This window comes from Vulpes lagopus, chromosome 7 (assembly GCF_018345385.1).
Source record: "Vulpes lagopus strain Blue_001 chromosome 7, ASM1834538v1, whole genome shotgun sequence".
NCBI lineage: Eukaryota > Metazoa > Chordata > Mammalia > Carnivora > Canidae > Vulpes > Vulpes lagopus.
The window spans coordinates 59,776,699-59,848,787 of NC_054830.1; positions in this window are offsets into that span (position 1 = coordinate 59,776,699).

The following is a 72,089-nucleotide window of genomic DNA, read 5'->3' on the forward strand; positions in this document are numbered from 1 at the left end:
AATAAAAATAAATACGCAATACACAAAAAATAGCCAGTGGTCAAGGATATAAGTGGTAATACTTGGGAACCAGTGTGAGGGGAATCAGACCTTAGGTATCTCATGCCTGATGTCCTTGAAAAGTGGGCCTGGGATGACAGCCTGAGGCTCCCAGGTGCCATTGCACCTGCAATCAGCTGGTGCAGGAAGGATTAGCACTCATCTCTGTGACGGATACTGAGGAAGAGAGGTGGCTAAAGAGTTTGATGGACAAGTGACATTCAGTCGGGGAACCAACTAGCTTAGTTGGGTCGGGAAGAAACAAATCATGCTGCCACCTGCCTCTTCCACCATTCAGAATACTTTGACTAAAATCAGCTGTGTATGAATATCGAGGTATAGTTTCCTTTGAGGATCCTTCACCCTTAAAATCAGAGGGACCCCTAAATGCCACCATTGAGATCTCTGGCTTTAACAGACCAGCTTGGCTTCAAAGCTAGATGGAGGCTATTGTTTATCATCATCAGCAGCAGCAGCATCATCAAGATATAGAGATAATCTTTCTTACAGTAAAAATTTCACTGAAAGTATTCATCACACTTAAATGTGTGTTTACAGATGAATATCATGTTCCCACAGATTTGCATTTTTGTACTTTTATCAGTTTTAAAGCTTTTTTTAAAAAAAGATTTATTTATTTTTAGAGAGAGAGTGCAAATGGAGGAAGGAGTAGAGGGAGACAGATAAGCAGACTCTCTGCTGAGTGCAGAGCCCGTCGCAGAGCTGGATCCCAGGACCCCAAGATCATGACCTGAGTCAGATGCTTAATTGACTGAGGCACCCAGATGCCCCAAAGCTTACTCACTTTGACCAGTTTTTAAAGGGTGTGTCACTTGCTGGGTACCAGACACCAAGAATGGCACTGGCCAAGGCAGGAGACAAGACAGGCTTCCTTCTTCCTTTCATTGACGTTATGGTCCTGAAGGGAATTTAGAATTAAGCACACAGTTCCAGGTACTAGGAGTTCTATGAAAAGGTACGGAAACCTGGCAAGCCATGGGGGCATTTCAATGGGAACCTACTCTAGCTTGGGGGGATCAGGAAATCTGGGAGCACTGTTGTACAGAAGTGATGTCTTAGACACGTTGCAGAGGGTAAAGCAGGGGTTGATCAGATGAAAAAGAGCCGAAAGCACGTCCAGAAAGCAGGGATACCCTTGCTGGTAAGCAGGGCAAATGTCATCACTGCCATTTTACAAAAGAAGAAACAGGCTCAGAGGGTCCATGACCTACTCAAGATCACCTCGGCAAAGGGACACAGTTCAGTGAAACCTCCGAGAAGTTTGCTTTAGGAGAGCCTTCCAAGCAAACAGCTGATGAAAGAGGATTTAATTATATTTGCATTAGGTTCACAAGCACCTCCTGACTAACTCGGCTGGGGGTCTGGTTATGATACCAGCCGCAGGACACTTGGGGCTAAAGCCAATGGGTGAATCTATCATGATTTTGATTGAAACTCCCGTCACCTCCATTAGTTTCCACTCTCGCTCCATTAGTAAAACCCAGTTTAATCTCCAAAAAAATGAAGCACTTCCCCATTGGCCTCTAAGAGGCCACAGATTCCCGGGAAGTATCCTGCCCAAGATCTTGTAAGTGAGCACATTTACTTCCCTTTAATGGCCATCAATCCAAGGAAGACCTGCTTCCACGTTGGGAAGTTAGTTCCTGGGGGAGAAAAACTGACAGCAGAGGTGCCCACGAAGAATGAGAAAGGCCCATGGTTCAAATGTCATCGCCCAGAAGCCATGTTCAGATGTCTCAAAAAAAAAAAAAAATTGCAGCAGCATGGAAGAAAACGTGACCTCATTCAGGGGGTCGCGGAGGCAGAAGCAGATCTAGGGTTGGAGCTGCTGGGAAGTGGATTTTGGCTCGGGGTGCCCGGGGCCTCCCAGCGCTGTCCAGTGCTCTCCTTTGCTGCTCAGCGTGGGCTGCATGCACAGTGAGCTCTCTGTCCTGGCAAAGCGGCAGAGACAATGGGTTATCAGCTTTCAAATCCGTGTGAAGGCGACTTTTACACTGATAGAAACTGGAGAGAACGGTGGAACCTGGTCATTATCTTTTCTGTGGAGCAAGTGGCCAAAAGACAAAGATGCCAATACACCCTCCATTCATTTTTTTTCTCCTTTCAAATAAGCTCATCATACCTTTCACATAGAGTTCCCTGAGCCCTTCTTACCACATTTCATAAATGTCTGTATTTCTAGAAATTGCTGCTGACTCCAGACATTTCTCCACTATGTGTTAAAATGTGTGTATTATCCTATGTCACATCATCTTAAAATCTTTAAAGGTACCAGTATATGAAAAAGAATGATCTCACAGGTTAAATGACAAATGCTAACATTTGTCCTCTCAGGTGCTGTATGTGAACAAAAATCTTCGATGCCTTCATCCCCAAAGACAGAAGCACGGAATTTGTGAAATCAAACAGCTCAAAGCTCTCAGTGAAGATTTGGGGGGAAAATACTAAAGGAATAAATCACAGGGAGTAGATATTAGAAATCAGGATACCTGGACGTCAACTCCAGATCCACCTGCCCCTCGGAAACCATGTGCTCCTGTGGAAAGCTCAGGTCTGCCAGAGAAAGAGAAAAACAAGAGGAGCAGCAGGAGAGATGCACGTTAGGGATTAGAACTTCTCTCGGTGTAGACGGAGATATTGGAGTATCATGGAGACTGGCTGGAAATTAGTCTTGAGAGGTAGGTTGGGGTCAGACCGTGAAAAATACTGAATGCCTTATGAAGGAACTTGACCTTGGTCTGGTGTAAAATGTGTTTTCACTTACGGTTTTCTAGTGAAGGAGTAGCATGATCAAAGCAGCATTTGACAAAAAGAAATAAAGAAGACACTTAACAAAGCAGAGGACAGACTTTTTTGGACAAAGACTAGGACCTGAGACATTCAGAGGCCCAAGTCCAGGTGAGGACTCAACCGAGGACAGAGACAGTATGGGACACGGAGTCCACATACCTGCGGGTGGGAGTCCAGGGAACATGGAGTGATGGCCTGGGGGAGGCAAGAGCTGGCGGTGGTTAGATGCCATGCTGGATGATCAGTCTAGATTTTCAGGAGCTTTTTAGGGAGGAAGTAAAGAACCAAGACCACAGAGTTGGCATTGGACTCATCCTTATTGGACTTCTGGATCTGCCACTTAATAAATCTGTGAAATTAGCTGTGTCTCTACTCAAGAGTCTCAGTTTATTCATCTGTAAGATGGGAATGACAACACGAGTCACGTTCTGGATTACTGTAGGGATTCCATGAGAAAATTCATAAAGTAGTGGAGTGAACCAACGCGTGGGAAAATAGCCAGTAAACGTTACATGTAATTGTTAGTTTCATATTGTGTAATAGATGGAGGATATAAAGTAAAACGGGTTAAAAGATGACATTTTCCAGAAGTCAAATATGTTTAGGCAAAATCAGAGATTTTGTTTTTTCAACTAAGGCAGTGTTTTGGTTGCTCCTATGGGATGATAAGACCGAGGATCTGGACATTACCAGTATTCCCATCCCTGTTTCTGCTTTCTCTTTGTAGATGCTTTGTTCTCTTGGAAGACCTTGTCCCTGTCACAAGAAGCAGAATTAGAAGTGTTTATAACCAGGCATCTCAGCTTTGTCAAAAAAGACAGACTGGCTCCCTGGAGCACCATTTCAGATTTTCTAGTTAAAAAAAGAATGTGATAGGCCTCATTTGGCCAGGTCACTCGCAGGACAACCAGCTGTAGCCGGGGGGGCGGGGGGCGGGTAGTGGGATCAAACCCTCATTCATAGTACACGGTTGGAGTGGGGAAGAAGCATTACAACAATAGAGTCTAGCTGGAGACCTATTGATCTTGCTGACTTGGCTTTGTAAGTCTGTGCAACATCTTTCCTCGTGCCATGGTGGACACACTTTCTTTGTGCTTTCTTTGCTGGGCAGAGGAACTGGGCAAGGTGAGTGCTGCCTCCCCTACCTCTCCACCTTCCCTTTGCTCAGTGCTCCCCTTACAGGTTTGTTGAGCAGACAACTTCCCAGATACTTGGGCATTGAGGGGCTGTGTGGTTGGGTCCTACTGTCTTTGCCTGGGCCAGTTACCCTTCCATCACTTGAGATTCTGGGCAGAGCTGTGAATGAACACATTTCAAATGCTATCAATATTTTATGAATTTCCATCCACTTACTTTAATGGGGAACTGTAAAAGCATTTAACCATATTACACCCCATCTCTCAGGCACCGCATTATTCCAACAGAGCTGTTTTATTAGAGTCAACCACCGGGGCAGTGGGGATGGCTTTATCCACCTCCCCTTCACCCCCAATTTGTTCATCCTCATGTAAGTCTGTCTGTCTGCCAACCCATCTCCAATCTACGTATATTTATCAAATAAAATCAACCGTAGCCAAGGGAACATCACTTTGTTAATAGTCCATGTGCACATACACCCACACGTGTGCACACATTTATATGTACGCACTCTAGTGCACTGGGGAAGGTTTCATCTCCTGGCCTTGCTTGACTGGACTTGAGCTTTGAAAGGACGCTTGGTTTTATGGACTCCCCTGGGTTCTCTTCAGGAGCATTTACTCATTTGTCTTCTGGGGAAAAAAAAAATCTCAGGGAAGCATTTTACCTAAAGTTTAAATATCTGAAATTAACGGTTAAGCATCCAGGCATTGGAGTCCAATAGACATTGGTTTCACAGGTCAACTCCACCACTTACCTTTCTGATCTTGGGCAAATCACCTGACCTCAAAGTGCCCTCTCTGTAAAAGGGACATTTCAGTAGCCACCTTTCGAGGTACTGAGGACCAGGTGAGAAGCATGTGAAAGCACTTAGAGCAGTACCTCCATGGCCCGGGGATGAGAGCAAAAACAGGCTTTCTGAAGCTGAAAGGGCTCAGAGGCCTTTTTCTTTTCACTTCCCAGAACTTCTAGTCTATAACATGCATTTGTTACTGGAGATAGCTGCTGTCTGAACCATCTGCCTGAACACTGCTTCCCTCCCATCACTGCCTCCCTGCCCCCCAAAAAACCCTGCTTCATACCCCAGCTGGGTGAGGACTTCATTTCATCCATTCTGAGAAGACTTCTCAGTGCCCCTAGACTGGATTAGGACCCTTTCTGTGAGCTTCCCATCACCACCCACTCTCTTTCCATAATGCAGTATGTAGGTCACTCTGTTATAATCATCTCCCCACTCTGAATGACAAGCTTTCTGTGGTCAGAGTTCAAGTACTATTTCTTTGCACAACTAACAAAGCCCTTGGGATCTGAGCTACGCCAACCTCGTCTCTCGAAAAGCTTCTAACCAACCCCTCTTCTCTGTCCATTGAGTCTAGCCACCATTTTGTTCTAGTCACCATTGATTCTGTGCCAGACAGATTCTCACTACGGTATATGCAATAACTAATTTAATCCTCCATCAGCCTTATGAGATAGAGACTATTTTGATCCTCATTGTACAAATGAGGATGTTGAGGTTAGGAGATGATAGGAAATTTATACAAGGTCCCCAGCTAGTAAGGAGCAGAGCCAAGGTTTGCACTCTGGTGGTCTTACTCCAGAGACTGCACCACCACCATCCTGCACTCCTTATTTATACTCTATTCTATCCATCGCTCCAAAAAAGGGGACCTCCACACAGTTTCTATCGCCCATGCTACATTCAGTGTCAACTCATGGCCTTTGCACATGACCCTTCTCCCAGAGATGCCCATCTGCCTCCCGACTTACCCTCCCTCAGGTGCCAGAACACCTTCCTCAATGCCCTGTGTTTGCACCTAACGTGGCACTTATAGTGTGCCAGTCTGTTTACTTGCCCTTTTGCCTATTGGGCCGGAGGCTTCTTGGGGTACGGGCTCTGCCTTTTTCATGTCCCTGGTATCTAATGCGGTTCCTAGCCCCTAATAGAATATTAGTATCTATTGGTTGAAGAAATTCTTTTGACGTTCCTGGAAACTAAAAGGTTTTCTCAATATTGTCATCTCTTAATCCTGACTTCCACATGAATTGTATATGTAAATGTCTATCTTTGATAACATGGTTATCTGCACACACAACTAACTAAAATGCCAGATCAAATGAAATAACTGCTAGATAAAGGTACACGTAACACGTGTCTCTCTGAATTGCTTAACCAGCCAAATGAATCCGAGGGCTGTAGAGCCAGCTAGTATCTACTGAGTGTTTGGGAGTAAGGGTTTGGTGTCTAACTGCTAATCTCTCTGGGACTCTTTGAGGAGGAAACTGTGTTCACAAGGAAAAAGGACAAATGGGAAAACAATGGACAGATTTTATGCCTAAACATCTGGGCCCATGTAGCTTCATCCAAATACTAAGCATCTTTGCTGAGAGGTGCTGGTATAAAGGCTTTATGGTAAGAAGCATAAGTAGTTCCCATACCAATGAATCCAAATAGTAGGGTCTCCAGAATAGTCTTTGAGTCCATTTCCTTGAAAAGCCTTTTGGACAAGGAGGGCTGCATGCTAATTCATCCAGATGAATGGAAATCCATTGCAAAGAAGGAGCAGAAGCTCAGATTTACTCCATTTTCCAGCAACTTTTCTGAAGGCTGTGTGTGTGGCCTGGTCCATCCCTTCTGGCTAAAGTACTGGACACAAGGCAGAAAAATCATCCTACTTAAAATATCTGACTTACAATGTCTTAGAGTGGAGAGTGTTAGAGCAATGGGTATGAGACAAATTTCACACGAAGATGGACAAGTGTCAAGTACCAAGTGTTACTGCTAGAAAAATCAAACTAAGGCTCTAAGTAGCAGAGTTAGAAGACAAAAAGACTTGAAATAAAATGATGATAGAGGAGTAATGAAAAGAGGAAGATTCTAGATGTTTGCTACAAGCAGAGGTATACCTTGCTTTGTCAACTTTCTGGCCAATGGGTCAGGGTCAGTGACAAGGGTAGAGATCACAAGTGTTCACCAGGAGAATCAGGATCTTCTGAGTTATTGGTCAAGGAGGACTTTGACTGGAGCTACTCTGCTTCTCATTGGCTCCTGTTCTCATCTACCTCAGTGAGTCTGGGGGTTGTGTCTGATGGGATCACCATGCTTCCTTGTCTTCCATAGCTCCCTAAGCTCCTCTATCCTTAACACAAGAGTGAGATCCTTTCTGACAAAGAAATGAAATCAGCTGCCAAGCTTCATCAGGTGCCCATGTTTCTCCCCTCCCCACTTCCAGTAAAACCTTTCTCCTGAACAGACAGAAAACATTTCAGCCTCGTGACAGGCCCCTGTCACTCTGATGCTGAGTGTCTCACTTCTGACATGATAACTGTGTGTGTGAGACAGACAGTGTTTGTGTGATGCTGGCGGCTTTGTAGTGGAATCACAAGACTGGGATGAGGGAGGCAAGTCATGGCTGGGACATCTGGGAACCCAGGTCTTTTCTCCTCCTGTACATCTCCTGCTCGACTGGTTGGTGTAGCAGCAACTTCTCAGTCATGCAGGATCCCAGCCCATTGTTCAAGGAACCTCAAACTATAAAACTCTACCTCGATCTGATGGTTACAGAAAAACTAGCTCAACTCAATTGAAGACATATTTACTGAGATCCTGTTTCGTGCCATGCAAAGATGTTTGATGCCAGGGACTACAAAGATGAAGAAGAAGAAGGAGGAGGAGGAGGGGGAGGAGAAGGAGAGAATTATAATCAAGGCTCCTCTTGAGGACATGCTATATGTATGATGTTTTGTGGTTATTGTTATAGATGAATCTACATTTGATCAGCTCAGTAACACTGTGAATACGGTATTATAGCCCCGTATCACAGATGAGGAAACTCAAGCTCAGAGAAGGGAAGTAACTTGTTAAGCTCACACCAGTCATGAGTAATGGATCTAGAGCTCTGATTTAAGTGTCTTTGGTTCCAAAGCTTTTAGCATTCACCTTTATGTTCTATTTTCTACAATGAGTCCTGTGTAGTAAGCTATAAAGTCATAAGCCACAAAGTTATCTATATATTTATATACACACTAAAGCAAAGTCTTATTGTAACCCAAAGGGGAAAGCAAGCCATACGGCATTTGTAGGTTTTAGAGTAAGACAGACCTGCATTTGAACTCTTTCTTCAATTTCCTAATAGCTGTGTGATGCTATTAACTTCTTGGGCCTCGGTGTCCTCATCTACAACATGTAATAATGGCATCTATATTATGGAATTACAGTGGCAGTTGAATAAGAAAATGTATGTAAAGTTGACATAGGTAAATATGGCATGTTACTTTGTACAAAGCCTTTGGATGCAATCCCATTTGATCCCAATAACAACCTTGAGCAAAATACTATTATGTTACTATTATTATTCTTTTTTTTTAATAACTGTCAAAAATTGAGGCTTACGTAACATGTCTAATCAATACGTAGCAATGTGGGACTAGAGTTCAGTAAGTCTGACCTCAAAAACTACTTGTTAGGTGAACAAGTTGGGCTCCATTGATAGGGTGGCTTAAGATCCATCAGAACATCCTCAAGAACTGCAAAATATTTACTTTTACCACAGCAGGCTGCATTCTTTGACAAGAGGGCCTATTGGGGGACCTATGTCATCCTGTTGATCTTGCAAGAACCTTCTGTTATACACAGGACATTGCTTGGAAATTGCCACCATGGTCTCTTTTGGATGATTAATGCATGTCAATTGTATGCATATGCTGTGTATTGAAAGAAAACAGCTTTTTTTTTTTTTTTTTTTTTTTAGTATCCATGGGAGTTTCCATAGCTCATGCCTTGGAATAGATCAGGTTCAATTACCAAAGATGTTTTTCTAGAAAAGGTAGATTAATACCAATTAACAGGTCGAGATAGAAGTTGAGACCTTAGCCTGTTCACAGACTGAGTTGTGATTTCATGTCATCTGACACATGCATAATTACACACACCAGGAAGCATCCACCAATGTGTGCATCACAATAAATGTGTGCTTAATTACAAGTCACCATGCATATATGCTTAATTACACATCCTGCTACCTGCAGGATTAATTACATGTCGTGTTACATGCACACAATCAGGAGAGGTGACATTTGATGACATTAAAAGAGCTAGGAGAACATAAAGGAACAATTTTTAAACAGTTGCATAATGTGTGTGCTTTTTTATCTCCACAGAAGGCATCAGACGTTAATTTCTACTCAATCAATCAAGAAGCACTTATTGAACAAGTCTTGTCAATTTTACTTTCATAGTGTCTCCCGCATGTAGATTTCCCTTCCCATTGCTGTGATTCCTAATGTCATCACCTCTCGCCTGACAGTTCAAGGTGATGGGAAGGACACTGCACCCAAATCTCTCTCCCTAACTCTCAGCCAAGTCATCAGCATCTCCTACTGGCATTGCTCCAGAGATCCCTAACGGGGCCCCTGCTTTCTCCTGGGTCTTAAACTCTCCACCACCAGCCAGTGCTCAAAACCCCATTCTGGTCATCTCAGTTTCTATCTTAAAATTCCTCAATGACTTTGCATTGATCCAGAGCAAAGCTGGACATCCTGAGCTTGAACCGCAAAGCCCTTTCTGTCCTGATCTCTGCCCACCCCTTCAACGTCTTATTGCCTTGACCTCTGTCCCTAACATCCAGCCACACTGCTTTCTCTCCAGCCTCCGAGCAGACCATTATTCCTCCTTCCTCAAGATCATTCACACATACTGATTTTTCTGCCCCCAAAAGTTCTCCTCCTTTTGCACATATCTAATTAAATCCTACCTAACCCTCAGATTCCAGCCCAAATATACCTTTCCCAGGAACATATTCACTAGTACCCCAGACCAGGTTAGGTCCTGCTATTAAACTCTAAACTTTTCCTTCATAAGAAATGATGACAATAATCATCATGGGTCATCTGTGCAGTATTCCCATTAATACCTGCCTGCCTCAGTCACTGGAAAGTCCACAAGGACTGTGACTGGGTGTATTTTATTTTCCATTATGTTCTCCTAGTATAGGGCCTGGCACACAGTAACTTTCTAGTAAAGTTATCAGACTTAATAAATAAAAATACGGGATGCTTTTCAGCTAAATCTGAATTTCAGGTAAATACTGATTTTAAAACATTTTATGCATGCAGTATTTGGGACATACTTCTAATAAAACTTATTTGTGCCTACCTGAAATCCAAATCTAAGTGAATGTAGTATATTTTATCCGGCAACCTTATTCCTTAATATGTGATGGTTGAATGAATAAATAAATTGGTAATTACATGAAGATTCAAAAGACTTTGGTTCTAATTCAGCTATGGCTCTGGCTTATCCTCAAAGGCCAATTCACTGTTCCTCACACACACAATGAGGGTTCATGATATATAACTCTGACTCTTACAATATTGGCACAAAATGGTGAGAAACTAGGGTAAAAGCCAAATAATGATCCCTCCCTGCCACAGCTCTCTCTAGGACCATTCTTTGTTTCTAAAATAATCTGTCTGGTTGAGCCTTTCCATTTTCCTCCTCCAAATTCTAGCTCTCTCTCATGCCCCCAGCCCCAGATTTAAAATACCCCATTTTTGCATAGGACTTTTGTCATCTGAAACTGTCACTTTTTTTTTTTTTGAGAGAGAGAGAGAGAGAGTGTGTGCAAGCTGGGAGGAAGAGCAGAGGGAGAGGGAGAGAGAGAATTGTAAGCAGATTCCAGGCAGAGTGCAGAGCCCAATGTGGGACTCAATCTCGTGATCCCGAGATCATGAGCTGAGCCGAAGCCAAGAATCAGACACTTAACCAACTGAGCCACCCAGGCGCCCCTGAAGCTGTCACATTTTAATTCTAACAGAGAGGACTGGGACTGATATTTAACATTAGTGCTTAAAGAAATACAGATAAATGCAAAAAAATCCATGATGAACAAAATATCGGAAGTTTAAATAAAAACAGAATCAGTGGGACTGCTTTTTTTTTTTCTATTGCCTTGGGTTCTAATATGGCTTGGCACACACTTTTATTGAAATTTTTGATATTTTGCTCATCGTGGATTTATTTGTATCAATTCTGATTTTTTAAATAGATTTTTAATTAATTTATTTATTTGACAGAGAGAGATTGAGAGAGAGAGCACAGCAGGCAGAGCAGCAGGCAGAGGGAGGGGAGAAGCAGTCCCCCTGCTGAGCAGTGAGCCCCATGCAGGGCTGCAGGTCTTGATCTTTGAACCTCGGGATCATGAGGTGAGCTGAAGGCAGATGCTTAACCAACTGAGCCACTCAGGCATACCTAATTTGATTTTTTTTAAAGAAAATATTTTGAATTAAATATTAAAAAAAATACATTGTGAAAGTCCACTGAATGTAGGACTTACCTTGATTGCTAAGTGTTTTGCACCCCTTTCCATTTAGCACCCAGGCTGAGTGCCTCACACGCTTCACTCTTGTCCCCACTCTTGTAAGCAGATCCAACCTTTGAAAGAAAATTTATGGTGGGCAGGGCCTCCGGGGCAGGGGTAGGAGTGTCAGAAGTGCTATGCTGAATTTATCCTGCGGGCCAAGAAGAATAGAAAGGCTTTGAGCAAGAGAGAGCCCGATTCTGCTCTGAGCTTTAGACAGGTATTGTGGCTCTGATCCGCTCCAGATAATGGGTTGGAGGGACTGTTATGAAGCTTGGAGGCCACGGAGGAAGGCAGTGTGTGAGTGATGCACAAGCTCAGGAGCAGGGGGGAGGTGGTGGGGGTAGATGACAATGGACTAACCAGATTTGCTTGGAAGGAGCACCTTCTCCCTTACTTCTCGGCTATTCTCTGTCTCTTCTCTGTTCAGCTTAGCACGTCTTGTTGGAGAAGAGCAGGCAGGGAAGGAGCACAGAGGGCGGGCTTGTTAGCTTCAGTGAGTGGGATTCTGACTACACGGATGCTCCCTGATTTATTTGCAGACCTTCTGGGCATCTTCCCAGCCCCTACATAAATTAGTTCCCCAGAGATCCATACATTGAATAGCATACTCATTGTTCCCTGCGTATATGTTCCCAGAGGTGGGCCAACAAATTCACTTTCTGAAATGGTCTGGAAAGGGACTGTGTTATTGACACTCTCCCCCATGGTATTTGTATTTCAAAAAGCAACATGCTCAGGAATCCATCATTTCAATTAAAGCTCATCTAGGTCTCCTATGAAAAAGAAATATCAATATGGCAGAGTCCCCAACCCAGGAGGATCCAAATTTAGCCTGAAGCCTGAAGCCACCATAAATGTGCTATGTGGCCTTGAATCCACTGCGTGGCTTTTCTGTGTTTCAGCCTTACCTTTGGGAGGAAGCTTCCAGTAGACAGAAGAGTCTGAACTGTGGTCTTGAAATCTTGATGTTGCTACTCACTGGTTGAGTGCCCTTGGTGGAGTTGGTTTGCCTTTCTGAAATACACCTGCCTTCTCTTCCTGTTAAAGAGAGAGAGAGCCATGCCTTTCCTTGTGGGGTTGTGATGAGGATGGAAGGTTTTTTGTTTTTGTTTTTGTTTTTTTTAGATTTTATTTATTTATTTATGAGTCACGAGAGACACACAGAGAGAGGCAGAGGGAGAAGCACGCTCCTCGCAGGGAACCCGATGTGGGACTGGATCCCCAGATCCCGGGATCATGACCTGAGCTGACTGCAGATGCACACCCCCTGAGCCACCCAGGCATCCCAAGGATGGAAGGTGTTAATGTCTGGTAAGTGTTTAGGACTTCCCAGTATTCAATAAATAGCCAACTCCCCCCTGCAATGGTTAATGGAGACCGGTAATAGAAAAGAATGTGCCAAAAAAGAGCAGAATGCCATTTTTTCAGCTGGCAAAAACTCAATATGATTGCATGCCAAGATTTGCTGATACAATGAATAATTTTGGAGTAATTTTACAATTGTGTATACAGAATGCCAAAATTCAATAAGAGGGTGGGTTTTGATGAGACGGAGGCATTCCAGCTAATTGTAGTGCCGTATAGAGAAATGCTGCTTGTGTTCTGTGTCTTAGTAATATTTTTCAACTGTGTACTTAAAAAATAATAATTTCCCATCAATAATCTCTTGACAGTTTCCAGGATGCAAAAAAGGAGACACAAGTACACTGGCTCCAGACCATTGTGTGTTATGGTCTTAAATTTCGATAACAAAAACTGTCATAGATTTTAAGTCTTTGTGATTTTTTTTTTTGATATTTGACTTAGTTATTCCTTTAATATGTTTTCAAGTTGGGTCTCAAGTCAAGAGGAGCGTTGTCTCACCCCATAGTGCCAAACAACCTGTGAAGTTTGAGGATTCCCCTCTCCTCACCCCCGTGAAATGGAAGCCATACCTGTTTCTTAGATGTGGTGTTCGATGAAATGGGAGAATGTATGACATGAGCTCAGCTCAGGGTCTGATACAGAGCAAGGATTCAATGACTGGTGTTGTGACAATCATCATTAGAATGGTGATGATTAGATAAGATGCTTTCTTTATTTCTCCAAATATTTTCTGATTTTCTATTGAAACTCTCGATATTTTGTTCATCATGGATTTTTTTTTTTGCATTGATCTTTATTTCCTTAAGCATTAATGTTAAATATCAGTCCCAGTCCTCCCTGTTAGAATTAAAATGTGACAGCTTCAGGGGCACCTGGGTGGCTCGGTTGGTTTAGTGTCTGATTCTTGATTTCGGCTCAGCTCATGATCTCAGATCATGATCTACTGTAGCCCTGTAGTGTGACTTCTGCTTCATTAGTATTTTGTACTATGCCATAGAATAGTCACTTTCATTTTTATTTATAGATAAATGAATAAAATAATTTTTATACTATGAGAAATACAGTTTTCCATAGCAAAATGAGGTTTGTGAGGTGCCCACAACCTGGATTCTTGTAAAAAGTTTATCAAATTATCCAAAGTCACCAAGCAAGATCTTTGATTCTGAATGCTTTTCACTCTTCTTCCAATTTTTTGAACTTAATGTTATCTCTGTGGATTTTCTTTCAGAATATTTAAATTTGGATTTGATTTTATATCCTTCGGAATATGGTTGAGATACTCCCTTTCTTTACCCTCCCCTTTGTTCTGCCATTAGTTGGCGTGTTCTCAGTGAATGCAAATTCATTTTTACATCAGCAAAAGAAAAATTGAATAAGGAAGGCCATCTGATATGTAGTAAATCAAACAAAACCACAATGAATTTCAAAGCCAAGTATAAATTTAAGACACAGCATGATGTGTAGGAAAGAACAATGAGCTCAAGTCAGGTGATTTGGAGTCTACTTTAGACCCTGCCACTGACTCACTGCATGACCTTGGGAAAGTCATTCTGCTTCTGCAGGTTTCTGGTTTTATTTTGGTAAAATTAAGTGTAATGCTAGATAACTGTGAGTTAACCATTGATTTCAATTAAACATGTTATAACTCCCATTAATGAATCTAAACAAATTAAGCCTGAACCCCAATCAAGAGTTAGAAAGTAATTTGAATTTTGCCAAGAGTAAGTTATATATTTAACCTAATTTTCTCCTATCATGGGTGTATTATATTGAAGAGTTCTAAGTATCATGTCTTTGATTTGACACATTGACATCAGGGAACTTGGTCAAGTTTCTCCTTATGTGTTTTTGAAAAAGTTAGAAAAATGTGAACCAGATCAGTGGCAAATAAACCTAAGAGATGACTGGAATCTCCAGAGGAGTTACATCAGCATACATATTTCTGAATCTCTTTCTCAGAAGTTCTGATTGAGATGGTCTTGGGTCAGATCTGGTGGTCACGATGATCTCTAGTTGGTTCTGAAGATCATCTCATCTTGGAAACCACTGGACTAGATTATAACCAGGTGGATTAATTTGTTGAATTACCAGGGTAAGTTACATGGTTCTACTTGATGCTTGTCAACTTGTGTATGCGTAAATTGGAGAAGATATAGAAGGGACATTGATCAGGTGTATAAATATTGCGGATACGTTGGATGACAAAATGAAGGCTCAAAATTACGTTGATGGGTGGACTAGTGAGTAAAAGGAAGCAAAATAAAATTTAAGGGATGCACAAACTCCTGTACTTCATTTACAAGGTGTAAAATTAAATGTATAGTGTCAGATGGGATGCACCTGGTCTGTGAACAGCTCATGTAGAACAGACTCTGAGGAATGAAAGGACTAGAGTTAAGGCATGTTTCTGAAAATAAAATTATTTTCATGTGCAAGCACTTTATATATGGTAATTCTGTTTTTAATTATTTGAGGCACCTGTACACTGTTTTCCTTGGTGGCTGCACCAGTTTTACATTTCCACCAACAGTGTGTGAGTTCCCTTTCCTCTACATCCTTGCAAACACTTGTTATCTGTTACTTTTTTTGACAGTAGCATCCTGACAGGTGTGAAGTGATATCTCATTGTAATTTTGATTTGCATCTCCTTGATCATCACCTACCATATGATCCAACAGTCCCACGTCTGGATATTTATCCAACATAATTGAAATCGGGATCTTGAAGCAGTATCAGCACTCTTATGTTCATTGCAGCCCTATTCACAGTAGCCAAGGTATGGAAACAATCTAAATGTCCATCAGCAGATGAGTGGATAAAGAAAGCATACGTACAATGGAATAATATTCTGCAATATTAAAAAGAAGGAAATTGTACAACATGCAACAATATGAATGAAACTTGAGGACATTATGTTAAGTGAAATAAGCCAGTCACGGGCAAATACCACATCATTCCGTTTATTTGAGGTATCTAAAATAGTGAAAATCATTGAACCAAAGAGTGAAATGGTGATCATTAGGGACCACTGAGAGGGGAAAATGAGTTGCTGTTTAATAGGCGTCAAGTTTTAGTTAAGCAAGATGAATAAATTCTAGAGACCTACTTTATGACATTGTACCTGTATCAAAAATACTATATTTTACACTTAAAAATTTAATAGGGTGTTCTTACACCAATAAAATAAGGGAAAAAAAACACTTGTGCAAAGTGTAAAACATTACAAATATTATCAAATGACAACAACTGATCTCAGAGGCAGAATCAAATGGTTATTAAAAGTCAGAGAGTCCGGGATCCCTGGGTGGCTCAACGGTTTGGCACCTGCCTTTGGCCCAGGGCGCGATCCCAGAGACCCGGGACCAAATCCCACATAGGGCTCCCGGTGCATGGAGCCTGCTTCTCCCTCTGCCTGTGTCTCTGCCTCTCTCTGTCTCTCTGTCTCTCTCTCTCTGTGACTATCATAAATAAATAAAAAATTAAAAAAAAAAAGTCAGAGAGTCCTCCCCCTGACTTTAACTATAGATAGTCATGTGGTCTTGGGAAAGTTATTTAACTATTATATGGATTGGCTCTTTTATTTATGATACGGGAATAAGACCTTCCTAACTGGGATTGTATTAAGGATCAACACACTTAGCATATTGCCTGGCACATAATGACACTCAGTAAACCGTATCAATTATTTCAGGCACCTAGGTGAAGTGCCCAGAATGAAGAAGGAACAAGGAGAGCTGTACTCTGTTAGTTGCCAGGTGACGCCTAAAAAATTGTATCCAGTTTGAGGTACCATACTTTGGGAGATTTATAGGCCAACAAGAATGTGTTCAAAGGCAGGAGGTGGCACATGGTTACGACCAAGGTGAGTTAAGTACAATCAAATGCATTTGAAAGTGTTGAGAGACTTTTCTCTTGAGAAGTGAAGCCAGAAGACAACATCAATCTAACCAAAGGGCAAGTATGAGAAAGCTGCTTTGTTTTTTGGCTCCACAAGGCAAGGTTCACTTGAGTGGAACATGAGGATTGGACACTTTCTATGGTTAGAAGATCATGGGCTTCCTGGAGCAGGAGGCAGTCCCTTACCCTTCACAGAGTTCAAGCCTGATGGTCAGGATCTTTGCGGAGGGGACTCCTTGCTAAGGTTAGAGTTTGCCTCCTTGGTCTAAGACCCCTAAATCCTCTCAAAAGTTAGCATTACAAAGTGGGGGTGATGGAGGCATTCCCAGCACCTTCCTGAGGGCCTAACATGCCAGGTGAATGTACCTAGAAGTGGGCGGGGTTGCCAATGACTTGCAGCTCCAATGATGGAAAGCGACTTTGCTCCCATTTAGCTTAATGCATCTGTCTTTTCTCCCAGGGCATCAGCCAAGTGCCTGCATATTGGGCTCATCAGTCTTTCTGAATTACAGAATTGGGGGGTTGCCTTTCCCTAATGAACCTCTTCAGAAAAACATACTTCTTCATATTAGGTTCCAATTGCATTGGGAAGCAGCAATTGCCTGTAACCTGTTAATATTTCAGGAAGTTGCACCCACCTGAGTGATATGAGAGCCAACAGCCTTGGAGAGAGCTGGACTAATGGCCTTCTGGATTGACCCCCACCTCACCTTTTTTTTTTTTTTTCAGGATTTTGACTTTTATTCTTAGGTAAGAACAGATAAAGAACAGGGGCAAGTAGCAGCAAAAAGGGCCTGTCATCTAATCCAGCTGCGTCCGGGCCTCAGGAAGGGCACCCGTGCAGGACACACACCACTCAGTCCTCGGGGACCCTCAGAACCTCACTTGGGGCCTGAAGTGCATCTGCTTGGTGGCATTGTTCTTCATTCCCGTCTTCAGCATCCACTTCGATTTCATCCTCTGGACGTACTGCATGTCCCGCTCATGCAGAAGAGCCGCTCCTGTGCTGCCCGGGGCTCTGTACTGCTGCAGTATCCGGCCCACGGCCTTCTGATTCTTAGAACTGCCTTCCTCTGCCTTCTGCCTTCAACCTCCCTGAAAGGATCTGAGTCTGCGCTTTAGGACGCTCTGTGTGGCTGACCAAAATGGGATGCTGATGGAATCCTAATATTAGGAGATTTTGGCAATCAAGTGAGATTAAGTTTAGGAAGCCATGGTACTTGGATTCTCAAGACTGTTGTAGATCCAGGAAGTGTGTATAGTCCCACCTTCATGTGTGTATGTATTTGTGTTTCAGGGAAAGAGAAAGAGGGAGACAGAGGGACAGACAGCAGCACCACAAGGATTGCAACATGGGAGGAAGAATCAGGAGAGGTCAAGAAGATCCTTAGGAAGCTCCGCTGCCTGAAGACTTGGAAGCCCCTCTTTAACCAATTAATCCACCCGGCAATATCTTTGTGAAGTGGCCTTAAACTCTCCCCTAAACATCCCCCAAATTGGGCAACTCGGGCCTGTTTCAGATAGCCCGTTCTCTTTTTGTACAGCTCTGGGAGCCGGAAAGGTCTTATTGAGGCCAAATCAGTATGAAACGCTTAGTTCCTTTGGGGAATAATACTAACGAGGATGATCATAACAGTCTACATTTGCTGAACGCTTCCTACCAATTAGCACTCTCGGAAGTACATTTTCTGGTTTAATCCTGATTATCACGCTATCGGATCCATGTCATGCATCCTATTTTATGGATTAAGAAACTGAGTCCAGGGAGGTTCATGTGATTTGCTCAAGAATTGGAGGTGAGTTTGACATGATTGAAAAAGCTCATCCTCTGAACCTCTTCCTTATGTTCTAATGCAGGTCTGTGGGTCCTCCCCTGAGTGAGCCTCCTTACCGCCCCCCACCCCCGAAAGAGACGAGATCCTAGATCTGCAGTTCATCTCAAACTTTTCACCAGATTTGGCTCCAGTCAATATGACTATCACCGCCCCAGAGCTGAGGTTTCCAAACTCGCAGGACTCTACAATCCTATGTTTGCACCTATTTTTTTTTTTTTTAATGTCCTGGACTTCTGTTTAAGATCGCAATTGCAGAAAAGTTCCACAGCTCATAAAAGTTTAAAAAACTATTTCAGTAGACCAGAATATAGCCATACAATCTAAATATTAATGGACTATTTTAGGCCAATCGCACATATTGTAATGCCGGCCCATCCCCAAATCCTGAAAGCATTCACGAACAATGCTCATTAATAAACAGAGGGGCTTCCACGTCCATCAGGCAGGGGAGCTTCCCAAGGACCTTCTTGACCTCTCCTGACTCTTCCTCCCACGTTGCAATCCTTGTGGCACTGCTGTTTCTCCCTCTGTCTCCCTCTTTCTCTCTCTCTTTCCTTGAAACGCTCGCTGAGGTGTCACACTTCTCCCCGTGCCTGCATTTACACCTGTGCTTCTCCTCCAACCCCCACTCCACCTTGACTCTCACCCTCGGGAGCCTGACATTTGTATTAATCACGCCTTTTAATTGTCTCTATTCTTGAAGCGTTGACATTTGGGGGGCCTGCTGACTCTGGGAGGTTGCCTTCGATTCTTGCAGACAGTGAAGGATCTGGTGCATCTGTCACAAGTGAGCCACCCAATCCAGAGCCCACCCCCCAATCGCCCTCTTTGTGGGCTTGTACATCCTGGGCCACTACTCTCCTGCCCTTATCACCCCAGGGCCAGGACCCACTTACCTGGAGTCAGCCCCTGCATCTCAGAGCCCACGGAAATGATTTACATCAGACAATGCTAAGCTTGGTCGCCTCACTCGTTCCTTCCCGTAGAAACCTCAGGAGAGGCTCTTGCCCATGTTTTCCCACCCCCACTTGCCCCCAAACCAACCCTGATGTTTCCTCAGGGAGCCCCTCGAAGCATGGGATTTGTGTGTACAGCAGACTTTTCACTGGCAATCACCTCCGGAGCCGTGAGCCCCACCGTCCGTGAATAATAATAACCCTTGTGTGTTTTTTTTTTATTTTTTTTATTGGAGTTCAATTTGCCAACATATAACATAACACCCAGTGCTCATCCCATCCAGTGCCCCCCTCAGTGCCCGTCACCCAGTCACCCACACCCCCCACCCACCTCCCCTTCCTCCACCCCCTGTTCATTTCCCAGAGTTAGGAGTCTCTCACGTTCTGTCTCCCTTTCTGATGTTTTGGGAATATAAAAAATAGTGAAAGTGAATAAAGAAGAAAGGAGAAAAAATGAGTGGGAAATAACCCTGTGTTTTAAAGTGACTCTCCTTTCTCAGAGCTGATCCTCTTGTTCTCTGCTTCTGTTTTTTTTTTTTTTTCTTTCAGAAGTTATTACCCAAATGAAACCAAATCTGCTTCCCAGGATTCTTTCTTCTAGAAGAAAGGTAAATACACGTGGATTCTGAATAAAGACTTTTTCCCCCAACTAAAGACACAAACACATATGGATACACACAAGGGCACATCCTAGCCCTGTGCTGACTGCCCTGACCTTTAGCTCTTGTCCCTGCCCTGAGCCCTTCACGTCCCTCCCATAGCTCCTGGCCACCAAGGCTTCTTGGACTTCATTCTCTTTCTTTCTCCTTAAATACAGCCTGATGCTTGTCCCTCTTGGACCAAGCTGTCTCAACCATTCTGAGAAAAGATCCCAAGGCCACTTCTGCTGCTGCATGTCCTTCACCTTCATTCCTCATATGATCGTTACCACAGGCCTGATCTCACTGGCTCACAATTCCCTTGTAGCTTCCTCTTCTGTACCAGGGTGGGTGCTCCGTGGGGCTGGGGCCCGTACAGCATCCGGCTTACCTTAAGCTCACATCAAATACTTCCCAGTTGAATCCATGAAAGAATGAGCGAAGGAATGAATTTGACTTGTGCTCTCCATCCTTTGCCCTTCCCTTTTTTCCCAGGAGCCATCAGTCATCAGACACACACACACACACACACACACACACACACACACACTCCTTTACCTTGAAATGATGCCTCTGTTTACCTTTGGGTGGATACACATTGGACAGCCCCAGGGAACCATTCAATTTCTTACATATGATTTATAGGCAGTGAGTCTTCAACTCAGTGGTCAAGGGGGGGACTTAATTTTGTTTCTTAATACATTAGAAAGATCTGAAAATATGGATTCGGATTCAGGGAAAGGGAAGTGGAAGAGGCAGAAAAAAAGAAAAGAGGGAATGAGTGAGTGAAAAATGGAAGGAAGGAAGGGAGAGTGGAGAGAGAGAGTGAGAAGGGAAGAAGAAGAAAGAGAAAAACCTGTTGATAGGTTGTTCCTGCTGGGACGGGTGTCTCATCTGATATACTTCGGGCAAGTGGGGTGTGGGACCCCATTGCCCCAAACCTTATTCCCCTATAAGCACTACCTCTACATTGTCAAGTTATTCTTGGACCACTGTCAACATGTAGGGAATGTACTTGGACGCCAGTTGCTAGAAACACCCGGAGAGTAGGAAGGTCCGACCTAGCACCATTGGGAGCCGTCCGGATGGGAGCTGTTCTGTGGGCTGTGGCCCCACCCCAGGCCTTGTTCCCCAGACTTGAGGACAGGTGCAGGTCTGGTCCCCCGTGGCCTTCCATTTCTTTCTCTCCGTCTAAAGAAACATGACAGATCGGTACAGGCGCTGAACTAAAATGATTAGTGTGACTGATCTAAGCTCCAGGAAGCAGATGGCCTTGGAGCAATAGGTCAGCTTTGGGTATGCAGCCTGGGGGGGGGGGGTGTATTCCATTCAGGAGAATTAAGGACACATTCCAGGCCCTTCTCCCTACCCTGCAGCTCATGCCCCCAGAGACTCGACCGGGACATCCCCGGTAACTGCTACCTCCATAGAGACATCACTGGCTCCAGTTCAGAGGGGATAAGGACACCCGGTCTCTCAGCCTGTCTGCCCACTTGAACGGAGATGTCGCTCCCTCTCTCTTTCCGACCTTTGTTTATCTCTTCTCCCTTGGTCCCTGCTCCATTCTGTTGTGATTCCAACCACAGGGGAGGAAAAAAAAAGAAGTCAGATATGGAGATATCAGCAGAGCAAATGGCATTTCCCGTTAATGTGGCGGCAAATGGCCTCCCCCCGACTTGTCATGTTTTAACTCTCTTAAGGAAGGAAGTGACAGCGCGCTCGTCTTCTCCAGGCCCAAAGGCCGGGGAAGAGGTTTCATCCGGATCATTAACTCTAAGGCATGATTTCACCAAGCGCACCTCTCCGGGGAGCGTGTGCGCCGACAAGAAATGGTGTCAGGGCAGCATCCGCCAGCAGGGCCAGTGCGGAGCGTCAGGACCTCGGTTCCCATGCACGTCCCAGAGTTCACAATCCTGAGCTGTTCCCGTCTGCGAAGGGAGGGTGGCCACCCGTGCTGGCCTGCTTTGAACAGTGACAGCGAGGCTACCGGGACATGGTGCCGAGTCAGTGGAGGCTGGCGCCCCACGGAGGCAGGAGGCACTCGTCATGATGAGGGCTACTTTTTGTTGGGTCGCCGGCCGCCTGCGCACTCTGCGGGTTTCTTGGTTCTTCCTTTCCAGTACCAACCTCCCCACAGCCCTTTGTCTCCGGGTCTCCCTGGATCAAACCCTCCTCTCAGAGAAGTCTCCGATCCCAGTCATTCCATGTTAATTCCATGTTAATATTAGTCCATGTCCTTGCCCCTGGGCTCTCCGGGTCAGACCACTCTTGACCATGTGGGCACAAGAAACACACGTCAGATCCTGCTCAGGCCGCACAGCAGTTAGTTCCCACTGGCCTGCATTTACTTACCCAGCACGGTCTGATGAAAGTTAGTCGTCATGTCGTCTGCGTCCCAGGCAGGGTCGTAGGTGGTGAAGCCAGAGCAGAAATGAGACAAGGGAGGTCTCTCCTTCAAGAGGGCGAGATGGATGGGGTCCCTGGGTGGCTCAGTGGTTGAGCACCTGCCTTGGGCTCAGGTCATGATCTCGGGGCCCTGGGACTGAGTCTCACATAGGGCTCCCTGCAGGGAACCTGCTTCTCCCTCTGCCTGTGTCTCTGCCTGCTTTCTTTGTGTCTTTCATGAATAAATAAATAAAATCTTTTTAAAAAAAGAAGGCGAGATGGAAAATAAACAGGAAGATGAACAGAGAAGACCATTTTAGTTAGTGATAAGTTACAGGAGGGTAGTTACACCAGGGATAAGGCAGGAGGGATGGCAGTGTGGGCAACCCTGGAGATCTGAGCTCCACCCAAGGAAGGAAGCAGCCGCATGCAGCTTGGGGATGGGAAGGGAACAGGACAAGGAACAAGCACTTTACTGAGGCCTGGGAGCATGATGGGCTCATCAGGGCTGCAGAAAGGGGGCTGGGGTGGTGAGCATGGGTTGGGCGGCAGGGGGTGCCCGAGTGAGGCAGGCAGGACCTTGCAGACTTTAATAAGGTTCTCAGCCGTATCCTGAGTGCAAACGGAAGCCTTCGCAGGATGTGAAGCAGGGGAATGACATGATCAGATTCACCTTTTACAAAGATCAGTCTGGCTGCTCAGTGGAGAATGGAATTGTTGTGGTTGAAATTCCAATAGCGACATTCAGAGCCCTCCACTAGGCGAGTCCAGCCGCAACGTGCAGCCACAGCTTCCAGCTCTGCCGCTCATCCTGGGGCCCTGGCACGCTCCACTCTCTATTATTCCTAAATATCACCTCCTTTCACACTTTTAATTCAACTGTTGTTGCCCTTTCTTCTGATAAAACTGTTCCAGAGGGCCTCGTACCCCTGGCCAGCCATGCTGTGTGCTCGGACGAGGAACCAGAACCGGAGTGTTCTCACGGGCTCGGAACAGGATCGGGGAGTTAGTGGAGCAGTAGATGTTTAGTGCTCGGCCACCATGTGCCTGGCACTGTGCTGGGTTCCTAGGATTCAGGGAGAATGACATGGGCCGAATCTGTGCCCGCGTGGAACTCGTGCTCTGAAGAGGGAGAGAGAGTATACAGGAAATATGGAACAGGTGAGAAAGCCGAGTCTGTGAAACATAACCCAGTGCTGGCAGCACTCATCTTGGAAGCAAAGAACCATAGATTCGTGGTCTCCTGGAATCTTCAGCTTATAGAATCAAATCATACTAGGAAAAAAAAAATCAGGATTTAGAAATGAATATTTATCAACTCTCTGGAGGATGGGTGGCTGTATAGGCTTAAAAGTGATAGAAGATACCACAAAGGAAAAGACATAAAGCAAACTGGGAAAATACCCACAGCAAATATGACAAAGGATTACTATCTTTATTATGTAAAGAGCGCATGCAAATCAATTAAATTCGATGAAGACCCCAGCAGATAAGTGAGCAGAGGGCACAAAAAGACAATTCTCAGAAGAGGGAAATACATACAACTGGTGAACAAACACAAGAAAAACATGTTCATTCTCTGTAATAATCAAAGAAACGCTTATTAAAACCATGAGATAACATTTTTCGCCTATTGAATTAGCAAAGTTTAAATGAAACCGAGGAGAGGATGGCCCAGCCGATGCTTTCGAGAATGGGATGATCGAGATTCTCAGGCATTGCCGGGAGACGTGTAAACCAGGGCAACTGTTTTTGGAAAACAATTTGGCAATGTGCACGAAGAGTCTTAAAATATGATTTTATTTTAGTAATTTAATTTCTGAGATTTTTTTTTTTCCTAAAGAAAGATTCCAAAAATAGAGAAAGGATCTATGCATGAAGATTTTTTTCCCCCCCCGGAGCATTATTTATAGTAGCCAAAGGGTGGGGGGAGGAGAATGAAATAGAAAATTAGAGAGGTACAGATAGCCATATAAGGAAACATTCTGTGGCCATTTTAAAAGATGTTTATGAAATGCTAAAGTTAAGTGGAAAAGGAGGACAGAAAAAGAAGCTCTGCGTTCAGTGTGATTGTGCCTGTACGGAGACTATCACAGGCACACTGACTTAAAGATTTGCACATTTTTAGAGCAGAGCATCCCTGGGGATGTTGGTCTGGGTCCAGGGACTTGGACTTGGCCACCCAGCTGAGCCTCCTGTAGGGTGGGAGGAACCAGGAGGGCCTCACCCTTCCCGGGGGGATCTTCACTTGGTTCCCCAACTCCTGAGTGAGCACCTGCACGATCTTAAGAAACCAGGCTCACGTCTGTTTCACCAATGAGAAACCTGAGGTCCAGAAGGGAGTCGTATCTTGCTGCAGGTTGCACAGATGCGTGGAAGAGCTGGTGATAGAATTCAGGCCTCGTGGGTCCACACCGACACAGCCTTGCAGCCTTGTAGGGTGCATCTGGGTTAATGGGTCGGATTTGCATTGGATTCAAGGCGTGTGCGTGGGCACATGGGCTCGTGTTCATCTCCATGCGCGTGCTGGCAGGTGGGCACGCCTCTGTGCGCTCAGAGGATGGAGCCAGCAGCCCTCGTGTTGCGTGGAGGGGGGGCGTCCCTGGGGTGTCCCGTGTTCGCACCCCCAGTCAGGCAGCGACGCTGGGTCGCCCTAAAGGGCTGCGGGTTCGGAAGCGCAGGTGGGCGGCATGTCTGTCTGCAGCTCCCATTGGGTCGCGCCTCGTTTTCCGTTTTCTGGCTGCAAACTGGCGGCCCAGGGGCGCGGCCACAGCCTCAGGGCATCCCAGCCCGGGTCACACCCCAGACCCCAGACCCCCGAGCTTCCCTGAGCCGTGGCCTGGTGGAGGGAGGGAGCTCCTGGGGGCCGTGGGGCTGGTTCAGGCCGCAAACTGGCTGCCCAGGGGCGCGGCCACAGCCTCAGGGCGTCAGAGCCCAGGCCAGACCCTAGACCCCAGACCCCAGGCCCCGAGCATGCTCCTGCAGCAGCCTGGCGGAGGGAGGGGGCTCCTGGGGGCCGCGCGGCTGGTTCAGGCCGCAAACTGGCGGCCCAGGGGCGTGGCCACAGCCTCAGGGCGTCCCAGCCCGGGTCATACTCCAGACCCCAGACCCGGAGCATGCCCGATGGCGGAGGGAGGGGCTCCTGGAGGCTGCGGGGCTGGTTCAGGCCGCAAACTGGCGGCCCAGGGGCATGGTCACAGCCTCAGGGCGTCAGAGCCCAGGCCAGACCCCAGACCCCAGACCCCAGGCCGCCAGCGTGCTCCTGCAGCAGCCTGGCGGAGGGAGGGGGCTCCCGGGGGCCGCGGGGCTGGTTCAGGCCGCAAGCTGGCGGCCCAGGGGCGCGGCCACAGCCTCAGGGCATCCCAGCCCGGGTCAGACTCCAGACCCCAGACCCGGAGCATGCCCGATGGCGGAGGGAGGGGGCTCCTGTCGCCCTCCCGCCCGCGGCCGACGCCGCCCCCAGGTCCCTGGGGTGACGGGTGATGCCCCGACTTGGCTGAGCCCGGGCCGCCGCCTCCCTCCCTCCCTCCCTCCCGCGGACGGATGCGCGCACCACCGGGAAGGCTTCCCGAGCGCGGGCGGCCGGGCCGGAGGTGCCCGCAGTGCCCTCTGCTGGCCCGTGGCCGCAGCGGCCGCCCCGACACCCCAGCACCGCGTCTGGGGGCGACCCTCCCATGGGGATGGGGTCAGACCAACCACCTGCCGGGGGGATCCACCCCCCCCCCCGCAGCGAGCTCCCTCCCGCGTCCAGTGGGCAGGGGGGGGGGTGGTGGCTGCTGGAGTCACAGCTCTGACCCTGTGACCTTGGGCGGGCCCGCTGGGGTTGGCTCGGCCTCGACTTTCTCCTCTGGGAAAGGGCCACACCAGGGGGCCTGACATGCCTGCCCCCCAGGGCGTGTGGTGAATGGTGACCCCTGGGGGATGAATGCTTTCTGAGCTGGGTCCCCATGCCTAGGATCTCACACTTTTTTCTTTTCTTCGTCTTCTTCTTTTTTTTTTTTTTTTTCCACTCTTGCTAGGAATATGGCTGTGATCACGATGTGCCAGGTGTTGTCCAAGAGATGAGGAGGGTAGAGGAATGAATTCTTCGCTGGGCCCAAGTCAGAGGGACAGCGCTACGTTTGAAATCAAACGGAGAATTCTTATACTGGATTGCAGCCTGTTTTAAAGATAATAATGGCCATAATAACACAATTGCACGTTCGTCTAGCATTTTTTCACGTTGCAGAGTCCTTTTCCGGGCCCCTCAGAGAGATAATGGATGTGAGCACTTCAGAAAATAGACAGCTTTCTGTGAAATTAAGGTGATTTGTATTGAGGGGTGAGGGTTGTCTCTATCCATCATTGACTAAACAAATCGTTTGTTTGCTCCTGTTCGATTGATAAAGAACAATCCGTGGACCCCAGGAGCAGGGCGAGGCTTTATCTGCCCCTCTCTCCATCCACTCCGTCCACGGAACGCCGGCGAGGCCGGAATCCAAGCTGTTTGATTGCTTCTGGGGATGGAGCGCTCACTTCCACTCTATGCGGAGGTGCATCCGTCACCGGATAAGCAGATGCATGGGGTGTTCGGTCCCTCCTTGCCGCTCACCGCCTCAATCCAGATGGCCTGTTGTGCTCATTTTGCCCCTAGGGATCTCCCAGCACCTTCATCCTTACTGTCGCCAACACCGACCACCTCGGTACCATGCTCGTAATCCTGTGTTTGTACTGTCAGCCTAGACTCGCCCCCTTTGCCCCCAGTCGGTGCCGCACGTTGCTCTGTCACAAGCAAACTCAAAGTGGTGTGTCCCCGCCTGGAGTTGTGCAGCCTGCTGGGCGAGGCCCGTGGCATCCCCCACAGCCCAGCCTCTGACCTGCTCTTGGCAGGCCACGGCCTGAGGGCCAAATGCCACCCACGTCCTTCACGTGTGCCATGAACGAAGGATGTTTTTTAAATTTTTCAGTGTAGGGATCCCTGGGTGGCGCAGCGGTTTGGCGCCTGCCTTTGGCCCAGGGCGCGATCCTGGAGACCCGGGATCGAATCCCACGTCAGGCTCCCGGTGCATGGAGCCTGCTTCTCCCTCTGCCTGTGTCTCTGCCTCTCTTTCTCTGTGACTATCATAAATAAATAAAAATTAAAAAAAAAAAAAAAAAAGATTAAAAAAAATAAATAAATAAATAAATAAATTTTTCAGTGTAAAATGTGAAATACACTGTTAGCCTTCGGTTTGCTTAAAGAGTCGAGCACACCGTCTCTTGGCCATCCAAGCCTAACATATTTACCATCCGACCCTCCACTGGCACTTTTGTGTATGACGTCACTTAAGCCGTACAAGTCCGTGAGGGAATCGCTATCTTTGCCATCTGACAGAGGAGGAACCTGACACACCAGGGACACCTCGCTTGCCCGAAGCTACAGAGCCCTGAGGTGGCCGGTGGATCAAAGACGCGGCTCCGGTGACCTCAGCCAAGCCCTCCCTGGAGTCCTGCTGGCAATCTGCCCTTCCCTCTGCTCGGATAACTCAGTGCCCACCTGGATGATGACGCATCCCCTAGCAGATCCCCACTATTTGTGCCTGTGGCCTCCTGCCGACCCGAATGGGGACCTGCGAGGGGTCAGCGGTCACCTATGTTCCACTTTTATTTCCTCCCCAGTACATATCCCTACACCCAGCTCACTGCTGGTGCTGAAAGTAGTGCTCGGTGAACCGGATTGAGGGTTTCCTGCATTAGGAGCACCCCACGCAGGTACTGGGAGATCCCTAGAGTGGGGAGGAGGGTAGTCCCTGGTGAGTTCTTGCTTCAGGGGGAGGGTGAGGAGGGGGTGAGGACCCTGGAATTTGCAACTCTTGCTGAGGCTTGATTGACAACAGATTGCGGATGGGACAGGCTCTTCCAGAGGTGGACTCCGTGAAGAAGGCTGCAGGTGTAAGCCAGGAAGGGCAAGGATACCGGGTTCTAGAAAGACGGCAAAAAGGAAAACACCTCCAGGTAGGGGTCTTCTAAGTTTCCTATACAACAAGCAGCACTAAAATGTTTGAGATGCTGTTTAACTGCAGGGGAAAGGTGTTCCTTGTGCTCTTCGGTTCGGGAGGGGGGGCTGCCCAAGGGGAGGTGGATGCGAGGGCTCTCTCAGACGTTCTTTATCTCGGGCGTATTACCGTGGGGTCTACAAAGTCTCCCTTTCTTCCAGTCCTGGATTTGGGGACGAGAGAGTAGCAGTAGGTCTCTCAGTCCTCGTCGGAGAACTGCAGCTGCTCAAGGGGAAGGGAAGGCTTAGCCATCGCCCAATTCAACCCAATGGGAAGAAATCCTAGGTGAGAAGCTTCCTTAGGCAAGAGGGAAGTAACTTCCTGGAAGGACCCAGGGACATCTTGCCAGCCGTGGGTGACGGCCAGAGCTGGATCACAGACTGGCGGCTCTCCTGCCCCTCGCATCCCTGAATATGCCCTCCGTTCTCTTCTGCTGCCTTCCTCCCCGAGGCACAGGGTGTGGCTCCCTGTGGTTCTCATCAGTCATGTCCCATGACTGCCACCAGGGAGACACTCCGTCTCTTCCTTTCGTTCTGGTGTGCAAATCCAGGGGCTTAGACGCAGGGGCTCCCTCTGGGCCAACTTGCTAGGGCCAGGGGTCGGGGCATGGCCTCCAGGGTCCCACTGCTATCCAGTGAGGAGACCCCTAAAGTGGGAATGATGGCATTGTGAGCTGGGCGGCTGCTTCACCTGGTGTATCCACCTCAAAAGATAAGAAACAGGGACCCACAAGGTTGTTACATAGTCTCCTCCAGAAATCCCAATTTTGGGGGGCACCTGGGTGGCTCAGCGGCTGAGTGTCTGCCTTCAGCTCAGGGGTTGACCCCGGGGTCCTGGGATCGAGTCCGGGGGTCCTGGGATCGAGTTCCCACAGGGAGCCTGCTTCTCCCTCTGCCTGTGTCTCTGCCTCTCTCTCTGTGTGTCTTTCATGAATAAATAAATACAACCTTAAAAAAATTAAAAATAATAAAAAAAGAAATCTCAATTTTCCAAAGAAGCTGGGATTAAAGAACACTATTTTGAGTCTTGGGTCTTCCTTTTAGGAAGAAAAGCATGGAAGTCCTCCTACATGCTAGCTGTTGTATGTTTAATCCTTAAGGCAAGCATATGGCAAGGTAATGTTTACTCCTAACTTCTACTCAAGAAGTCGAGAGGAAACCAAGGTAATCTACGTGAGGACGCTCGACTGGTAGACATCTAGCCTGGCAGGGCCGTGTGCGTCCTCTGATATCCCAAGCTCTTGTCCCTTTCTTTATACAGCTTTATCCCTTCCATTAACCAGAAAGTTGCTCTACCCTTTGGGGCATCGGTTCCTTCTTGTAGGAGGAGTGATTGTTTCTAATAAAAGAATTCTTTTCTATTTAATTATCACACCTTTTCCTGTTTTCCCAGCCTCCATGGGCACACGCGTCTCTAACTCTGTGATAACTGACACATCCAGTTATTACAGAGGAAAGACACTCCTGACCTGTGAATTTCTGGGCAGTAAAGTAGTGAGTTAGTCTCTTGCTCAGGAAGACAAAACCCAGGCTCTGCTGACCAGGCTGTAAGCTGAGCTCTCAGGCCAACTTCCTGCATGAGCTCCAGTGAGATGCAGATCTCCAGTGAGATCCAGTGAGATCCATGAGATCCAGTGAGTCTTCTCAGCCTCGGTTTGCTCATCCGTACAAGAGAGACGCCACCAGGGTGTATGTGGTTAGGCTACTTAAGGAATCTCTCTAAAGCCAGTTCATGCAAGTGGATTGTTGGTTTTAGGAGCTGCCCTTGTCCACATCCACCCAAGGTCCTTGGACGTCCAAGGTTTTCTTATCTGTAAAATGTTGGGAGTTGAACAGAATATGTCGCCTCCTTCCACTGTCATATTCTGAGCCTCTAGCATCTCCGTGCAGAAAAAAAAAAGGGGGGGGGAATATCAGAAGGGGAGACAGAACATGAGAGACTCCTAACTCTGGGAAACGAACTAGGGGTGGTGGAAGGGGAGGTGGGTGGGGGTGGGGGTGACTGGGTGACGGGCACTGAGGGGGGCACTTGATGGGATGAGCACTGGGTGTTATTCTGTATGTTGATAAATTGAACACCAATAAAAAATAAATTTATTTAAAAAAACAAAAAAAATAGAAACAAAATAAATAAATAAATGAATAAATAAATAAATAAATAAAAATAAATAAATAAAAAATAGAAAGAGCAAAAAAAAAAAAAAAAAAGAAAATGCATGCCCATCCCTCTCCTCACCCTCCCCTGCCACCTCCCCTGCCTCTCTCTCCCCAGCATCCCAGGGACTCAGTCAACACCCCTGCCCTGTGCTCCCAGAGATAACTCCAGCAGCAGGTTCTTTCCTCCTGGCTCTTAAGGTGGCCACACACTGGGCTAAATAAGCTGCTTACCAGCACGGGAAAGGATGACATTTAGAGTATCACTTTTTTTTTTTTTTTTTTAGCTTTGCTTTAAGGGGAGCTGGTTTGGGAATATGTTGGGAAGATGTCCCTCTAATTTGGTTCTCGGGGCTCTCGACAGTGGGCGTGCAGAAAAAGAAGTTCTTCTGTGTCTCCTTAGGTGCTTTCTAGGGGCCGAAAGATCAGTGCTGTTTCCCTCCCTTCCCAAGCCCCTCGAAAATGACTCAGCTCCGCCGGGAACTCACCATGTCCCTGGCGCTGAGGCTCCGAAGCGCTAGCAATGAGGTTTAGAGGCCCCGTCAGTCGTGTCACCTTGGGGGAGTCATTTCACTTCTCGGAGTTTGGATTCCTCCTCTGCAAGGTGTTAGCATAACTGCACTCGCTGAGACGTTCCACGACAATGGCCAGAGCCAGTGTCTCTGGACGCCTGCTGTGTCCTAGGCACTGTCCGTGAAGATCCCCCCACATCCTCTCGCTTAACCGTGCAATAGCTCTTGGACCGCAACACCATCGTTATTACTACTGGGGGGATGAGATGGGTAAAGTTCAAAGGCGTGAAATAACTTGCCTGGTCTGGAAGATGGCCTCATCTAGAACTCAACCCCGGTGCTATGTGACTCCTGTGCCCTTAGCCATTGCTCCTCAGCTGGCCCCGGCTATGTAGACGGCGTTCCGGTTGCCCGTTGCTGGGCACCACCCCACCTCACAGCTTAGTAACCGAAGACAACCACCCTTGCACCGTGCTTCTGGGTTCTGTGGGCAAGGAAGTTGGGCAGGGTACACGCGGATGCTTGTCTCTGCTTCACAGGGTCTGGAGCCTCCGCTGGGAAGACTCAAGAAGTCTAGAGGCTGGTCTAGCCCCTGAGCTGGGGTGACTCACAGGCTGGTCTCGTTCTGATACTGCTCACCAGAACACCCATATTTAACTCTCCCCGTGGACCAGGCGCCCTCACAGCAGGGTGGCTCCCGGGTATGTGGACTGCTTCCATGTCGGCACAGGGGCTCCAAGAGTGAATGTTCCAGTGAAACGGTAGAAGCTAGGTGGCCTTTTATGACCTAGCCTTAGAAATCACGCGGCAACACTACTTCCTGCAATCTGGTCAAAGCAGCCGTAGACCTCCTCAGATTAGAGGGGCAAGGCACGTGGCTCCACCTCTCATGGATGGAGTTTTAAAGATGTTGGCAGCCATGCTCTGAAACCACCATCAACGGGATGAGCTGTGATCTATGCTGAGACATCGGCTAGATTGATAAAGACTGAAGAATCTGATGGGATCAGGGCCAAAGGCAGCTCATCGGCTCTATGGTCGGCCTAAAAATGAGCTTCCCAAGGGTCCAATGAATAGTGGCTGAAGTGGTGGGGAAAGTGCATCTTGATCTGAGTCAACACTATTCGAGACGACCTCACCTAGCATGTCCTGTAATGCCGCGGGGGCTTCTAGACATGGGTGATGGGCGAGGCTGATGAGGGAGCCGATTATGACCAGTGAGTCTTGTTTCCTGATGATGGATGGTGGTGGAGGGCGTGGGTTTTAGAATCAGACAGACATGGGTTCAAACGCAAGCTTGATTGTTTCCCAACTCTGTGAACCTGAGCCAAAACTTGGCCTTTCTAAGTTTCGGTTCACTTTTACGTGAACCGGCACTCCTGTGAGAAGTCAAGGAGAAAGTTCCCACATGGCGCCTGGAGCATAGTACGCACGTACTAGAGTTAGCTACAGCTCTTTGTCATTCATTAAACACATGTTTAGTGAGCCCTTGCTATGTGGCCACCGCTGTCCTAAGTGTTCACAGTATGTTTATCATTGCTGCTATCCTTATCCTCAGCAGATGCGGTCTACCCGCTTGGAGAAGCTCCTCAGATGGAAACAGAGAGTGCAGGGGAAGGTCTGAGCCACCCGGGAAGTAGATGAGGCAGGCTGGGGCTCAGAGAACCCAGACAACAGCCAGTTGTATCTACTGGGTAACCCAACAGGGATAGGGAAAGCCTCACACCCAATCTGGGCACACGGGTCCCGAGAATCACCTTGAGAGGGCCAGCGAGACCATTCCCTGTTTCCGGGGTGGATGTACCTAATCAGGCCAGTCATGGGTGAGGGGTTAGCGGGTCCCTGCAGGGCTGGGGGGTCAGTGCCCCCAGTGAGGTGGAGGAGTCATGGAGGGGGAGAGCAGGGGCCGCACCCTCCTCCCCAGGGTTGTGAGCCTCCGAGGAGACAAAGGGCCAGAAGGGGCTTTGCAAACGGAAGGAGTGACATTAGGGACGATGCAGGGATGCAGCTCTGAAGCCCGCCGTCCTGCCCGCAGCTCTCCCCATTCCTTAATGTGATGTGAAAGGAAACGAGCACACTCTGAAGCCAGACTCTGCTTCTTGGTAACTGGGATACTTCTGACAGATTTTTCTCTTTGAACCTCAGTCTTCCCATCTGTTAAGTGTGAGTAGTGACAACCATAACCATCCTAACTGGTGTGAGTATTAAATGAAACCTCCATGTGGAGATTTGGACATGGAGTAGGCCTGTGTTTTTCATGGTGTCCGAGGACTCTGGCGTTAGAGGGCCCTGCTGCACCTGTTTAAAATACAGACCCTCCATCGACCCCTACGAGGGTTCCTTCAACCCTTATTTTGCTCCATGGTTCCCTATGGCTTTTATCACCTGATAGGCATACAGTACGCTTCTTCATTTTTTATTGCCTGTTTTCCCCATTTTCTTTCCTGGAAACACTGCGAGAGTAGAGATGTGGTGCTGCTCTGCCTCCAGCCCCTAGAACCGTGCTTGATAAACAGAAATAAAAGAACACAGGGACGAATGAATGAGAATCCCTGGAAGGGAGCTCTCAAATCAGCCGTTTCTTGACTCACCCCAGGGGATTCTTGCACACACTCTAGGTTGGAGGACCACCATAGGACGTACTTAATCAACACTGGTTGTTTTTCCCCTTCTTTTCTCCTTAAGGATCTTAAATTTGTTTAGCTTGCTCAAAGAACCAAATTACCAAGGTGAGATAAGGGAGTAAGTAACTCTAGGATGGATAGGATAATCTGATAGTCCCCTTTCTCTGTTGTCGAGCCACCCCGGCTTTGAAGAGAGAGGACTTTGGTTTCATGTATTCTGATTAGTGTCCCTTAGGCATTGACCCCTCACAACTGGGTGCATGGGGTGCAGGATGCTGGGAGGCCCGAGAAAGCAACTCGCCCACTGACCCCACCTTCTGCTTGCTTTCACCCAGGGCCTTGGTTGCTTGATGCTGTCGCATTAGACTTGGGTTGTGGCCTATTTAGGACCACATAGGGCATGGCCTGTGCCCTAGCAGGATGGACCACCGTTCAGAACTGCACCCTGCTTCCTGGACTGATCCGGCTCTGGTCTGGGAGTGAACCCAAGGTGGCTGGCTGACCAGCACCCAAAGGCCATGGAAATAGAGGGTCAAGGGTGTACCAGAGACTGAGGGAGAAGGGAAGGGAACTGGCATGCACGGCGTACCTGCTACCCTATTGTTCATATATCAGCTCTCTGGCTTTGAAGATTTTGAAGATGTTGGCAGTTATTGCCTGTGTGACTTTGGGTCATTGACCTCCTTCTCTGAGTCATCCATAAACTGGGAGTAGTAACAACCACTCACAGGGGGTCCTTGTGTGGATTTAATGCCCTAGGTGTTTCCCTTCTTTCTTTTTTAACTCCTTAAACCCCAATTCATGGAAGGGAAAACAAAGGAGACTGTTAGATGGAGGAGGTTGCCTGCTGCTGGGGACACAACATGTGGCCCTAGGGACAGGGCCAAGGGCAGGGGTGTGCACACTGGGGGAACTTTGGAGCCACTTGACTTAAGAAGCTAATCAATCCCTCTCAGCTCATCACGGGCCCTGCAATCAGGGCTCCCCTGCTCACCTGCTGCTCTGCCCCTGGGGACGCACCAGAGCCAATCATGGGGCATTGTTCTCTCAGCTCAGTTCCTCGGAGGAGCACTCGGAGCTTGGCCAGGAGACAGCAGGACGACTCATGGAATCCCAGGCATGGGGTTTCGATCTGGACGGCCCTGGTGCAATACTGGCCCTTCTCTCACAAGAATAAGGAGGTGATGTGACTCAGCCAAGGTCGCAGAGAAAGCTGGATCTGGAGAAAGGAGGAGATGTTTATATTCACTGGAATTCCCATTCATTCATTCAAGAGTGTTTTACCCACTGCCTGTTATGAGTGCAGGGCATCTCAGGTCTCACAAGGCCACGCTGCAATCCTAATTCTACCCTCTTTCCGATGCTCCATTCTTTCTTCTCTAAATCCCAGGGCATTCCAGTGGTCACCTCACTCAGACCTGGGCCAGGGCTACAGAGGCTTTCCTGCCTGCCCCTTCGTGCCCTTCCCCCGGCCCGGTCCTAGATTCTCAAGCTCTAGAAATTACTCAGGACACCAGGAAATGGTGGATCCAATTGGAGTCAGTGGAATTTACTTTATTTGAATTGACTTGAACTGAATGAAATGGAATTGCAAGATTAAATGGAAATAATTGAATTGAAATATAGCAAACTGGATTGAATCAGGATTAATTGAAATAAAATCAATCGAGAATGTATTGAATCATAGTACTAGAAAAGGTCCGGACATCACCGCCCCCCGCCCCCCGACCCTGCTCCTTGTATAGCGAGAGAGTGAAAGCCCCAGCAAAGGCGAGTGTGGTGCAGGAGGTGCTAGAAACTCAGTGACTTTGAGAAGGTCAAGCAAGTGGCAGAGCTGGGCTTCCAAGCCAGGTCGTCCGACTCCCTGGTCAGCATTTATCTCACTATTCCGTATTTCCAGAATTAGTAGAGTCTGAGGTTGCAAGCCAGGAGCCACTAGAAGTCAGCAAGTGAAGAGGACTGTGGGAAAAATGATGTGCCCGAGTTTAATCACCTCTCCACCTTCTCATGAATGACCCAGCTTGTCGTCCTCTGACGCCGGCTTTCCAAAATAGTTCCCGTCTGGGCTGTGGTAGGTACACGGAGAAAGCGAAGCGTCAAGTCTCTGAGCCTAGTGGCAGAAGGAGTGGCAGCCAAGTTCTCTGGCCGTGATTCCCCATGAAACTGAATTTACTTTGAGGAACAAAGATGTGACACTTGCAGGGGACCACCTTCCTTGCATTCCCAATCACTGTGCCTGAAAGTCCACCATTCGTCCCGTTCCTTGGATGATGTTTTTTTTTTTTTAAATTCTATTAAGATACACATGTGGCAGCTGGAGGAGGTACAGCATATTTAATACCCACATATTAGTGTAATGACCTTATTGCACCAACTATCTGACACTAGAACGAAGGCTTGTGTGGACGGTGGGAGGAAGTAGAGTTCGCAGGAGGGAAGTTGGTTTGGATCAGTGGCCAATGCAATTTTTTTTAAAAAAAATTGATATAAATTGCTCTACGCAGGAATTTAAATCTGAAAGTCTCTGGAATGAGGAGGTATTATTCTTATGATGAAAGTGTTAGATAATAATAGTCTGTACTCGGGAGGAAAAGGCAAATGGTAGCCCATTGACCCCTTGCGCCCTCTCTCCCCTCACATGGTCATAACGGCTGATCAGTGCTCAACGTAAGAATTAAGGTTCACAAGGAATCTTTATAACAATGGGGGGAGAGGTAGATCGGGCGCTCTCGGCCTCATTTTACGGGGGAGAAACTGAGCTCTGGGATCGTCAGTGATGCTCCTTCCGTCTCGAGGCAAATCAGAGGCAGAAGGAGGCCCAGAGCCTTCATGCCGGGGCTCCCCAAATCCAGAAGTCTCTCAGGCGTATTGTATATGCTGTACAATTGCCATCGATTTCCCGTCATTGTTCCTTGGTTGTGTGGGTCAGGGGAGGCAGGAGTCAGGGGGTGGCACCTCCACAAGCCAAGGGTGGCCACAGTGCATTTCACAGACTTGAGCCACCGACGGGGCGGCCTCTGGAGAGCGTAATCATCCTAATGAGCTGCGGTGCTTGTCAAGGTATGTGGTCGGGGTGCTCGTTGCTGTGACCTGGACACAACCAGCCTTGCATGGGAACAGCAAGCTGGCCGGCAGGCCCTCAGCCCACCACGGGCTGGCAGGGTGACGCACCAGGGGAGGAGGCCAGCAGCTTCCCTGGCTCCACGTTCTTTAATGTTTATGATCACAGCTGTCTCTTGCCAAGGAGCCCTACACCCAGAAGTAAGGGTCCTGTAGGAATAGATGGGTGGTGGCGGGGCGGTGTTGCTGATAGATTTTGGCAGCAGGATGGGTCCTCACTGTACCCCCAGAGGTTTCAGGTACCCCAGAGGTACCCCCAGAGGTTTCTACCTCCAGCGGGATGGGTCCTCACTCTACCTCCAGAGGTGAATTGGACTCAGGAAGACGTACAGAGGAGAATCACAGTCATGCAGCTTAGACACGCAGGCGCCCAATCTCCATCCATAGGAGGGATCCTCTCAGGACACGGCTGTGCCCAGCGCCAGGGACAACCCATGGGAGGAGCCTCCGGCCAGCCACCGAGGGGCTTCCCTCACTGGGCTCCGTTCCAGGGCTCATTTTGCCCCAGTTCCAGGAACTGCGTTGTTTTGATGTTCCCTTTGGATCAAGTCTCCGTACATGTTTCTGCCATTAGCGTCATTGAGCCCACGGATACTTAACGGGCGCTGTTCATGTGACAGGCACAGTTCTAAGTCCTGGGAATATAGAGGTAGAAACGGCAGACAGTGTCTGCATGGCGACTGTATCCATGGCGAGACAAACAAACAAACACAGGTACTGTCGGGAGTGGCAAGCCTCATGAAGACCAAGAAATGACGCAAAAGCATCAAAGATATTAATCTAGTTAGTGGACGTGGAGGGGGTGAGGCGGTCAGAGAGGGCTTCTCTGAAGATGTAGAGTTGGAGCAGACTCCAGTTTGGTGTAAGAATGGGTCCTCTGACTGTCTGGGGGAAAGTGTTCCAGTTGCAAGGGGTCAAGGGCAAAGACATGGAGATGGGGACAGAGGGGAATGCCAAGAAGCCACCAGAAGGCCAGCCAGGCTTCAGTGACGGGAGAGCAGAGGGCAGCAGTGGAGATGAGGCCAGGTAGGGAGCTGGAGTGGGCCGGACAGAGCCTCGAAGGCCAAGGTAAGCTTGCTGGGGTTCTCAGTCCAGTCCATGTTCTGCAAGATTCCTCTGTTGTTAGTGGCACCTGCCTGGGACCAAAGATGCCTCCCTCCGTGCTCTTGTTGGGTGGCCCCAAAGTCGGCTGATTCCAGCTGTCAGTCTGTGTCTCGACTTTGCCGTAGCAACCAAGAGCAGCAGTTGCTAAAGCTGAAAGACGCAGAGGGGGCTTCAAGTCCCCGCGTTTTACTTGTGGATTATTTTTCTCTTTGCCCCTGGGATTGAACCAAATTCCATTCCAGGTTAAGGCTGGCCCTTGCTGCTTGCCGGTCTCGGCCCCAGCAGGTCTGCGTCGCTGCCCCGCTCTGATGATCTCCAGACGTGCTTGGGGAGCTGCCTCCGCTCGACTAAGACAGGAGTACTTTGTGATGGAGATTGCAATTGGAAAGAAGTGTGAATAATTGATGTGTTTTCTTCTTTCTTGTTGGTGAGCGAAACTGGCCCCAGCCAACCTTTTGGCTCCTGCCTTGCCACACCCCGCAGCCCTATTTCAAGCCCTTGAGTGTTTGCACACACTGCACACTGTCCTCTCTGCCAGGAACGTGTATCCCTCACCCCGTCTTCACTTTAAGCATCTACTCACAAGACAGATTTTTTTCCTGAGAAGTCTCTTGACAATCCCGGGTTGCTATGCAGGCTTCTGGTGGGTTCTTTTGGCATCGTGTCTTCCCCTGCCCCCTTTGATGTGATGCTCTAATTAGCTAGTCCTAAACTTGTCCTCCCCTGGAGAAAGTCTACGTCAGGCCTGAGGATGAGGGTAGAACTCGATGGTTAAAGCTTCACAAGAGGCATATGGCCTGAGTTCAAATTCTGGTGCTGCCATTTGCTAGCTCTGTAGATTTGGGGTAAGTTATTTATGTTCTCTGTGCCTCTGTGTATATCTCATCTCTAAAACTGGGAGGGTAATCATGCTTTCTTATTAGGGCTACTTGGAGGGGATAATCAATGCCAATTGACCTCCTTGTGTCTCCTTTTGCCCCCAACATATCAACCACAATGAGTTTTTTTTTTAATGTATTCTTTCCACAGATTTCTCACATGCTTATAACCTGTTTCTCATTAGTCAAGTCTCAGGTCCCATAACTACTCAGAGAGGCTTTCCGTGTCCACTGCATTTGAAGCAGACCCTCCCCTAACCAAGCCACGCTGTCCCATTACCCTTCCGAGTCGTGAGCAGTGCTATTTACCCAACATTTTCAGTTCTACCTTTTCCTATGGACTGGACAGGAAGATACTCAGTGTTTCTTGCTGTTGGGTGGAGATGTGCACCTAGTTCTAGACAATGAGTTGTCAGCAAAAGTAATAGAAATTATTCTCTAAGCTTTTAAAGATTTTTATTTATTCAGTTTTAGAGAGAGAGAGAGAGAGAGAGAGCATGCAAGCACATGAGCGGTGGGGATGGGCAGAGGGAGAGGGAGAGAGAGAACCCCAAGCAGGCTCCATGCTCAGGGTGGAGTCCAATGCAGGGCTTGATCCCATGACCCCTGAGATCATGACCTGACCCCAAATCAAGAGTTGGGAGCTCAACCAACTAAGCCACTTGGGCGCCCCTTCTGAGCTTTCGATTGCCAAGGCAAGACCTTCCAGACATATCTTTTCCCTCTGACATGGTACCTGGCAGTACCCAAGAGGAGCCCCTATATGATGATGATGAGGGATATTGTCCTCCTCCATCCTCTACCCAGGATGTAGCATAAACAACAAAATGTCTTACGACACTTAAGACTTGGGGGTCAGTTATGACTGCAGCATAACCCAGGCTAATCTGGATGATTTACCCTTTGAATTATTTATCTTTATCTATGAATATGAGTCTTAGTTACTTCTCAGTGTCTACTCTCCCTCACTTCTGTAGTCATAGAACTCTTCATTTTTAGCTAAGGAGTGGCTTTGCAGAATAAAGACTACATTTCCCAGGTCCCCTGACGGGTGGTCTCGCCGTGTGACAAGCTCTGGCCAATGTGATGTGAGTGGACGTGAAGTTTGCCCCTTCTGAGCCTCACTCTTAAAAGCCACGTCCTCTCCTTCCTCCCGGCTAAGAGATGGAAACGCCGACTTCACCTCTAACAAGCAGACAGGGGAGATACTGTTGAGATGAGAGAACAAAAAGAAAGAGAGAACCAGGTTTTCCGACAGCGTGGAATCATCACACCAGCCCTGGATTCCTTATGTCTGGGCTGTTGTATGATTAAAAATAAACTTTAAATCTTGTACAACCTCATGTTATTGGGGTTGCTATTCTAGCGATCCAGGCTGTATTGCTCACCAATATCTTAGTTCTTCAAGTCATCTTGCTCGTTCATTCCATTGATCAGTGTCTATTCCCACCGCCCCAGCACACACACACACGTGCAGGTTCCATGAGGACAGGAATGATTTCTTTCCCCTTCATGGCTGCACCCACAGAGCTTAGCACAGAGCCTGTCGCAGACTAAGTGTTGAGGAATATCTGTTGAATAATCAATCAAGTGTACATGACGGACAGTAATCCCTGAGTAGATCATTATTGATTGTTATTAGATATTACTCTTCTTTCTATTACTTTTCTACTAACCATCAGAAAGCTTTGGTCACGTGACAGTTCCTAAGGCCCCACCGCCCGATGTTCCTCTGGCCTGCAAGAGCCTTCCTCTTCTTTCTTATTTACCAAATCCTTTCAAGAGCAAGCTCTGCACTGGGTGTTATTCTGTATGTTGACAAATTGAACACCAATAAAAAATAAATGTATTATGCTGAGTGAAATAAGTCAATCGGAGAAGGACAAACATTATATGGTCTCATTCATTTGGGGAATATAAATAATAGTGAAAGGGAATAGAAGGGAAGGGAGAAGAAATGGGTAGGAAATATCAGAAAGGGAGAGAGAACATAAAGACTCCTAACTCTGGGAAATGAACTAGGGGTGGTGGAAGGGGAGGAGGGCGGGGGGGGGGGGGGAAATGGGTGACAGGCACTGAGGGGGGCACTTGATGGGATGAGCACTGTGTGTTATTCTATATGTTGGTAAATTGAACACCAATAAAAAATAAATTTATTATTAAAATAAATAAATAAATTTATTAAAAAAAAAACAAAAAGAACAAGCTCTGGACTCACATCAGAGATTAACAGAATGCAATAGCTCAATGGCTACAGGGGACCTTAGCAGTCACACGGCATGACTCTCATTTTACGAGTGTGTGGACAAGCTCAGAGAGGGCGGGATTATCTTGTATTTTAGTTGGTTTGGGCAGTTGTGACACAATACCATAGGCTGGGTGGCTTAACGACAACAAAAATTTATTTCTCACTGTCCTGAGGCCGAAGTCCAAGATCAAGGTGCCAGCAGATTTGGTGCCTGGCAAGAGTCCACCTCCGGTGGCCGACTGCTGACTTCTTGTTTCCTCCATGACCAGAGAGGCCAAGAGAGCCCTCCAGCATCTCTTTTCGAAGAGCACAGGTTCCATTGATGAAGGCTCCACCCTCAGGACCTAATTATCCCCTAAAGGCCCCACCTCCCAGTACCACCACACTGGGGCTGAGGATTGCTGCATAGGAATCTGGTTTTGGGCGGGGGAGGGCCCAGTCCGTAGCAATTTGTTACAAGTCATACAGTTAACTGATGAGAGAAGGGTCCAGAATCTAGGACTCTTGCCCTTCTTTTAGTGTGCTTATTGTCGCAAGAATTTCCAGCTCCTCTTGGGTGAGTTATTCTTTGATCAGACTTAAAAGATACAGGTGGACTGTACATCCCAACATGTCCTACATTGGGACTCTGTAGTTGCCGGGTGATCGTGTCCTCACCTTTGCCCGTCAGGACTTGCCCACACTTGGAACTCAAAAGGGCTAAAGGCAGAAGGGTCCCTGAAAGGTGAGTGAGATAACGGCCTCACGCTCCGTGTGGGCACCAGAGACGCGAAAAGAAAGATGAAGAGACTCCTCTGACCACACTTGGTCCATTTAGAGACTCTGGGAGGAGCCTCCAGCATTCCCTACGGAAATGTTGCCCAAAGTGGGAGTGTGACACTTCGATGGCCCGGGAGGTGTCACAGCCCAGGCTTGACAGCATTTAACAGGGATGTGGGCGGGAGCTCAGTGATCACGTGTCAAGAAGACTGAACCGCAGGAGCGTTGCTAAAACCCGCCGCCGGCACTGGGGAAACGTGCAGTTCAGCCCAGTAAATACCGCACAGCCCCCGAGGCAGCCCAGGGGTCAGCGAGGGGCCTGCCCGCCTTCCTCCCCAGCGTTAACCTTCTTCAAGTCCAGGGGAAGTGAAAGAAAAACTAGAACAATAATGCCTGCCATAGTGCAGGGGCCTGGGAAATGTCCTGGAAATCAGCTCGTCTGGCCCTTTCAGCTTTTCGCAGCTTCCCCTCCTCCTCTGATCCCCAGCAGGCGCCTTACAGTTGCAGGCCCTGGAAAGTGCGGAGGGATCCCCAGTATCATCTGGCCCAGCAGCTCCCAGAAGATTTGATCAATAAGACCCTCCATTAAAAAAAAAATGCTTGTTTGATCAAATATTCATGATGCAAATTAGCGTAGTCACAGTTCTGGGTTATCTCGTGATTACAAAAAAGAAGAAAACAACACAAACATTAAAAAAAAAAAAACAAAAAGAAAAAAAAAACACATGGAACTTCTCAACTCCGTATTTCTCTGCAATCTTTGATCACAGAATCTTTTTAAAACTGATTTAGCAAACCACGACTATGTCAGAGAACGCTCTGGAAAAGCCAGTGTAGCCCAAACCCCTCATTTGGGGTTTGAGACTCAGAGGAGGGAAACCGGCAGGGTGGGGACACGAACCCGGGTTCCCTGATCCAGAGTCCACTGTGTGCGGTGTCTCCCCGTGAGTGACACGACACGTTCTCAAAGCCGTTCTCAACGGTCCCTGTGTCATTTAACAGCCCATCTGCCAAGGGATCATGTCACAGAAACATGTGACCGAGACGATGTGTCGTGAGACAAATGGCTTTACAAGCCGGGGGACCAGCCCCGTGTCCCGGCGTGCGACGTGGGTGTGACAGGCCCAGCGAGGGGATGGCTCAGCTCGTGTACAGTCCTGCAGGCAAAGGGCTGACGGCTCCGCCACCAAGTCACCGCGCTCCCCCCTGCGGTCCCAGCAGCTGCCGGCTGGCCAGGGGCTTCCATCCACACTCTGGGTCACCCACGGCCTGGAGGAAAATCTCAGGTGTCAGTCATCGGCTTTCTGTTGTCACGGGGCTCCCTTCTCCGATTTCCATCCTTATTAGACTTAGGATCACAGGTGGTTCTAGGGGCCCCTGGGTGCTCAGTGGTTGAGCATCTGCCTTCAGCTCAGGCCGTGACCCCGCGGTCCTGGGATCGAGTCCCGCATCGGGCTCCCTGCCTCTGCCTGGGTCTCTGCCTCTCTCTGTGTGTCTCTCATGAATAAATAAAGCATATCTTTTAAAAAAAGTGGTTTTCACGGACTCACGTGGGAGGCCTACCTATAACGCTCCCACGCTTACCTTGACTCCTTCCGTCCAGTGCAGCAGGAGCAGAGCCTCTTCCTGCCAATGACCACAGTGACCACCCCCCGCCCGCGCTCCAACCCCTCTGCCCCCCCAACTCCAGGGGTCTTCCAACCTCTGTTCTCGGTCACCATCTCCCTCTCTACGGGCCTTCTCAGCAGTTTACGAACACTCTATTGTTTTCCTTTTGCACGGATGCGTCCACGGGAGGGGTTAATCAAGTCGCCTACGGTCACGCAGCAAATGTAACAATGAACACACGTCCCTTCAGCTACTGAAATTCTCTCTACGCTTCTCCATAAAGTTCTCAGAAACACCGTCGAGCATGCGGTCTCTGTTCCCCGCCGCGTCATTCCATCTTCAGCTCCCTCCAGCTTTCTGGCTTCTCACTGCAGCCCAAATGCAGCCACTTCGTGTTGCCAAGTCTAAGGTGTGCTCCGCGGTCTTCACTCCACTTGACCTCCCAACCGTCTGGAAGACACTGCCACTGTCCTTGGAATCCTCTCCTGTTCTCCTCCCACTTGGCTGTACCCAATCTCTGCTTCTCCTGCCAGCCCCTCCTTTTCTTCCTTAGATGCTCAGCTCCCCAGACCTTGATCTTGGGTCCCTTCCCCTCTTGGGTTCCCTGCTTTGCTTTATCGTGATCTTTGTCTCTCACTGTTCGCTTCCTCTGTGGGCAACACACACCCTTCCCAGGATTACGTTTCATCTCCATGCAGCGGCTGCCACATTTATCCCCCTGGTCCAGACTCTCTTCTGGGATGTAAGCTCATGACCACTCATTGCCCTGACGCTTCCAGACACTTGTCCCCAGCTGCAATCTAAACCTCTTGCCAGGTTCCTGCTTCTTCTTAAGTTTCTCATCTCCCTTAATCACCTAATTTCCTTTTTTTTTTTTAAGATTTATTAATTTATTTTAGAGAGAGAGAGAGAGAGCATATATGGGAGGGGCAGTGGAAGAGGGAGGGAGAATCCCAAGCAGACTCTGAACTGAGCTCAGAGCCCAATGTGGGGTTCGACCTCATGACCCTAAGATCACAACCTGAGCCAAATCCAAGAGTCCGACGCTCAACCACCTGCACTACGCAGGAGCCCCAATCACCTAATTTCTTATGTCAGAAGCTTGGGAGTCATTTTGGACACCTTGCATTCCCTCCTCCCTCTGCCAGCACAGGCACCAATCACAATACCTTACTGAATCTGTGTCCACAGCGCAGTGCAGATCTATCGACTCCTCACCACGCTCACTGCCTCCCCTGCGTCGAAGACAGCCAATAGTCGCTTGATGCCCTTCTGATGGGTTCTCCACCTAGAGGCCAGCATGCTTGGTTTCATTTTTAAAATCATAGATCTGATTATTTTGCTCCACCACTTAAAACCTCCAGCAGCTTCTCCTTAGTCTTTGAATGCAGGTCGCAATCCTTCTCCTTGTCTACAAAGACCGGCAATGATCTTACCTGCTCCCCAACCAACCTGTCCCCACTCTCCATATCTGCAGGATCCACTCACTCTGGCATTTTATCTACTACTCCAATGCCACTTGCTCCCTCTTGCCTCAGGGCATCTACACCTGCTGCTCTCTTCCCTTGAAAAAACTCTCATTTCTTACCAACACCTCTGAGAGAAATATCTCCTGACCCACTGGATCAAGTCAGTCCTCCTCTCCACGACCATCATTAAAACACTTATGATCCTCTCTTATGAAGATTGTTTCTTTCATTGCATTTATCGATAATTTAATTATACAATCATCTGTAGAGATCACAGACTTCACATCTGCTTCCTTGGTTAGAACATATTGGGAATCTTGGGTGGCCCAATGGTTGAGCGTCTGCCTTTCAGCTCAGGGCGTGATCCAGGGAATCTGGGATCAAGTCCTGCATTGGGCTCCCTGCAGTTTATAAATAAAGAAATCTATAAAAAAGAAAGAAAGAAAGAAAGAAAGAAAGAAAGAAGAAAGAAAGAAAGAAAGAAAGAGCGAGCACAATAGCCATGAGGGCAGGTACCAAACATTATGTGCTTTATGATTCTAGCTTGAGCACTGTAATTGTCACATGATCCGTGTGCAATAAATATATGCAGAATAAATACAAAATAAATAGTATGAAAGTGTTTTGAAAATGAAGGGCATCAGATGTAGAGTATTTCAATCCGAGGTCCTTTATCTCTCTGGATGTCTATGGCCTTGTCTGGGAAATGGAGGGAAAAAAGGCCCACCTTGCCTGTCATGAGTGTCAGAACGAGGGAGTGAGCTCGGAGGGCTCGGTGGGTCTCTGCAAACACACAACAAACTGTTGTTATTGCTCTTTGCTTCCGACTGGCTCTGGAAGGAGGAGCATGGGCTGCTTTTGTGATAGAAAAATACAACCTTAGATTTCTAGTGTGACCTTGAGAAGGTCTGTCTCTCTGGATCTCAGTACCTCCAGGCAGAAAAGGAAGCAAGTGGGCAGACGTGCCTGCAAGGTCCATTCTTTCCTTGTCACCCCAAGATCCGCTCCCACATGCCAAGGTACAGAGATGGCTCACTCAAATGCTCTGGCAGGTGATTTGTGCTGTCACAGATGATCACCAGGAAGGTGCAAAGTTTATCTCCAGAGCAAGGCCACATGCAGAGGACACCTCATGGTGCCACATGCCCAGTTCTCATGGACAAGCCCGAGCTGGGTGTCAGGGGCCAGGATTTCGAGTCCAGATCTGCTGCTTGTCGGTTGTAGAAGCCAGAGCTGGTCTCTGATACTCTGGGAGCCTCAGCCTCCTTACTGGAAATGGACAGGGCTCATAAAAGTGACCTCACTGAGCCAAGGCAGGGAGAAAACAAGATCGTGGTCAGGAGAGTCAGCTGCAGATTCAAAAATGCTCCACACCGTGTTCAGCGGGCAGGCACGTGACATCTCCTGAACAGTGGGAGTGGGTCCTATTATCCTTCCACACGGATGCCTGCCGTAGAGCGGTGGAAACAAAGGGTGACACAGGCAGCCCTAGCAGTTTAAAGCAGAAAATCGTTCCCAGTCCTTAGCCTGCGGCGCAGAGCACAATTTTTTATCCAGAGATGGCAAAATTGGGCCTGGAGTCACTTGATACCACAGGCTATTGTCTCACAAATGATTTATTAGCCAAGGCTGCTCTATGCTCAGAAGTTTGCATGCTGCCCAGGGCCCCCTCTCCAGAAGGGAATCTTCCTCCCCTAGGGAATGATTCTCTGGAGATGAATATGAAAACTCTGTTTGGGATGCCTGGGTGGCTCAGTGGTTGAGCATCTGCCTTCAGCTCAGGTTGTGATCCCAGGGTCCTGGGATCGAGTCCCACATTGGGCTCCTTGCAAGGAGTCTGCTCTCCCTCTGCCTGTCTCTGCCTCTCTCTCTGTGTCTCTCATGAATAAAAAATTAAAATCTTAAAAAAAAAAAAAAGGAAAAGAAATTCTGTTTGTCCTGGGGCAGTCTCCTGGAAGCTCTCTTTTTGGCTAAGTCCTAAGAACATTCAAGCGTCCACCCCTGTGGAATGGTTAGCAAGGGGCAGGACCACCTGGTAAAAGGTGTGTCTTAAATTGTGTCTGCTGAAAAATAGCTCTGTGCGTCTGCGTGTATGCGTGTGAGTGCATGTGAAAAGGACAGCAAATACAAATAGTTTAAAAATCCAAAGTCTGCCATTTACTGTCTTTATAAACTTGGGGAGGTTGTTCAGTTGTTCCAGCCCATGTTTCCTCTCTTGTGGAGGGATATATTAATGCCTCTGTGATGGGATCATGTGAGACTCAAAAGATGACAAAAAAAAAAAAATAGATGAAATGCAGATTGAGCCTTTAGCTCTACATGTGACACACTCTAGGGGTTCCTGGGTGTCAGTGATGTTTCTTCCACTAGAAAAGGCCAAGAGGTCACCCTGGGCCTGGCAACTTGAAAGGTGGTGCCTGCAGCAGCTATTCCTCACTTTTGTGGCTGTATCAGTCACCTACTGCTGCATAACAAGCAACCACAAATCTCAAGGCTATGCTGTGAGCATTTGCTTACCCTCCAGCCCTGCTGATCTTAGCCGGACCCAGCAGAGGGTTCTAAGCTACAAATTGGCAAGGTCTATGCCATGTGCTTCTTGCTGCCCTTGGACCAACAGGCAAGCCCGGCATGTTCTCGTAGGGATGGTAGAGGTGCAAGACGGCAAACAGGGATGCGAGAGGGCTTTGGAAGCCCACAGTCAGGATGGACACTGTCATTCCCGCCCCTCTCCAGTTGTCCAAAGCCAGTCATGTGGTGCAGCTCAAATTTAAGAGTTTATAAAGACAGTAAATGCACTTGGCATTTTAGGAAGAAGGGAAGTAAAAATCACTTGGCAAAGGTTATGAATACAGGACGGGGTAAAGAACTAGGGCCATTAATAAAGCCTAGCACAGCCGCTCTGCGTCCAGAAACTCTTCATTTTTCATGTATGTGGAAGGGGAACACGATATAAAGGGTGGAAGGAGAGTCCCTCCTCCCCCTTTCTAAGCAGTAGGAAGAAAAATATTTTCTCCCCTGCTTTCAGTAGCTAAAGCATGGGAAATAAATGAAGCAGAGCAATCCTATATTCCAGCCCAGGATATTGATTCTTTTTTTTTTTTTTTGTTAAATTCTATTTATTTTTATTTCCTAAGATCACTTTGGATTCATCTTTTTATCAAGTAACATATGCACATCATGCAAAATTCAAAAAATCTAAACAACCATGTTACAAGAAGAGGACACCTCCAGTCTCCCGTCTCCCAATGACACAGTTCTCCTACTTGACCAAACTCATAACCAACGATGGTTTGCAGCCTTCCAGGGAAATCAGTTTAGATGCTTGCATCAGCACACCCATCCCTTTGGCTTGACATAAGGGATGCACACACCGTCCTATACCTTGATTTTTCACTTGGCAATAGATCTTGTAGATCCCGCCAGGACAGGAGCAACTCTTTCTGTTAAACAGCTGCCAATATTCCTTCAGGGGGAGGCGAGGCTGTGGGTTTTGAAGGAGCAATCCAAAGATTCAGGATAAGTTAGAAATCACTTGTGAGGCTTCAGTGTGGTTGGGAGCTCCGGCAATAGGACACGAGTACAAGGTTGGGGTTGGGCGAACAGGATGCCTGAAGTAGATCATTCCGGTGCCAAGAGCGTGGCTGTGCTCCGTCTCTTTCCATTCCTACCTGTGTCTGGCCTGACCGCCTTCCCAACAGCGCTCTGGACCACAGCATCCCCCAGTATGTCCCTCGTCTGCCGACATTTATACCACGTTGGCGTCTTTCATCTGTAGTTGAGAACCCTAACTAACACAGAGTGCCGTCAGGAGCAGGCTGTCCGCCGGAGACCTGGGATGGGTAGGACCAGTGGGGGCTGAAGACGGCCACAGTCCGCTGCTACAGAGTGATGGGAATATCAGAGGAAGGGGCAATGAATGGGGAGGCGACAGTGCAGTGTCCCAGGCCTTCACGCACCAAATCTTTCCTGAGCTCTTACCATGTGCCGGACGTGAGTCTAGGTGTTGAGGATCCAGTGAAAGGAAAATGGACAAGTCTCTGGGCTCATGGAATCAAATTCTAGTGCAGCAGAGACACTAAAGGAGCAAACAAATGTACAGCATGATGTCAGGTAGCGATCCGTCTCAGGAAAAGGGAACAGAGGATGACAGGGGTAGCATTTTGACAAGAGAGAAGAGAAGAGGTCACCAGGCTCCGCCAGCACAAGCTTCTGCTCAGTTAGCACCTCTTGGGCCTTTGGGCGTATGGATAGGCAGTTGTCCAGTCCATGGGTTTGAAGACCTACCTCCCTTTTCATTTATTCCCTAAAAATTTGCTGTAACGTTGGACCTCTCCTCTAGAGCCGAACATTTCCTGTGTAGATGCTGCGGGCAGCAGTGCCCTGCCCAGGTGGGAGCCTTCCTTCACACAGACCACTTAGTAAGACCACACTGGGAACTGGGAACAAAGGGGGTCTAGGGAGGTAGGATGAAGTGAGTGTGATTTAAGCTTCACCCCGAAGGCCTTGGCGGCATCTTGGGGCTTGCAGAATCACCCTCACACCATGTGGCGCTCGTGGTGCTCCACACCCAGACTCTAATTTGTCTCTCCAGGGCTCCTTCTCATTTCTCCTGCTTGGAATATTTTCCAGCAAGTGATGCCTCCCTTCCCTGTCCCCCATGGGGTGGGCTATAATCTCATGCCCTACTTTGGGATCAGCCCAGTGTAGGGTGAGGATAGAGGCAACGCGATGGAAGGTTTTGCACGTTCTTGTGCAGGAGGTTTGTTCTCTTGAAAGTCTGCAACCCTCCATGAGAAGAATAGGTCTGACCGGCCGCTACTCTGAGGACGATGGGGGCCCCTGTGAATCAGATCTGCACCAAATGATGTCTGAAGTATGAGTGGAAAGAAACATAAAAGCTTGTGCTGTAAGCCACTAAGTCTGGGGACTGCTTATGGAGCATGTTTGCAGCGATAGGTAATACTTCAATAATGAACTAAATAATTCACTGCTTGGCTCCACAGGGTTTTGATGTGGGAGTTTTGCCTGTAGGGTCCCATCCATCTGAGCTGGCCTCTCTCTCTCTAACCATCATATCTGCATGTCTAAGGCAGAATTGCTAAGAAGATGTCTTGGAGACAAGGAAACGTGGGCTTGAGTTCCTATTTGGCCACTTATTAGCTCTGGGGAATCATTAAGTTTCCTGTGCTTCAATTTCCTCAAGTGTAAAATGAGATTAATAATGTTTACCTTTATAGGCTCTTGCAAGGATCCAGTATATCACATATGTAAAGCTTGGTGCTTGCTATGTGCTCAGTAAATGTTTCCATTTTTATTACATGTTTTCTTAGATAACTTTGCAATAACGCTTTGAGGCAGGGTGTATTATTACTACCATTTTATATGTGAAGAAAGGGAGGCTCGGACAAGTTAATTTACTCGTCTAACAGTTACTACGCGGCAGGATGAGGTTACACACCGGGCTGCTGCGCCCAGAACCTGCACCTTCGCAGCTGTATTATGTGGCATGGGTGATCGCTGAGATTTCTTGCAGTTTTTCTTTCTTTTTTCTTTTTTTTTAATATTCCATTTTTATTTATTCATGAGACACACACAGAGAGAGGCAAAAACACAGGCAGAGGGAGAAGCAGGCTCCATGCAGGGAGCCTGATGCGGGACTCGATCCTGAGACTGTGGGATCACGCCCTGAGCCAAAGGCAAGCGCTCAACCGCTGAGCCACCCAGGAGTTCCAAAACTCCAAAAACTGTTTGAATTTCACCAGTCATATTATTACTGGGTGGTATTATTACTGTTGCAATGTTCCCATTGTCTTCTATTTATTTATCTTTTTATAAGTGTAATTGTAATTCATTTTTATTTTTTATTTTTTTACATTTGTTTTTATATAAGTTCAATTTGCCAACATATAGTATAACATCCAGTGCTCATCCTGTCAAGTGCCCCCCTCAGTGTCCATCACCCAGTCACCCCATACCCCCCACCCACTTCCCCTTCCACTACCCTGTGTTTGTTTCCCAGAGTTAGGAGTCTCTCATGGTTTGTCTCCCTCTCTAATTTTTCCCACTCAGTTCCCCTCCTTTCCCTTATAATCCCTTTCACTATTTCTTATATTCCACGTATGAGTGAGACCATATGATGATTGTCCTTCTCCAATGGACTTATCTCACTCAGCACAATACCCTCCTGTTCCATCCATGTCGAAGCAAATGTAGTGAAACGCCGAGACACCCGCACCCCAGTGTTCACAGCAGCAATGTCCACAGTGGCCAAACTGCGGAAGGAGCCATGATGTCCCTCAACAGATGATGGATAAAGATGTGGGCTACGTATACAGTGGGATATTACTCAGCCATCGGAAAGGAGGAACACCCACCATTGTCTTCTATTTAAACATGTGCTTCTGGCTTTCCCTTTCCTATGGGGATTTAGAGTCCCCCTGAAATGTGCATTTCTTTAACTAAAAGGGGTCAATTTAAGGAAAACAAGTTACATAAAGAAAGAACAGAAATGGTCTCTGGATAGTAGAAATCATGAAGATGGTGGCTGCAACGACAGTAGCTTAGGAAGTACTGTTTTCTGAAGGTTTGGCACTTTACTTGCGTCCATATGCCCAGCAGCCTAGTCTTGCCCCATCCCCGCTCCCAACCCAGTATTTCAGTCCCCATGGAAGTCCAATAACTCAGGAGGATCCCCTGGCAGCAAAGAGGGGGACAGTGGTCAACATCAGAAGCACAAACACCACACCTGTTTGAGATAACGTAGCCACTAAAACATATCCCGCAGGTTAGCTGTGTGGCTGCAAAGACCTTGCTTCAGCCATCAGAACCCCAATAGCCTCATTTATAAAAATAGGCATTTTAACTAGATGTGCTCAAAGGCCTTGGCCATTGCAAAATGTGTGAATGTTTTCAATATTATTTTTATTAAAAGAAGCACTTTACCATTGAGAATTTCAAATGTTTTTCTAATAAACCCCCGGAATCAAGGGCAACAATATATTTGCAATAGAAAGTTCATTAGCATATTTTGATAGTTTTTGATCATTTGTGCATGTATTAAAATGAAACATTTGGTAAAAATTAAACATTATATGCAAATGAGTGCAACAAGCCTACTTTTGGAATAATAATTCATTATCTCCCTTATAATATATGTGAGTGGCTTCGTTTTATTTTCCAGTACACCATAGCCATTAAGTCAGCATGTTGGAAGTTGACCAAGAAAGTATAACAGAGGATCCAATCTTTCATTTACATAAATCCCAGAATTACACCTGTCGAAATTGTACGCTATTAATAGGTGACAAGACTGTCACTCGGTGTTCATTTATAATATTGTCACTGGAACCTAATAAACATTTAGGATATATTTCAGGAATTGTACTTTTTTTTTTTTTTTGCCAGGAAGAAGAAAGCGTGTTTGTGCTACAGTAAAAAGGTTTTACACTGAAAGGTGCTGCTAGCAGAGGTGTTGACTTTTTCCTTTGTGCATTTTCCCTTCTTTTGCTTTTTCAAAAGAGAATAGCATAATTATGATATTAAGCTGGAAGGAAGTATGGGAATCTTCTGCTTCAGTGCCTTCATGCTATAGGTAAAGAAATTTTGATCCAACTTGCTCATTGTTGCAGTTATTGGTGGTGCTGGAACTAGACCCCAAGGTTCTTGACTTTTTTTTTTTTTTAAGATCTTATTTATTTATTTGAGAGAGAGAGAAAGAGAATGCGTGGTGGGAAAGAGTAGAGGGGGAGAGAGAGAGAGAGAGAGAGAGAGAGAGAGAGAGAGAGAGAGAGAGAGAAGCATACTCTCTGCTGAGCACGAAGCTGGATGCAAGACTTGATCCCAGGACCCTGGGATCTGACCTGAGCCAAAGGCAGATGCTTAATGGACTGAGCCACCCAGGTGCCCCGCTCTTGACTTCTAGTTCAGTGCATTGATATGTAAGATATAAATACAGAGACTATAAATATATATGCAAACATGACAGCCATTATGCAGATTATTCTCCAAGGTCAGTTCTAGAGAATCATGGAGCTAGTCAAGTTTCTCATCAATATCATAGTTGTATTTCCTCCCCAAGCTCTTCCTGGACCAGCCACCCCAACCAAATGACAGTCTTTTCTCCACACTGCCACCACTGCCCAAGCCACTTTTAAGGGACATGAACTCATGCTGCACCGGGTGCACTTGAAATTTTAATCCAAATAGATTTTGTTTCTTGCAGTAAATTGTGCATTCCTTGAGGAATAAGATTATTCTCTCCCCAGGCTTTCATGTTTTGTGGCACCTGTTCCAGGGCCAGAACGCAGAGTGACTAGAATGCAAAGAACCTTAAAAGTAAAATGGTCTAACCTGCTTCTTTTACTGAAATTAGCAGTTTGTCTAAGATTGCACAGCAAGTTGAAGATGAGGTCCTAATAAAATATACACAGCCTCCTCATGTCAATAATATAAAACAACGGATTGGCACTGGAGGTGGATGTGTTGCATATTTGTGACTTTAAGGTAACTAAAAAGCATGCCGACCTTAGTTCATTAAATTAAACCTTAAGATCAGGTTAGTAGATTTTATATATATAGATAGATAGATAGATAGATAGATAGATAGAGATATAGATAGAGATATAGATATAAATATATAGATATATAGATATATAGATATATAGATATATACCATGACTATATTGGTATATTAAGAAATAAGCTAGTAAATCCATGGCCACAGTTCCCCAAGAAGTATGACTACAGAGTCATTAGGACATAGTCACTGAGCTTGAGTCTCCAGATGATCTGGAATGTAGTGAAGAACTAGGAGTAGTGAAGAACCTCTGCACCTGAGACCATGTGAAGACAGGTAAACAATACCTATCACCTTTCCTAATTTGCCCAGCCCACAGAAAGAAGTGCGATGCTCTTCAAAGGTGTGCAGTGGGATTGTGATGGCACCAACAGGCTTTAAGCTCTGGAATCAGAACCATCTGCATCTGACTCCTTGTTCCTCTTTACTCTCTATATGTTTTTGGATGAATTGATTAGTTTTTATGAGCTTTCTCTACTTTGTAAAGTGGATCTAAGGATATCTACTTATTGCAACTATTACATTAAATTAAAGGTGAAAGTTTAGTACTTTAGGCACATAACTCACGCAAAAAGTAATCAGGAAAGAGTAGCTATCAATAACAGTGGTGGCATAAATTATGGAAGCAGCTCAAGTGTCCATCAATAGGGGAATGGATAAAGAAGTGGTATGTGTATGACTGAATATTACTCAGCCATAAAGAAGAATGGAATCTTGCCATTTGCAACAGCGTGGATGGGCCTAGACAGTACAACGCTAAGAGAAATAAGTCAGTCAAAGACAAACACCATGTGACTTCACTCATATATGGGATTTAAGAAATAAAACAAAGGAACAAAGGAAAAAATCAGACTCTTAGCTATAGAGAACAAACTGATGGTTATCAGAGGGGAGGTGGGGAGGTTGGGTGAAATAGGCAAAGGGGATTAAGAGTAAACATCACTATGGCCGTTGAGAAGTGTATAGAAGTGTTGAATCCCTCACCATATTGTCCACCTGAAACTAATGCTAGAATTTTAAAATAATAATAAATAATAACGTTAAAAAAATAACAGCAGTGGCATTCAGAATAGCGGAATTTAACCAATGTACTAGAAAAGCAAGATATGTTGGCAAATTGAACACCAATAAATATAAATTTATAAAAAAAAAGAAAAGAAAAGCAAGACCCTTATTAGGTCTAATAGCAGTAATTATGAGCTGCCTTACACTATAACCACATTCATAGTCTTATTCTCTCGGGCTATAAGTTCCTTGAAGGGAAATGCATCTTAATCACACCACAGATGTGAGAACTGAGACTCAGAGGGATCAGTACTTAGACTCCAACTGTCATTCCCAAGAATTCTTAAAATTTGAACAGTATTGCTTGAAATGGATAGTTTTGTGCAATTTATTTATTTATTTATTTATTTATTTATTTATTTATTTATGATAGTCACAGAGACAGAGAGAGAGAGAGAGGCAGAGACATAGGCAGAAGGAGAAGCAGGCTCCATGCACTGGGAGCCCGACGTGGGATTCGATCCCGGGTCTCCAGGATCGTGCCCTGGGCCAAAGGCAGGCGCTAAAGCACTGCGCCACCCAGGGATCCCTTGAGCATATTTTTAAGACCAAAAATGTGCAGTGTTCCTTGCTTACCAAATCTCTGTGACCAGGTTCCTCCTGTTTAGGGGAATATTCTAGGCCCCTCCTTTGTGACCCCCATCTAACCCTTCCAGTCTCCTCTCAATCTACGACTCAACATGAAGAATAGATATCAGGCTGTCCAGTCTTCTCACCATCTCCTGAAAATGTTCTATTGATTTGTTCTTCCCTGCTCTACACTTCACTCTCTTTTCTGCCTGGAGAAATACAACTTAATAGTCAAGAAGCAGCTGTGAAGCATTCTCCAACCACATCAGCAAGATGGACATGATAACAGTGGTCACCATCTACTGAGCTCCTCCCTTGATCTTGGAAGTCACATCATGCTTTGCAATTCCATTATGGCTATTGTCTTGTTGGTTGTGCATCTTGAAAAATCTCCATCTACCTGTCATTCTCCCACTCGACATCACATGAGGCCAGATCACTAGGTGAGTGCAGCCCTAGCACAGGTCCCTGTTTTGGGTCCTCAATCACTATCTGTTGAATCGGTGAATGGGTAAGGTAAGGGTTATAATTAATAAGCGTTTGTTGAAGGAAAACACTGTGGGGAAGGTTCAAATGTCAGATTGCAGATGGGGTGAATGATGCTAACTTGCCTTCTAACTCCAAGATTCATGATCTAGCTACCCCCCGTGTTCAAATAGACGCCCTCCCGTTGGAAATTAAGAATAGAGATAAGAAGCAGAGACACTGTGATCTCATGCATGTTTGAGCTCCCAGACCTCCCCATCCAAAAAGGCCCAGACTCGGATTCATATGCAGTCGCACATCTGGAGCTGTTCCTTCCCCACCGTCTTGGCGGAATCCTGTGGCTTTGCAGCAGACCGTGCATGAGGGTATCTATAAATAATCACCCAAATGTAATGCCGCCCAGCCTGCCGGGTTAAATATAGACATTGGATTAGCTCCAGGGAGGAGGGGACAAGTGATTCCCAACTCAAAGAAATTGTTATGAATTCCATTTGCTGCGTGAATATGTACATTGGATGTTTCCTTCCATAAGGACGCCAAAATAGCAATTAACTCCAGGCTAATGTTAGAGCTGGTACTGTCTCCCCTGCTCAATCCCTCCCCATCTGGACCCCACCGCAGATGCCGATGTGTCTAAATGTGTATGTTGACTGACAGCTCTCTCCACACCTGTTCTACGTATACCTGCCCCGCCCCCCGCTCCCCGCCTCTGCCCCTCTTGGATGGGAGAAGGTGCTGCATGGGAGACGACGCACCGTCTTTCCCTCTTACACATTGGGTCTCCACAGGAGAGTGGAAAGGACCGACCCTTGAGTTCAGCCAGAAGTGGGTTGAGTCCTCGCTTCCCAATCTACTGGCTGTGCGGTCCTGGGGAAGTTAGTTAGCCTCTCTGGGTCTCATCAGTTTCTCTATTTATAAAACGGAGATAATCTTGTTTACCTGGTAGTGCATTGGGAAGATTTCAAAAGCTTCTCCATGTAAATTGCCTGGCCCACCGGTAGACTCTGAGTGAAATAACTCCTCTCCTTCTCACCTCATAATCTCATTTTATAGACCTCTGGAGATGAAATGGTCATTAGTGATTATCTGGTCCACTGCCTGCATTTGCAAGGAAATTGCAGGTTAGAGAGGTAAATAATGTGTTTCAGAGGTGTCAGATGCAGTTAAAGAGGGGGCTAGGACCAGGATTCATGCGTACCGCCTTCAGAGCCAAGGTTTCTTCCCACATCATTCATTCCATCATTTATTTGTTCATCCTTCATGCATGCATGTTTTCGTGTTTGTTGAGCACCTATCAAGCAGCAGGTATTGAAAGTATGGAAATAGACCGACAAGTGCAACCCTCACCACCACTAAAGGCGCTCCCAAATTGGCACAGAAACAAGCTAATAATATTAGCTGATATTTTTGAGCTCTCTTCCTGCTCCACTAAGTGCTGGGAATTGTTCTAAGGACTTTACATGCTTGACTCCTTTAATCCTCCCAAACCATGTGAGGTATAGATTCCTATGAGAAAAACTGAGGCACAGGGGGTTGAATGATTTGCACAGGATTACATGGCGAGTAAGTGCTTGTTACAGAATTTGACCCCAGGCGGTGTTATTCCCAAGTTCCTACTGTTAACCGCTAAATTATACCATCTCTTGATGCAGAAATAAGACCAGTGATTTTAACACAACAATCCAGGGAAGCACAGAGACTGTGGGAGTTCAACACTCGGCCACTCCTACCATCCAGTGGGTGTCAGGAAAGGGGCTGGTTTGGGGAATGATGCTGCCCTTCTGACATTGTTAATGAGCTATGAGGTCATTAACTCCAGTGGCGACAATCTGATAGAATTACATGGGTCAGGGATAAGACTCCAAGTGAATCACAGAAACACGAGACAGAGGAGACCAACTTTAGGTTTGGTAGCACTTCATGATTTGTAAAGCACTTCCACACCTCTTGGCTTGAGCGGCACGGTACCACCTGAGTCCGGAGGGCAGGGCAGGGATAATATTTCCAATTCTACAAGTAAACATACCTAGACTCAGAGATGGTAGCTTTGGTCAAAGATGGTAAACGAGATTATAGAAGAACTGATTATATCATAAGACAGGGGTCCTGCAGGCATTCAGGGCACACTCTGTCTCTGACCTTGCTCCCTCTCCTTTTTTTTTTTTTTTGTTATCTGGCTTAAAAATGAAGAAATCTTCAGTAAACAAGAAAAAGGGATAATTAGTGTGCCCATCAGCCTGTCTCCCCAAACATCCAACGTTGTTGTAATCAGGGTTCAGTATGGCTCTTAATCTCAGGCAGATCGCAATGAAATCCTCCAACAGGAACCCACAGGGTAGATGTTTTGCATTGTTGGCTAAAGTGAGAGGCATTTTTTGCCAGAAGAGCAAGGCTAAAGGGAAAGATAGACTTGTATTTTTGCCCTGAGAGAAAGATTTACCAACCCTACAGTGAACAAAAGTAGGACACAGATAAGCCCATCATTTTTTTTTTTTTTAATAAACTGTGCTTTGGGATCATACAAAGGTTCTGCTCTATATGACAAGAAAGCGATAACATTATCTGTTGGAAGCTTTTTTAAAGACAGTCGTAACACTCTGATGGTCCAACACATAACCTCTGTGGCCTCTGGCAGCATATCATCTTATGGACACCTTTCTGACTGGACGAGTCTACAGTGAAATGTATCCCTGAGTAGACTGCATGGCCATGTGAGTGCTGGGTGGTGTGGACAGGCTTCCACTGCATTACCATCAAAGGTTCTCAACACCCCTTTGAAAAACATGATGTAAGAACCAAGGGCCTTCTCTTAAAAAAATGTACATAGGGGCACTTGACGGGATGAGCACTGGGTGTTATGCTAAATATTGGCAAATTGAACACCCAGAAAAAATAAATTTATTATTAAAAAAATAAAAAAATGTACATAGGAACATACATGCAAATTTTAAATACATTTCCCAGGAGTCCACAGACCACCCTGGGGCCTAAACATAGACACTCAGGTGATCCAGATACAAAAGTAAGAATCGCAGAGTTTCTAAGTTTCTTAGTTACATTTAAGAGGTGTTGGATTTGTATATTTCCATGAACAGGGGCTGCGTCTTATTCATCCTTATGTCTTCAGTGACCAGGAACATAATAGGTATTTCAAATCATTTGGTTGAATTAAACTGACTTAAAATATAGTTAAACACTCCATCGGCTAGCTATTACTGCATAACAAATATCCCCAAAGACAATGGCTTAAAACAATAACCTTTTATTCAACTTATGATTCTGCAGGTTAGCAATTTGGATGGGTCTCAGCTGGGCAGTTCCTTTGGTCTCGGTGGGGTTCACTCGTGTTTTTGGTCGGTTTCGAGTCAGATACCAATTATTTTTGCAAATATCAATTGAGCATTATATCAGGGGCCTTGACTGGAACAACTGGGTTGGCTCATCCGTATCATCTTGAATTAATGTCACACAAGGTAGTTCACATGACAGAGGCAGGGAAAACTTGTTTAGGCTCCGGGTCACTTGGCTAGTTTCAGATACCAAGGATGCTCTGTCTCCCCAGCTCCGTTTTGCACTATCCCCACAAGACATGCAATGCTACTTGGTCCCTCTCTTGTGTCTCATGATGTCTTCCTTTTGCCCTTAGCTAGAGAAGAGCAGATTCATTAATTTACAAAAATATACTAGCAACCCCCCTTAAATGCTGTACCTTGTTATCAGTGGCAACATCACTACAGGTGGGATGGAAGCAAGCACTCCAGAGGAGGTTGGTGGTGGTGTGGCCGCTGAGACAAAAAGGAAGCTATGACTAGCAGAGGGACAGGGGGAAAGGGTGGAAGATCGATCGGCACCTATCACGCTGACCCACTGCAGACTTTTAGGCTGTAGCTCCAGTTACATGTGTGCACAACGCTCACCTGTCCACTACCACCAGCAGATTTCCTAAAGGAAATCACCAGGGAAGAAAGCAGCCGGGATTTTCTGAAAGGCAGGGAGGTGAAGTCAGGGAGCACTGAGATTCAAAGTAACACACATGTGTGCCACAGAGAGCCCGCACAGGGAGCCTTCTCACCACCCCGTCTCCTGAGTAGAAGAGGAACTGCTCCCTGAGCACCCGTACGTTTGTCCATGCGCCCCATCTATACCTTTGATTGCCTATTTCACTGATGATGTTTCCCACAGGGTGTCTGTTCTATCAGAACAGAGATTTCATCTGTACCAAGATCATTCCTCCCAAGCCTGAGATGGAAGGGGTCCGCTGTGTCGTTGACTCAATTTACTTCCAACCCTCTTTTACGGATAACATAAGAATTTGGGGAGAGAGTGAAGTGTCAGGTCTAGGATGTAAGAGACCCAGGTGCAGGTTTTAGACCAGGTTCCCCATTGTTTCACCATCTTTCAAGATTCACCCCATCTCTAAAAGTCTCAGACTCTCCGGATTCAACTTCAGGGCTAGAGGTTTTTGGGAGGGCGTCCAGTTGCTTATCATGGGTCTACCAAAATGCAAGCAATTCTGCATGTAGGTGGAAAACAATGATAATAATCATAATAATCATTATCAAAGTGATGTGCTGTTCTTTTCAACTCTTATTAACCCGAATTTTGTTTAAGAGGTTTCCAATTAGCTTCTTGTATCTCCACAGTTAACCTTTTCTGAGCTTCTCTCTTCAGGTCCTCTCTCCCCAAGCCCTCAGCCCTCATTTCTGCCCATGGGGCCTCGCAGGAATAGCTGGAATCCAGCCTCCTGAACAGCTCCTGAGCCTGGGATAATTGCAATATAATTAATGAATTAAAAAGAATGAAATGTTTTAAGTGCTTTCAATATTCCCTTTCCTATAATTATCTACAGGAAACATGTTCATTAACAATCTTGTGCTGACAGCCCCCAGGCTCTGGATAAGCTAGCTCTCAGCTTCCAATAAGAAAACGAATTGATGACCTATCTCAGGCCTTCCTCTTCAGTGGGGGAGAGGAGATGCCAAAGCAAGACCATCATTTGGAAAACTTGTGACCAGATCAGACTCCCTCCCTTACCTTCGGGCTCAGGCACCTTGACTAGTCTCATATGCCAAGGATGGTCTCTCCACCTGTCTCCCCAGATCCATTTTATACTGTCCCTCAGGGAAACACAATACTAGTTGGTCCCTATTAAGTCTCTCATGTCTCATATTGTCTTCCCTTTGCCCTCGGTGAGAAAAGAGCCGAATCATTCATTCACAGAAATATATTAATGACTCAGATCCTTCAGTACTGTGCCTCGCAGTCAGGCGTAACACCATCCGTGATGGGAAACCAGAAGGTACTCAGAGCCACAGGGTATACCTGGCATAGATGCCTGGAGCTTAGTTTTATTTGACTATTGGGAGGAAATATTCATATTAAATGAAATATTGGTATTGCATAAAATAGAATTCAAAATGCACGTGGATTGAAAACAAGGAACCATTTTACCAAGATAAAATCATATTTAGGGGAAACTGTTTCAAATGGGGTCCCCAGTTACTCCAGGGACACCTGGTCACTGGCCACATCACTGGAGACATTTAAGTCTGGTCTAATGAGATACCCCTACTATGATTACTTAGTGCCAACCCAGAGCAACTAATCTTATACATGGAATTTCCATGATTGTGACTGACTATGAGAGGGACATTTTGGGTTTAGGTCCCATCCCAGAACCCCATAGCTTTATTTATTTTTAGACAAGTGAGTTTCTAACACGTACAAGGGAATAAGGCAGGTCCCGTGTAGAATTCATTGATGAATGACACAGGACTGTGCGTTCAAAGATCTTATAGACTAGCAGGGGAGATAAGATTTCTATCTATAAATAACTATAATAGAGAGACAGGGCTAGGAACTGAGAGAGAAGGGCAATAAAAGAGCTTTGGAAGTCCAGAGGAGGCGTTATCATCTCCAGTCCAGGGGACCTAAGGACAGGTCATGGAGAAGGAAGATTTTTCAGCTACAACTGGAAAGACCGGTAATGCGTGGATGGGCAGAGATGCAGGAGGGTGTTGTCACATGCCAGGAACCAGTCCTTCTCAGAGATGCAGAGACTGAGTCCAGGTAAGGGGGTCTGGCCAGGATGGGACAATGGACTGTTGGGGGTGGCTGAAGGATGCAAGGCTGGACTTGCAGGTGGGGAAGAGTCTGTGAAGGAGTCCACTCGACCTACGCAAGAGGATAAACCAGCAGCAGGTTTTTAGCTTATGAGCAAAAGGAATCTTTATGTTTCAGAAGGACAGGGGTGTGGTCAGGAGGGGCATGGTCCAGGCGTCCGGGATGAGATTGGAGGTGGGAACTCAGGCTAGCGAACTGGTGAAAGAGGTGGTGCAGGCAGCGAAGAACGATGGATCAGACAACACCAGTTCAGTTCCCGCCACCATCACTGCATACGCAAGAGGACCCCAGGTTGCCATTGTACCATGAACCAGGACAGTTAAGTGGAAATCAAAGAGTGGAACAGTTGAGGTATGTGCAAAGGAGCCACTGAAAAGATCGGAAAACACACTGAAAAGATCGGAAAGCCATGAGTTTTTTTTTTTTTTTAAATACTAATCTGTTGGGGCACTGGGGTGGCTCAGTTAAGTGTCCGATTCTTGATTTCTGTTCAGCTCGAGACTCAGTCATGAGATCAAGCCCCACTTTGGGCTCCATGCTCAGGGGGAGTTTGCTTGAGATTCCCTCTCTCCCTCTGTCCCTCCTCCTGCTCGCACTCTCTCTGAATAAATAAATAAATGAAAATAAATAAATAAATAAATAAATAAATAAATAAATAAATAAATAAAATCTTAAAAGTAATCTGTTTCGGGATGCCTGGGTGGCTCAGCAGTTGAGTATCTTCCTTCAGCCCAGGGTGTGATCCTGGGGTCCTGGGATCGAGTCCCACATCGGGCTCCCTGCATGGAGCCTGCTTCTCCCTCTGCCTGTGTCTCGGCCTCTCTCTCTGTGTCTTTCATGAATAAACAAACAAACAAATAAACAAAACAAACCAGGGGTGGTGGAAGGGGAGGACGGTGAGGGGTGGGGGTGACTGGGTGGTGGGCACTAAGGGGGGCACTTGACGGGATGAGCACTGGGTGTTATTCTTTATGTTGGCAAATTGAACACCAATAAAAAATAAATTTATCATTAAATAAATAAATAATTTTAAAAATTTTAAAAAGTCTTTTGAAAAATAATAGTAATCTGTTTATAGAACCAAACCATCTATGCATATATTTTTAAGACAGGGGAGGTCGGTAACCAATAAAATATTCATTTATTAGGGTCAGGTACTGATGTGGGTGCAGGCTCTCAGAGGAAGGCTCGTGGGGGTATCGCGGATGAGTTGGGCAGGGAACAGATTTGGGGAGCTGTCGACAGAACAACATGAGTCGGGGCAAGTGGACAGCTTAAGAGTTTGTGGGTGTCTGGGTGGGGGCCTTTTTTGGGGTCCCTGAAGCCGGTGCTGCACAGAATGCAAGGCAGGCAGAGATGGTCAGTGGGACACCGAGACGGAGGCGGTTACTTCCAGACCTCAGATGCTCCAGCGGGTTTGCGCCCCTCTGCAGCGTGCAGTCGGCCGGGGGCTTTTCAGTCCTCTGAGCCGAGGCCAAATTGTGTCCTAAGTTTTCTTGTTCCTCAAAGGGACCCATCACCGTTATATATTCACTTTGTTTGAACCAAGCACCGTCATCATATCCTCAGGACAATGTGGTCTCTGAATTAAAATGGAAGGTCGAGACTTCTGATCTCACAAGAATGACAAGAGTGCGGCCTCTGGAGTCAGGCCAAGAGTGCGGCCTCTGGAGTCAGGCCAGCTGGATTGGCTTTTCTTTCCTTTCTTTTCTTTTCTTTCCTTATGCCTTCTACTGGGTGAGCAATGTCAGGCAGTTTTCTTAAAAACCTCTGAGGCTCGGTATCCTCCTCCACGAGCTGATATTACGATGGTATTTGCCTCCCAGGGTCTTTGTGTGGATTAAGTTAGGGGATACTTGCAAGTCACTGAGCAGAGAAGGTGTTCACTAAGCACCCGGCAGAGGTTTCTCACGGTTCTTTTCACTGTCAGGGCTGCCTTGGGTGTGCTGTTCTCAGGTTGTCTTGCACGCTGGTCCTTAAGGAGCCACATCATCACTTCATGTTTTTCCTATGTGGTCACTGCTTCACAGTTAGTCTTAGAAGTTTCTTTGGGCTTTTTGTTGGTCCGTTTTGTTTTGTTTCAGGACTGAACCCACCGTCTGTTGCTGGGAAGTGAGGTGTCTATATTACTCTGGATTATTTGGTTGCAAGAAACAGAAACCCCAGTGACTCAAGGCAAGAGGAGACTGTGTGGTTTCATATAGTGCACTTCGAGGAGGCCTCGACAAGCTCGAGTTTCAGGCATCTCTGGTTTTCAGGTCTCAGCTCTGATTTCCCCGTCGGTATTATCATCAGAAGATGCAAGACGGCCTCCGACGGGCTCAGGCTCACGTGCCACCAGGTGAGCAACCCTTGAAGGAGGGATGTGCATTGGCTCGACATGGCCCTCCTGCCCACCCTAAGGGATCCTCTATGGCTGGGTGAATGGAATAAACAAACCACTCAGGCCTGGTCTGTGTTCCCACCTGTGGAGCCAAAGGCTAAATTAGCATCTGTTCCCCACCACCACCCACCTCCCGGCCCCGGGACTTCCATGTCGTGGTTCTCAAAGTATGGCCCCTGGACCAGTAACATCAGCATCCCCTGAAAAACACCTAGAAATACAACTTCTATAATACAATCATATTGTGTAACATATTATGTTATTAATTCTACTATTATAGGGACACCCGGGTGGCTCAGTGGTTGAGCGTCTGCCTTCAGCTCAGAGTGTGACCCTGCAGTTCTGGGATCAAGTCGCACGTCGGGCTCCCTGCAGGGAGCCTGCTTCTCCCTCTGCCTGTGTCTCTGCCTCTCTCTCTCTGTGTGTCTCATGAATAAATAAATAAAATCTTTTAAAAAATACTAATATTATACATTTTATAATACAATGATCTGTGCAGACCTGTAAAATCAGAAACTCTGAAGAAAGAGTGGAGGAAGCTGTGCTTTAAAAGCCCTTCCTGTGATTCTGATTATGCTCAAATTTGAGAATCGCCATTCTAAAAGAAAAGATACGAGTGGGTTTCTGGAAAACGATAGAAGGTTGCTGAACAAGCAGAAACAACAGATGCCTAGTAGGGCCTGCACCCTCATCAATCCTCTTGCCCATTTTATGGAAGGGGAATCTGAGGGTCCAGGAAGTAGTGGGACTATAGCAAGACTATAATAAGCCCTGAGCCCTGAGAGTCAGAAACCCTGGTTGCTAATGCAGCCCTCCTTCTACCAAGGACTGTAAAAAAAAAATGAAAGAAGAAACCCCTTGCTGCAGGGTACCGCACCTGATTGCATGGACTGTCCATTTTTTAAGGAGCTTTTTTCACCGAAGTAACCACTACTTAATAGTGGATTGCCCAAATGTGTTTTCAAGACCTGACTTTCTCTACGGCCCTACAGGGAATACGCCCCGAGGAGTGATGGGTCCGTCAAGTGGCAGTTTGTCTCCCGTATCTGCTCACATTCCAGAAAGCTTCCCCGTGCCCACAGGTTCTGCATGGCCAGATGACATGATTATCTGCAGATGTTACTGACTCCGGGGCCAAGTTATTCATATTTTACATTTGAAAATCATCTCCCAGCTAAGGCCAAATGAAATGACCTTTGCAGAATGAACTAGACTGAAGTCAACAAGAATTTATTGAGCAGGGAGTATGTGGCCGGCCCGTCAGTCACGGCTGAGCTTGTGAGGGAGGAGGAGGGCGGGCGCCTCCCCAAAGGGGATCTCAATTCAGTTGGGCGGATGACATGAAGGCAACTACAACAATCAGAATCGTAGGGTCACCGTCCGTCCTCCAGCTGTGCCTCGGTGTGCCCAGCACCGAGCCTTCCTTCTACGTCTGAGGACTTTCCCACGTTGTGAATGCTGCTGGGGAGCCGCGTGAGCCCCGAAGGGACGCCAGGAGAGCCGGCCCTGCAGTCCCGGGCTGCCGGGGGCGCTGCAGGGGGACGCAGGAGGGCGGCTGGAGGCCCAAGGCTGGGGAGTTGCGTGGCCGCGGCGGTGACACCTGCCGGCTTCAGGGCACCTGCGGCCTGGGAATGCAGGTGCGGCGTTGGGCATTGGCCCGATGGCCCGGGCACCCTCCACGTCTGGGGTGCTCCGAGCCGGTGGCGCCCACGGCTGCCCAGGGAAGCCTCGAGCCTCTCCCTTTCCCTCCGTAATTTCCCATCGGGCTTCAGTCGCTCCGGGCCCGGCCTCCCTTGCTCGCCCCCAGCGTCCCGGCTGCTGAGCACCACCTCCTCTCTGCTCCTCAGTAGATCACCTGCTCCCCCCACCCCGGGCCACATTTCTCCCCGGTCCCCCCTTCTCTTTACCGAGCTAACCCCTTCCCAGCCGCTAACCCTTCCGACCGCAGCTTGAATGCCGCGTCTTCAAGGCAGCCCCCGAGCCCGGGAGCAGCCCTCCCTTACCCACTGCCCCCCCAGGCCATCCTCCTTTGGGCACTGTCTGGGCTCGCGAATGCTGGCACCCGCCGCTGGCTCCCCGAGCTAGACTTGAGCTACACGAGGGTGAAGACCGCGGGTCTTGCTCCCGCTGTGTCGCCACCGGCTAGCGGGTTTCAGGCCATGGAGCTGCAGCGTCCGGGCTGCTGAGGCAGGAGTGAGGGAGGGCCGGTGGGGTACAAGGTAGACCCACAGGTACCGCAGTCCTTCTGCAAGGCGCTGTGGGAACTCGTAGCCGGGGGGGGGGGTGGGGGGCTTCCCGGACTACAGGGGCTTGAGCTGAAGTTTGAAGCATTCCTGCAACTGGAATCCGGGGAATTTGGAAGAGGCAGCGCGTCCCGGGTGAGCAGCATGCAGGCCCGCGCAGGAAGGGGTCTGTCACTGTGCGCTCAGGGAGAAGCGGGCGACTCGGCCGCTGGGCCAGGGGTCTCTGCAGGGCAGGAGGACCAGGTTCGGTTACGTCGGTGAGAGAAGTAGATTCGATCGACGCTCACGGAAGGAGTCTGACCCTGGCTCTGCTGCTTTTAAGCTACGGTCCTAGGCAGACGCCCCAACCCGCCTGAACCTCAGCGTCTCCATCTGTAAAGCAGGAATAACGTCGAGTCCGTGATTTCCTCGGAGTGAAGCAGGCGGTAAGGTGGTTTCTAACTTTCCTTCTGAAACTCAAGCATGACCATCTCCCGCTATGACCCTTCCAGTGGTGCAACTGCCCACGAGATGGAGCCTGAGATCCAGAGCCAGGGTTGAGGCTCTCAATCATGTGACTCGCACCTGCCCCTCCAGCCTGGCTTCCTGCTGACCCATCGCCACCCTTTATTCGCATTTCCCCAAGGTCTCTCGTGCCTCGGTGTCTGTGCACGTGCTCTCCCCGCTGACTGCAGCCCTTTCCCCTTGTGGTCCATCTGGTGAGCTCCCAGTCATTATCTGTTTGAACCTAGCTCATGTCACCTCCTCCGAGAAGCCTCTGTTCAGTTCATCATCTGTCTCCCTTTCACAGCTACCATTTATATCAGTGATGATCCTCGGCACCAAATTTTATAACCCGGAACCATCTTTGCGCCTGGAACATAACCGACACTCACCGACTGGGTATTAAATCGAACCGAGTGTGCGAACTACTGAAAAGTAGACAGAGTCACCTGCCAAACACTTGCTGAGCATCTATTATGTTCCAGGTTGGGCAGCGATATGGAGGTGGTTGTAGCAGAACCACGCAGACTGGGGAACTCCCGCGGACGGGAGGGACGCTCCGGAAGACAGCAGTGCCCAGAGAAGTTAGGGGGTTGGTTGACAGCACAAAGTAATTTATAGCAGTGTGAAGGAAGAGCCCATCTCTCGTGACCCTTAGCTTGAGAATATGTCCATACTGCCACCTGCTTTTATGCTCATCATGGTTAAAATTATCCTGCTTCTTAGCCACACTAGTTAACTCTTATTTTTATAGCCTGAGCTAACACTGCGGAGGATTAATATCCTTTTTTCCTACCCTTATTAGTACATTATGCGACTGCAACTAAGTCCTAGCTTGTGTTTTCCCCTGTTTTTAAGACGAGTATACAAAGAATGACTTCCTAATACTTGAAGAGTTTCTCAATTATAAATTCAGAAAATTTCCATTTCCACCCACCTCCTTTCCTGCTGTAGCAATTCTGGAGTCTTTTGGTGGTGATTTGTAAATCTTTGAACCTGTAACAGAAGAATGGATAATTCTAACAGTGTGTCTAAAAGAAATAGTTTGCATCGTTTGGAACAATGAACCACTCTGTAATTGAAGAGAAGACCTGAGACAGCATGAATGAGATCATGTCTGTACAACGGTCTGAGCCCCTTGGAGGCAGCCGCTCCATAAATACATGGTATTGTTGTTTGAGCATTTGGAACACCACATCATATGAGCACTACTCATTATGAGAGGAAAATGGTCTATATGGGGTTTCATAAATAAAGGCATGTGCTTGCTCACTCCTCCCTCATTGCTCCCAGCTCTGTTGTGGCCTCTGGGCTAGTATTTTGTCCCGTCTTCCATCTTGCCTCTTAAAATAGGCATGGAAATGTTGGAAAGAACTGAGAAAATGTGCCATTCACTCAGTGATTCCTTCAGTGTTTACTGAGAACCTACTATGCACCAGCTGTATGCTAGGTCCTTGGTAGCTTGATGGCATCCCTGTCGTCAAAGTCTTATCCCCAGTTCCCCCTTTGGGACCAAGATGTTCTTGCCTCAGGTGGTTATCATTATTATTATTATTATTATTATTATTATTATTATTGTATTTCCAGCACACTCAAACTCTTCCTCATTGTGCCATGAGGCCCCAGAGCTCACTTTCGTGCAAACGCTTCATGGGTCATGTTGTAGGAAACTCAGGGGTAGGAGCCATTTGCATTTTGTCTACCCATAAAAGGTCTTGTTGGTGACAAACTACAATGCCCCCCTATAGGGGCAAAGGAGGGCAAATCATTCAGTCACTCATCAACCAATATTCACCAAGTGCCTATAATGTGTTGAGAAGGAGCCAAAGATACAGGGAAGAAAGAGAAAGGTAAGTTCTCTGCCCTCAAGAAAACAGATAATAAGGTTGCCAACAAGTAAGGATGGAACATAATGATGGGTGGCATAACTGTTGTGAATAAAAATAAACCAAAAAAAAAAAAAGGAAAGAAAAAGAAACCAGGGTAAAGAGATTAAAAAAATAACTGGGGGCCATTTTAGATAGAAGGATGACATCTGGGGAAGACCCGAGTGAAGGAAGGAACCAAGCCATGTGGATAGGTGGGAGGTAATTATTGCAGGCAGAGAGGAAAGCAAGTGCAAAGGTCGTGAGATGTAGACGTCCAGTGGTGTTCCGGGGGCAGGGGTAGAGCGGAGTAGAAGGTACAGTAGCAGGAGAGGAGGTGAGAAGGGCAGGCAGGCCATGGTATGGGAGCCCGGGCTACTACCTTCTGTCTACACTATGGCAGCACTTCCCGCTGCTCTTCCTCATGCCAGAGTCTCACTGGGCCAATCATCCCTGTGCATCTGACTTTAAAGTCTCCATCCAATCCTGGGTCAGATCAGGCCACATCCATTCTCAAGGCTTCTCAGTGGCTCCCTGATTTTTTTTTTTAAATATCAGTGTTGATATTTATAAAATAGGGTTCCCGGTACTGAAACATCCATTTGGTGGACGCTTCAATGTGTTCCAGTCCCGCTCCTGCGTATACCCATCTACCCTTCCCACACTCTGACGCCTTTGGCGCACACGCGTTCCTGGAAAATGCCTGGCTCTTTCTTGCCATCGGTCCCACCATTCCCTTGACTTTCTCCCTCTTCTCCATTGCTCATCCTTCAGGGCGTGGCTCGAATGCCACCCAGTCTTCCAGCCCACGGGCAGAATGAGGCTCTTCCCTGTGTGCTTCAGCATGGGCGCTCCATGTGGCATGTTCCATTCTGCCTCAGTGAACAGAACTTGTGTAATGTGTCAGGTCTCAAAGAGAATGTCAGGTTCTTGAGAACAGGGATTTTGTTCTTAATTGTTTCCAAGTTCTCAGCACTTTGCACAGTGCCTGGCATCATGACCAGCACTTGGGAAAGGTTTGCTGAGTGACTAATGATCTTCACTGTAAGCAAACAATCACATGAGCTGACATTTGTTAAGGACCCACCGTGTAGCTAGTCTCAAGGTCGGAGCCTCATGTAGATTATCTCACTTAATCTTCACCGAGGTCCAGTAGTTGGGGCTCTCAGCAATGCAATTTACAGGCGAGAGGACAGAAATGCAGAAATTTAAGGATCTTAGCCAGGTTCAGTTTGACATCAAAGCCTGCACTCTTAACCATAACATTAGACGAAAACTATAATAATTACATTTAATTTCTATGGAGGTCAAAACTAATTCACAGAAGGATGGAGAGATTCTAGTTGACCATGAAGAAGATCATGATGGAGATGATCTTCAGTTCTGGAGTTCTGGACTCAGTTCTGGAGTGTGCTACCAAGGACTTCAGTGGATGAAGGTAGGGCTGCCACGGCCCTAGTAGGAGCTGGCTAGGATTTGTCACTCCCCAGGTGATCCTGGGAGAGCTCTTCTTCCTAAATGTGCCCTAATAGCCTGTATCTTACCCATAGAGAACAACAGATCTATACTCACAAGTCCGTGATCTTAATCCTGGATCCAAATATGACCTAACTAGGAAACTTACAGTTTCTTAATCTTTGAATCGGTGGCCATATGTCTCTAACCATGAAGCCTCAGAGAGTTGTCATTACTAGCCATCCTTCTTCTCTCCTTCTAATACCATGTACTAATAGTTATTTTCCTACCAGAAAACTTCATGTCCACCATACATAGACAGGTGACATATAGTCCCTGTCATCATCAAGGAGTTTATATTTAAGGAGATAAGACATATATTTGAAAAACTGTGATGCTTGTCAATGTATGAAAAACACCAGTATAGGGCCTCGCACACAGAAGATGCTAAGTAAGAATTTATGGATGGTTACGGACTGAGTTGACTAAATAATTCAAGAAACATTCTTAAGGCATTGCATGCTGTAAAAATTATGGGAAGATGGACCATTTCTGTGTGGTGTGACCTGAGAAGGCCTCACTGTTAAGGTGACATTTGAGACGACTCTGTAAATTTCAGGTTCCATGAGAGCAGGGACTTTATTTAATTTGCTACTGTACCCCTGGGACTCGGGACTGTGCTTGGCATGTGTGGGCACTCTCCATGTATTTGTTCAATGAATGAATGAATAGAATCGCAGTGGCCGGGTGACAAGAGCACGTGATGGGCAGCTGCTGAGCTAGCTTTCTCCTAACACAGCCACACGTGGGAAAGCTCAAGAAGCTCCACTCAGCCCCGGGACCAGCAGTGCAGCCCTTGACCTTGGGGATCTTTGTCAGTATTGCATCTGCACTGAGGACTCTCCTGGGATGTCTCCCAGGTTTAATGCCCTGCATTCAGAATCTTCTGTGAAGTCTGGGGGAGGATGGTGGTGGGGGATGTGTGGGAGGGGGAACTCATAATTTGACCAAATCTTCCAGACCAGAATCCACCAATATTGGTCCAGGACCCTAATAGAACCAATCTCTGAAACATGTCTCCATCCCTCCTCCACCTCTTGCTCTTGACCACCTCCATCCTTGAGGTACCCTAAGCCCTGAACAAAGTGAACAAATGTGACAGCTGGTCCTTGTCATGACCCACTGGGTGGCCCTGCATGAGTGACTGCTCCCCTTCGGGCCTCAACTTTCTCAGCAGGAAACTACTGAGGGTGGTCTGGATGATCCCCAGGACCTCCTCCCCCTACTGTTGTGCACTACATCCCACGAGGCTTTGAGTCAACAACAGTCATCACCATGACTAATATGTTCTTGGGCTGGAATGTATCTGCTTAGCCAGGGCCTGCAGGATGGAGTGGGCTTCTCTGTGTGCTCCTATCAGAGCAGAACACATCCTTCAGCATGGGCTTCAGCATGGACACCTGCCCACACCAGGCATGACAGTCCAGCTCCAGGGGATGAGGGCTTATGAATTTCGTGACAGTGCCTGGAACCTGAAGCCTGGGCCTGATCCAGGTTCTAGGTGGGAGGATGTTGTCACTCAGAAGTCGGTTCACTCAGTAAATGGAAAAATCCCACTCCAGCAGAGTTGGTGCCATGAGGATCCAGAACAAGGCTTTGTTTCTAAGAAATCTTGAACAGGAGCTCACTAAGGGAGATCCTCCAAAACCCTACAGATACAGGACTGAAAATACTTTACTGTGTGGCATTAGAAAAATTACTTACCTTCCCTGCCTCTTTCTTCCATCTCTCTCAGGAGAGGTGTTGGGGGGTCACAAAAGATGTGAGATCCTCCCGCACGTGCTGGAGCGGGCTTCTGGTCACCAAACTTCACATATTTTAGATTCCTAGCTGTGTCCTTAAAACTGCCCTGAGACAATGGATAAACA